The sequence below is a fragment of the Rhinolophus sinicus genome, chromosome 2 (assembly GCF_057876585.1).
Source record: "Rhinolophus sinicus isolate RSI-liver-muscle chromosome 2, RSI-T2T, whole genome shotgun sequence".
Lineage (NCBI taxonomy): Eukaryota > Metazoa > Chordata > Mammalia > Chiroptera > Rhinolophidae > Rhinolophus > Rhinolophus sinicus.
The window spans coordinates 128,015,015-128,085,433 of record NC_142502.1 but is presented as its reverse complement, the minus strand read 5'-3'; the positions used below and the strand labels follow the sequence as shown (position 1 = coordinate 128,085,433).

The 70,419-nt window shown below is 50.4% G+C and overlaps 1 protein-coding gene and 1 pseudogene across 3 annotated transcripts; both read left to right on the top strand.

The window, feature by feature from the left end:
- Positions 1–19,134: 19,134 nt before the first annotated feature.
- ATOH8 (atonal bHLH transcription factor 8) lies at positions 19,135–54,837 on the top strand. Of its 3 annotated transcripts, XM_074332278.2 has the most exons (4): positions 19,140–20,406; positions 27,689–27,880; positions 29,045–29,175; positions 49,752–54,837. In XM_074332278.2, the coding sequence occupies exons 1-4, from the start codon at positions 19,642–19,644 to the stop codon at positions 50,146–50,148; spliced, it is 1,485 nt and encodes a 494-aa protein (XP_074188379.2). In that variant the 5' UTR covers positions 19,140–19,641; the 3' UTR covers positions 50,149–54,837. The 3 variants fall into 3 exon arrangements, with proteins under 3 accessions (XP_088652185.1, XP_074188379.2, XP_019604776.2); XM_088796059.1 differs by lacking the exons at positions 29,045–29,175; positions 49,752–54,837 and adding an exon at positions 48,008–49,735 and having other exon boundaries at positions 19,135–20,406; XM_019749217.3 differs by lacking the exon at positions 29,045–29,175 and having other exon boundaries at positions 49,752–49,890.
- LOC109456751 (ragulator complex protein LAMTOR3 pseudogene) lies at positions 34,025–47,926 on the top strand (annotated as a pseudogene).
- Positions 54,838–70,419: the final 15,582 nt, after the last annotated feature.

Here is a 70,419-nt window from a genome sequence, read left to right as displayed (position 1 = left end):
AAGGCTTGGGACTACATAGCACTTAGATGGTATGGGTAGGAAAGTACGAGAAAGGGAGAGAGAGAGAGAGAGAGAGAGACTCCTATTTGTGTTCTATCTTTCCTCAGTCTCTGGCTTCCCCCTCAAGACCCTGAACTCTGGGCCTCTCCCTACTCCCCTCTGGGCTCAGAGCGTTTGTACTTCAGCCGCACAAGTGCTTCCCTGTTCCCCCAGCAGCTCCCTGCCCTGACTTGGTTCTTTCTAAGCCTGCCCTAAGCTTGGCTTCCAGAAGGACACTTGATCCCATCTCATGGCTGGCAGTGGGGCACGGCCCTTGGAGCAGCTGCAAGGATGGTGTTGACTCCAGATGGAAAGTGTTTCGAGAATTCTGATGTGACATCACCTCACCACGACATTGCAGTAACTGATCTGGGAGTGGCCAGGTGAAATCATTCCCAACTTTGCCTCTTGTCAAGGGCTGGCTCAGATGCAGGAGCTGGGCTTGGTGGGTGGGAATCTAGAACTGAGCGAGAGGTCTTCTGGGTGTCCAGACCATTGCTGAGAGCAGCCTGGAGGCAAACGGATGCCCTTCATTAATCCTCTGTGACTTGAGCCCAGCGGAGGCCCTGCACTCATATCACTGGCTGTGGGCAACGCTAAGTTTGGCTGCTTAGGGCTTTCCTACCACACCACCCTCCCCCCACCAAGGCCATCTTCTCACAGGCCAGGACCCCAATCCTAAAGGTCAGCTAAATCTCTGCATATGGCCTCTTGCAGCTCAGCCCTCCCAGCCCTGTTAAGCCCTACTCAGCCAGTGAAGAGCTGGGGCTGCCCTAGCAGCATACCAGAGGATGAAAGGGGAGCGCCCTGTCACAGCTGACATCCGCACCCTGGGCCCAGACCCAGGACTTGTCTTCAAGGCACCATCTGTTGCCTGCGAGGGCTGATTAGGGACAGAAGGCTGGCACTGAGGCTCAGAGGGCAGGGCTGGGAGGGGGAAGTCATAGGAGCCTGCACAGTGGTTTGGAGGTCCTCCTGGTGAGAGCTCACCCTTATTGCTCCCCCTTCCTTTGCCACTATCACATACTTGTGCAGAGTTTGGACCTGGGGCTAAAGAAGAAAAGAGAAGTGGTCAGCCCCAAGCTCAGGCTGGCCTGAGCTTCCCTGAGAGCACTGTCTTCTGGGGAAGCCAGAGGGCACAGCCAGATGGTTTCCAGCCTAGGTGAGCGTCCAGTTCCAGGCATCACAGGGTCACCATAGAATCATGAGATAGGAGTCGGGCACTGGGCATCAGGCCACAGGACAGGCTGCCTGGGGTTGGTGCCCTGGCTGGCTCTCTGCCCCTCCCTGGGAGCAGGCTATCTTCAGAGCACAGAGCTGGACATGGCCAGAGACTCCTCTGGGTGGGAAAAAACCCCCACTGGTCAGGGCTCTCTGGACAGTTACACATTCACAGGGACTCAGGAGCAGGAGGGCTGTGGGTACCTCCACTGTTTACTCCTGCCACCTGCTAGTTTGGTAGGGGCCAGTGAATTGGGGAGAAGAGAGAAGGGGAAGGTGAGTGGATTCAAAGATCAGCGGGGAAAGGGAGAAGGGAGAGAGAAACATGGGAGGGGAGAGGAGAAAGAAATGGAGGAGAGGCGAGAGGACATGTTGGGCTACAGGTAACAGAGACCCCATAATAAGAGTGTCTTGAAGAAGATGGCAGTTTCTCTTACATACAGCTCTAGGTGGGTGGTCCAGGGCTAGTGTGGGAACCCAGGCTCCTCTTCCCACCATTCCTAACAATCCCAAGCCGCAGCATGGGAAAAGGGGTGGGGGAAGGGCACACCCCTCACTTTAGGGATGAGAGTGGGAGTTGCGCTTGTCACTTCCCCTGCCATCTCACCACCCAGAATGCAGTCACAAGAACTGCATCTAGCTACAAGGGAGGCTGGGAAATGTAGTCTTTGTTCTGAGCATCTATGTGTCCTGAGTAAAAAGCTCAACAAGAAAGAAGGAGACAATGGATATTGGGGCAGAGGAAAATAAAGAGAAAGAGAAGCTCTCGGAAGGAGGAGGGAGGAAACAGGAAGGAAAGGAGGCAAAGATTCTTTGGAGCAGCTTGCACCCACAGTCAGACCTGATGTCCTAGCACACCTGGTTCCACCAGGGTGACCAGGTTTAGGGGTTTGTCAGATGCAAGTTCCTTGGGGGCCAGGAGTTCTTTCCCTCCCCAGAGATTGATTAACCTGCAACTGGGCCCAGACCTGAAGTGGGCTGTGGAGAAAGGCTTTCATCTAACAAAAGGAAAGACGACAAAGTGCAGGGTTTGACTTTCCAACTCAGCCAAGAAGAGACTTCAGAGTGTCTCTGGTGGTGTGAAAAAGGATGTAATAACTCATATGGAGTCATATTCTTTCAGATGTAAGGAAGGAACTCGTCCAGTTTTCTTCAAGATCTGTGAAGGTACCTAAAACATGGGACCATTTCACATAACAGTTAGGTCGTTTTGGGGCACGAGTAACAGAAAAACCAACCACAACGTTCAAGAAGAGTATTTATTATCTCTCTGAAGAAGAAGTCAGAGGAGGGCAGTTCCAGGATCAATTAATTCAATAGCTTCAAGATGCCTGGGCTCTGGTTCCATTTCCCAGAAATTCTCATAACTATTCTTTTTGGTTGTAAGATAGTAACTGGACCTCCAAGCATGATGTTCTAAAATTGCTTGAAGAAAGGAAGTCTTCTTCTCACCAATGTCATTTATCTGGGAGGAAAATCTTTCCCAGAATCTCTCCCAGAATTCCCCTTCTCTTGGTTGGACTGGGTTATATCTCTATCCCTCAATCAAGCACTGGCAAGGCGGAATGGGATCACCCTCTCTCATAGGATGGTTGGTTTAGGCCAATGATGACTCATCATCTGGGGACCACCTTCTCTGAGCTCATTGCAGCTGGATCCTGAACAAAGACAAATTCTGTTTTCAGAGAAATAGGGAGCCATCGCTGTTGGTTAGGCCTAAGGCAGACATTAATAATCAATTATAGCTCTCCTTCTCACAAGATCTTTACCAATCAAACAACATTGGCACAGGAGATAAAGCATATGTCATCTTGGCCTTAGATAATGGGAAGTAAGGAAGTCATAAATCAGTGCATCTTTAGTGACCCAGTCATCTTGTCATTGCTTCACATGGTGCCTTTAAATAAATCTACAAATTCTTTGACATTCCTTCAAAGCACGGCAGCTAATTCCTCTCCCTTTGAGTGTGGTCTGGACCTAGTAATTCATTTCTAGTGAATAGAAAATAGCAGAAGTGATGGTGTGTGAGTTTTGAGACTAGGTTATAAAAGGCAGTGTAGATTTTGCCTTGCTGTCTCTTGGATCACTTGCTTTGGGGGAGGCCAGCTACCATGCCATGAGGATACTCCAGCGGCCTTATGAAGAGGTCCATGTGGGGAGGAACTGAGACCTCCTGCCAATAGCCATGTGAGGGAGCCATTTTGGAAGCAGATCTTTCAGCCCCAGTCAAGTCTTCAGATGACTGCAGTCTTGGCCAACATCTTGACGGCCAACTCATGAGAGACCCCCAAGCCAGAACCCGCCAGCAAGCCACTTTCAAATTCCTGACTCACAGAAACCATGAGGTAATAAATGTTTATTGTTTGTAGCCACCAAGTTTTGGGGTAATTTGTTATGCACCCAGGGCTGGGACTAAGGTGAAGCAAGAGAGGAACCTAGGGCAAAAAATTTGAGGCCCGAAACTGAGAGTGAGCACATCCTTAAATTTTGTGCCCTAGGTTCCTCACTTGCCTCACCTCACTTGCTACTCGACCCTGCGGCTAGTAGCACATATGAGTAAACCTCCATCCCCTTCCCATTTCCCAACACACTCTAGCTTGTACATGGAGATCCTTGGAGATCTGAAGAAGCTGGTTCCATCTCTGGTTCCAAGGGTGGGACATGTGACTAAGCTTGTCAGCACATTCCAGTACCCGTAGGTCACAGTGATGGGGTCAGTTGTGGCATATGACCCAGTCCTATCTAATCAGAGTAGCTATCAAGCCATTTCCAAGGGATGCTGGGATAGATATGATTCCACTCTTATGACTGAACAAGGTAAGTGTCACCATGAGGATTTCTGGCAGCCTTTTTGGGACCTCTGTGGAGAGCCAGTTTGGAGATAAATTTGCTAGCAGGATACAAAGAAACTGGGTCCTTGGTGATATTGTTCAGCTGCTAGATTAATGCGTACCTGAAGACAGCCTCATCGCTGGACTTTTCAGCCTAGTGAGCTAAGAATTTCCCCTTTAAAAATTTAAACCAGTTTGAGTCTGGTTTTCTGTTATTGGCAAAGGAAAGCACAACTGTAATGTTAAACACACAGAGGAGACCCCACTTTGCTTATTCACACAGATGCTACCAAGGACCCAGCTGCTTCACACTGTGCAGAGTGAGTATCCAGATGTTTCCATTAAAGTGTTCTTGCTCCAGCCAGATGTTGAGTATCTTGTAGATGGAAGGTTAACATGATTTAATCCTTAAAAACAAACATCCTTCCCTCCCCCTCCCACGCCCCCTATCTAGTGCTTGCCCACTCATAGTCCCTTCCAGGTGGCCATGTCCCACCCGAATCCTCAGGCAGGTGCCACATTTCATATCATGTGATACCCGCCACCACCACTTGTCCCCTTCCTCTACTGTTTGGGCCAGGGATTGGCATCTATCCCAGAGAGCCAGTCTAGAGGTTGGGCAACAACCCATGTGTGGCCTGGCACGAAGAGATGAGCTGGGGCAAGCAGAGTCTTTCCTGGTCTCTCTGAACTAAGGCATCCTGAAGGACGCAGTTACAGGCAGAGCCACAAAGCAGAGACAGGGCCATGGGAGAATGTTAAGCAAGCAAAAGTTATGTGGGAGCAGAAATGAGGAGCAGGTGAGGCTACAGGGAAAGAACTATCCTAGAGTCCATGGAAAGAATAAGCCCTTTGGTAGTGAGACGGATGGAGTCAATTCACAGAGAGAACAGACTCCCGAGAGAGGGGGAAGTGTCCCTGAGGAGATGGAGAGCAATGAGTCAGGATGGGCTAGATTCTGCTGTAGAAATAAACAACCCCCAGCTCTCAGTTTCTTAACCCAACAAGAGTTTATTCTTGACCATACATGACCTGTCTATCACAGGTCAGCAAGAAACGTTCTGCAAGCCTGATAGCAGGAGAACTCAGGCCAACGGAGGCTCCACCTAGACCTGTGCGTCCACAATTGCAGAGGCAGGGAAAGGAAATTCAGCTAATCGCTCATCAGCTGTTAAGGCTTCTGCCCAGAGGTAACATGTGTCCCTTCTGCTTGCAATTCATTGGTGAAAGCAAGTATAACGGCTGTACCTCATTTTAAAGGTAGAAGAGTCATGCAATGCTACTGTGTGTGTGGAAAGAGGAGAAGCAGGAATATTTGTGACCAGCCTTGTTGGTGTCCACAGAGAGGGGTGCTATTAATAGTACCTCAGATTCCACAGGTCCAGATTTTACGAGGCCCTGACATCCTGTGGTCCTGGTTTGTACTCACACAAATTCTTCATCATTCTTACTGCCCCACATATGCCCTGCAATGCCCACCACACACATTGACTTATTTCTTGCAGCTTAAGACATCCCTCTGGGAACTTCTTATTTCCTTTGAATGCTCCTTTCTCAATCTGGGACTCCCTCCCTCAAAAGCCTAAAGCCACCACAAATCACCTTTGTGTCTGTTTTACAGCACGGTGGGGATCTACAGGCTTTCTTGTCTTGGGAATGTCAGAGAAGACTGCTGGAAGCTCTTTTTGCACAACCAAGACTTCATAGTTCCCCTGGCAGGTAATAATACAAATCTATAAAGATTTTTAGTGCTTACTGTTAGCCAAGCACTGTGCTAAGACCTTTGTCTGAATTCCCTTATTTAAAATACTTTCAGCCTCACTTTTCAATTGAAGAAATTATGGCATAGAGAGGTAAGCAACTCCCTTGAGGTCTGACTTTGTATCTGTGCTCTCACATTACAGTATCACCCAGAGAGATTGTGAGGGGGGTTTTAGGGCTGATGGGCCAGCCCTGGCAGACTGAGGTTAATCTTTGGGGAGGAGAGAGGAAAGATGGAGGCTGCCTCAGGTGGCTAGAGAGCTTACTTCCAAGGAGGAAATAGCCTGGGATCCAGGAGAAACACACTTAATGGGGCAGGCTATGGTAGCCTTCAGAGGCTCCTGGGTCCAGACTCAAGTCCTTCTTGGAGAAGACTGAGAAATTGAAAGAAAATAAGCTGCCTTTGATTGAGCACATATAGTGACCAAACTGTGGTCTCTAAACTTCTTTTCCCACCAAAAGGAACCAAGGCTTCTTGGAGAATTGGTTGTTTCCAGGTCCGGAGCATAAATATACAAGACGAACCCAGAACATCTTGTACCAGAAGGCAAGAAAGCTATCAAACTGGGGTCCTGTCAAGTGGACTCAAGTGCAAACTTGAAGGAGATCCTATTGGATAGAAGGGGATCATTTGTGCATCAAAAACAAAACTAAACAAACAAACCAAAACCCTGTAATGAATTGAAAACACATAGGTTCGAAATGATAGTAATAAAAAAAGATATTTGGAGGATGTTGAGAGAAAACTATTCTGAGAACTAATAAACAGAAAGAAGTTTTTTAAAAACTAACTTTGGGGTCTCCCAATGACACAGTGAATTTGAGGGCTAGTTGGAAGTCCTCCCATGTACTCCCCAAATTCCCCCTCTGGCTTTCTTCAGGCCTGAATTTCTATCAGAGACTATTTTTCTTTGGGTTAAGGAATGTCCTGAATCAAAGCGAAAGTGTCCTTGGAAAAGATTTGTTAACTACTTTCCTCACAGATTATGATAGAGGAAAAGTGGAAAGTCCTATGGTTCCTGGGGTCTGGACAGAAAGGGGTACAGCCAGAGGATGGGCTGGGAGGGACAAAGACAGAAGGCAGGAGAACTCTCTGGGATGACCACCCAAAGTTCAGGTCCTCGGGAGCCCAATCAGATGGAGTGTGATCCAGTATGTGGAAAGAATGGCAGAAATGTGCATTTTATTACACAGCCCAGGTGATTCAGACACATGTTATCCTGCCGCCATTTTCTGGGAGACACTGGACCTCCCCACTGGCCTGTGCGACTTCTGTTCCAGCAGTGCTGGATTATCACAGCCTCTGTAAATTTCACTAGGCCCCTACCGTGGGATCTCTTTACCACTGCGCTTTAAGATGCCAGGGCTTTCCCTGTGTGGGAAAGCTGGCACCATGGAAAAGGGACTCAGTCACGTGGGTCCCAGTGTGAGCTCTAAGCTGCCTGCTCTCCCCCTCTCTCATGGCTTCCCACACTGTCCTGACATGCCCAGCTTCTCGTGTGACAGCCCACTCACTCCTGGCGCCTGACACTTGACTACCCTTCTTGGGCTCTGCTGGGCCTAGGACCCTAAATCTCAGCCCAGGTCCTGAGGTGCCCTTGGTCCTGGGATCCCTCTTTCCTTGCTGGTGCCCTCATGGGACCCTTGTCCCTAGGCAGGAGGTTCTTTGCAGCCCTGCTGATCAGCTCTGTGGCTCAACCAGATTTGTGGCTGGTCTGCCCTCACTCTAGAGTCTGCTAGCCCCCATCTCTGTCCTTTATCCCACCCAACCACCTCCCCCAACTCCTTCTGTCCTTTGGGCCTCTCCTAGTCCCTCCCTCCCTGTTGCACAGCCCTCCCCTACTGAGAAGAACACCCTTATTTCAGGCCTGAGCCCATCCTTTCGTAGTAATGCTTCTTAACCTACCTCTTCCCCTGGGACTGAGCGCCCAATTTGGGGCTGACCTTCCAAGCCCCGTCCCCACACGCCCAGCCCATGACTAATGGGCCCTGGCCGAGCTCCCCTGTTCTGAAAGCTGGCCTTTGCCTGACCCCATGGGCAGGCCTGGGCGCCAGCCTCGGCCCTCCCTGGCTGGCCTGTCCCTCTTACCCTGCCGCCTGAGCCTGGGTTATGATATCTTTCCACTGAGCGACTCTCATTTTGAGAAGGCAAACACGGCGGCACCCACAGGCATGTATACACGCTAGCACACGTACACACGCACCCGTCCTTCCCTGATGCCTCACGCACTGGCGTGAAAATCTGGCTGGCTGTGTTTATTTTTCTTCCTCTCATTTCCCCTTTAGAACAAACACTAGTCCTGTAACATCGACCACCCTTCTCCCGTCCTCCCCTGGCAGCTGTGAATGAGAACACAGTCAGTCTTTTAGCAGGAGGCAGCAGCCTGAATGAATTGATCATAGCCTCAAAGCCAGTGTGAGCATTTGTGTTTGCTTCTTAGAAACTCTTTGCACTTCCCGAAGCTATTTTTCCATGTGCCTTGGAGCAAAAGCCTCCCCATCTCACCCCCTCCTTTCAAATTTTATTTTAGTTCATTTTTGGTCCCATGCATTTTGTTTTCTGTTTTCTACAAGGGAGCCTGAATCAGGGCCTCAGAAAAACAAGGCCGAGCTGCCAACTGGAAATGTTTGCTCTGGGGGTGAGTTCGGAGGCTGGCGTCAGGCGGGGCAAGATCCGTGCCAGTGGAATGTGATTTGGGGGGGAAGTTGCAGGTCACTCAATTGCTGGCAGCCTGCCCAGGAGCAACTGGATGCTTTCTGGGCTGTGTGTGTGTGTAGGCTTTTTTCCCTCATGCAAACAGAGCCCTGGAGACACGGAGACAGAAGCATTAGGAAGAAACTAGACAGGGGGTTGGAAAATCGGGGGAACTGGAGCGATTAGGTAGGCGGGGTGAGGCGAGGGTGCCAGGATCAGTGCAGCCACTTTATCCAGCATCCATTGTGTTCTCGGCCTGGAGCTGGGGGCTCTTGGGAGCAAGAGGAGATGCAAACCACCCCGGCCCCCAGTGACTCATGGGCTCTTTGGAGAAACAAGGCTCCCAGTACAGAACACAGGGAGGCCAACCTGAAAGTTCTCCAGAGCTGCATCAATAGCTGAGGGCATTGAAGCTTCCTGGAGGAGGTGTGGTAGGGTCTGAGCCCTGAAGCATGAAGTATTGCTTTGAAAGGAAAGGAGAGGTGCTCAAGATACTGTTAGTAGCTACCATGTGCCAAGCCCCGAGCTAAGCCCTTTACATTGATGATCCCCTTTAATCCTCCCAACAACCCTACGAGGGTCACTGAGGCCCAGAGAGATTAGGGAATTTGGCCAAGCTCCCAGCTTGCAAGTGGTAAGCTAGGGTTCAACTCAGGGCTGTCCCACTTGAAAGCCCGACTTCTTCCACCACACTGAGGGTCCTTTTCCACTGGGTAAGGACCTGTTTTTAGTTTTTGATTTTTCAGGGTTTTTTTTTTTTGTCCCTGGAAAGATAGAATTGTTAAACTCAAGGTGAGAATCTAAGAAGCGAAGGTAGATTTCCCAGAGGGCAATGTGGAAAGAGCTTGGAGATCAGAGAGGAACCTACCTTGTTTTATCATTCCCAGGAGGAGGTGGTTTCACACCAAGCCTCTCCTACAGCCTGGCTCACCAATGACCCATGTGCCCTCCTGCACTCCCCAGCATACCTCTTTCACATGCTAAGTTCTTCCCCACCCTAGATGTTCACTCTGGGATTGCCCTCTTCGGGGGTCCTCAGAAGTGGGCCATGCTACTCTGAGTAGTGCATGAAACCAAGGTGAACTAGACAGAATGGATTTATCCAGGGCCACCAGCATGGCCCTAGAGTTGGAGTCAGGAGACCTGGAGCTGCCACTACTTTCCAGTGATGTCAAGCGAGTTGTTTCCCTGCTCAGGTCTCAGTTTCCTCAGTTCTAAAACGAGGAGTGGCCAGGATGGCCTTTGAGCTATCACAGATGGAAGGAGAGAATCTCGGATGGCAGTTGACATACAGATGTTTGGTCAGGGTGAGAGGAGCTGGTCTAAGGCGTCCAGCCCACCCCAGGAGAATTCTCTGCTGTAGGAAGCAGGATCTACCACAGGCTCAGGAGAGGAGAAGGAAATAAGTCAGGAGAAGATGGGGTGTGTCATTTGGGGCGGCCTGCGGGGCCTCTGGTCCCGCTCCCCACATAAGAACGCAGGATACGGTGAGGCCAAAAAGGAACACCCACGGAGCCATAGATAGGGGAGTAATACCACTATATTGTCTGTGGCAGCCGGGGGAGACACACGCAGTAGTAGCCACATGATCTGCAGTCCGCCATTCACTTCTCTGCCTGCCAACCAACCAATCAACACAGCCCTGCAGTTATATCAGTACCCAATTGGCTAACCGGTTACAGCTGATGGCCAACCAATCACAGTTGATGGTCATTCACTCCCCAAGCCAGCACCTCCCCACGCGAGATGGAGAGCCTGGAAACTGCTCTCTGGGACTCTGTCCCCACAAGGTAAGTCACGGTCAGGACGATTAGACCCAAGCTTGTTGGACAGGGATCAGATGGACAGTAATCTATCTGATTAGAACAACTCCATTGACCACTTGGGAATTTTATTGTCTTGAGGTTAGAGGTTGGTTAGTCTCAGTAACCATTGGTTCTTTTTGACCCAACTGACCACTAGTGGTAGGTAAACACTGGCTTGGAGGTCACCTGGGCTTGCCAGATCATCTGTATTGGTTGAACTCACTTGTCAATTCCATCAGATAACTGATTTTACCAATTATTTCCAGGAAACAGGCAATTAACCGAATTAACCAAACTCAGTAACTGTTTTGGTTTTTCAGAGACAGTCTGGATCTGACATCTTTGGTCCTCAAGAGATAGGCCACTTACCACTTACCAGTAATAGCCACATCCTGGAGAAGGCTGGGAAAAACCCTACAAACAATGGGCTTTGGGACTCAGTCTCCTCTATCAATAAAATGGGAAGGTTGGACTAGACCAAGAGTAGCAAACATATGGGGGTGAATACTGCCACTTACTCTTCCATCCGTAGCAGACATTGCTAATCAATTATAGCACTCATTCCCATGGGATCCAGATGCAGTCTTAGAATCCTTTTCAATATAGGGCTTTATGCAGCCCTACCAATCAATTAGATTTGGCATGCGTGAAAAAAAGCATTTGTCCTCCAGGCACTAGACGATCTCCAAGCCTCCCTCCAGCTGTGCTGATCTAGAATTGCAACTGATTAGGTGTCTGAGGCCTCAGCCTGGAGACCACCAGATCTCCAGCTGTCCCTGGGGCTTCCCAGGTCTGTGGAGCTGCCCTTGAATGGGGCCATGGCTGAGCTGGTGCCTTATTAATTTTCCTCACTGCTAATAAATGTGCATTGCGTCAGCTCCGTCCTGCCCCCTCCGTTCTCCGGCTGCCGCCATCAGCAGGGACTTTTTCAGAGAGCTGTAAAAATAGTTTTTTTGAGGAGCCTGTACAGAAGAAGCAGCCAAGCCTTTTTGTTTCCTTTCTTTTTTGAGGGAATGGGGGAGATGGGTAGAGAATACTTCACAATGAAGGAATGTGCTCCTTGGGGAATTTAAAGTTGTTTTCCTTAAAACAATAAAAAAAAAAAAGAAGTTATCACACTCTGGTTTCACATCGAGCCACAGAGAGCGTCTGTGAGGATTGGTAACAGCTCCCAGGAGATCACCAGCTTAAGCCGAAAGAGTCTTGTTAGGCTGTTGTTGGCTGACAGCTGGGTCCTGATGAACAAAGCTCTAATGAGCTGCTCGCTACCCGCCCGCTCCCTGGCTGACTCAGCTTCGGTGGTCCAGTAGGCTTGTTGAATCTATGAAGAGCTAGCTTGTCTTACCTACGATGGAGGTTAGGCATGGAGGAAATCTTTCTAACAAGTGAATGTTTCACTTTCCCCCACTGGTGTTTTGGATTTTGAAGAGGCTTAAGACAGATGCAAAGATGCTATGGATGGGAGGCACCTGGGTATGTAGGCTCCAACGTCCCTTCACTCTTCCCATTCTACAGATGAAGAAACTGAGGCTTGCAGGTAAAGGGGGACAGGGGAAGCAGGTGCTGGACGGAAGGGTACATAGCTGGTCCTGGGAAGAGGATGCATCTCTTGACTCCCAGACCAGCAAGTCAAAGCTGCAGGAAAACTCCGATAGCATCTAACCCAGAGTTTCTCAAACCTGAGTAACGTATGCCCCTGTCTCAAAAGGCAACACATTGTCACAGAGCCCTAGGACATAATTATACTCTTATGCCTTATGCTTTTAATTCTTATGTAACTATAAACCAAAACAAATTAGTAAATTAACAAACACAACCACAAAGGTAATAAAATTCACATTAACATTAAGTTAACATGATGAATAATATTGTTTTGTGGAAACAGAACCTGTAGGGCATAGAAGAAGAGCGAAGGAGAACAACACAAAGCTCTGGGCCTTCCCGATCAGAGCCACTAGAATGAAGCAATCTGGGGGACAGTACGGTGTCAGGGGGAGAGGGCAGGGACAAGTCAGGTGTTGGTCAGAGGAAGCTGAGAGACGTGGCTGTTCCAGGGCAGCCCTCGTGTCCTCTTTGGGGTGTATTTACCCAGCACAGCCTGGCTTGCAGTTTCTTCTTTGGACAGGTCTCTTCAAGGCTCAGATCATCCTGTCACTTCTTAGCACATCCTTGACAGTGAGGGCGGTGCCATGTGACCATCCTCTCTCTCCTTTGCCACCTTACCTGCTAAGGGGAAGAACCCACACTGGGCTTGGCAAGGGGGTAGGCACTGCTCCTGCCTTTCATCTTTTCCGGTGAGAACACAGACCGTCAACAGGATGCATATAGTGTGTTACGGCAGAAAAGGGCTGGTGTTTTGTTGTAAACGGGTGGTGAGGGAAGGTCTCATTGAGGAGGTGACCTAACAGCAAAGGCTTGAAGGAGGTGAGGGGTAAGCCATGGCCTTTGTCAGGGAAGTGGTCTGCCAGGCCAATTTCTACTGTCCTGCCAGCCTGCTTCAAATGCCTCTTCTTCGAGGAAGTCTCCCAGAGATGCCACACTCAGAATTCCCATCGGTTTTCCTGCAGTGTGTAGCATGTTGTACCATGTCTTACAGCTCTTGCTCTTGACGACTTGTATAGTCTTTCTCCTGGACCAGAATGTCGCTCCCTGAGGGTAGGGGTTTTGCTCTGTTCACTGCTGTATCCTGTCTCACTAGGTGTTCTACAAAGGCATATTGAGTTGTCAGAGGTGGTTCAAGTTGAGAATGGGAATTGTCTGTCCTCAGTGCTTGAGCTCCTGACAGGACACTTCATCTTTCTGCCTCAGTCTCATCTTGGGCTTGGCCTAATATTTGTCAAATGAATGAACAGCTATTGATAGAACCCATTGTCTCCCACGCAACTGATCAGGCCAGGAGACCCAAAGTCAGAGAAAACAGAGTGAATTTGACATGACCACCAATTCTTGTGATGTGATCAGAGTGAATTTGACGTGACCACCAATTCTTGTGATGTGATCAATTCTTGTGTCAAAACAGCTGGTTGAATAACTGAGCGAGCTCTAGTCCAAACTGAGCAGTGGAACTTCTTTCATTGAGTATTTACTGAGTGCCTACTGTGTACCAGGGATTATTCTAGAGGCTGGGATACAGCTGTGAACAAGGCAGGCAAAATCCCTGCCCTCATGGAGCTGACATTCTAGTGGGGGAGACAAACAAATGAACAAACAAACAACAGAAAAAAATGTCAGATGATGGTAAGTGCTTGAAAAATTAAAACAGAAAGAGGGAGAAAATTCATCATGTTAACTTTATATGGGGTGCTCAGGGACAGCCTCACTGAAAAGGTGACAGAAACACCAGAAGAGGGTAAGGGAGTGAGCCATGAGGCTACCCAGGGGAGAGCATTCCAGGCAAACACAAGGGCATTGATGGGTAGGATCGAGGAGTAGGAAGGAGCCCACTGTGGTGGGAGCAGAGTGATGGGTAGGAGGTGGGAAAGAGTGGAGGGGATGAGGTCAGAGAGGAATGGGGGACCGGATATCAACTTTGGCTCCTATTCTAATGTTCCAGTTTGCCACTGCTGTATAACAAATGACCCCACAATGCAGTGGCTTAACACACAATTCAGTACTTGTTCTCATGGTTCAGTGGGTTGACTGGGCTCAGCCAGGTGGTTGTTGCGCCATTTCTCCCACATGGTTGCAGCCAGTAGAGGCTGGGGCTGGAGGCATCTGAAGGCTCCACAGGAGAGGGTGTTCAAGGTGCCTTCTTCACTCACACGTCTGGCACCACGGAGCTCTCCATGTGACCTCTTTCCAGCACAATAACCTGGATTCCTAATACAGTGGCTAAGGGCTCCAATTGGCAGAAATCGGAAAGAGCCAGTCCCCTTAAAGCACAGCGTCACTTCCACGTCCACAGGGCTCCATTAGCTAAAGTAGTCACAGGCTAGCCCAAATTCACTGGGGTGGAGGAACAGACTCCACCTGTCTGTGCACGCAAGGAGAGAAGGAATTGATGGCATCCCCTAACACACCTGAGAAAAACAGGAAGTCACCGGGAGGTTTTGAGCAGAGGAATGACATATGTCCTATGCTTTAACAGGACACCTGGCCAACTGTATGGAAACTTGGCACTTGCCTGCTCATCGTGCCAGGCTACTGTTGCCTGTTGAGCACCTTCTTTCCCTTCACCCCACCCGCCTCCCCCCAGCCCCCAGCCATGCCCTCTGCAGGGAGACCTGCTCCATTAACAGCAGAGCACATACTCATTGCTGGAGAAGGGACGCCCTATCAGGTCTCAGAGACGAGTGCTGAAGGCCTCCTCTCCTTCCTACAGTGCCCTCATCTGGCTCCTGTCCCAGCCCGAAACACTCGCTCAACTTTTCATAATTGGGATGGTCACATGGATAGAGGAAGTCAGATGAAGACTGGAGAGTAAGTCTGGAAGAGCTTCCTGCCTGGATACCTCATTGCTGTCTTCTGGGTCCAACATCCTGCTAGTTAATGGTGGCAGTGCAGGCACTGTCGCTTGGGGGCCACCAGGCTGATGGTATTCTATTTTCTCCTTACTCCCCCGGGTGGTCCTGTCCAGGGCTGCTACTGAGTACAACTCCAGGGGCACAATTGCATGCATTCTGTTTCCTTCTGGCAGTCTAATTTCCATTCTTCCTCACCTTCTCTAATGGGCGACGACACACCCACTTTGGAACAATCTGGACATCCAGAAATAGGGACTCCAGATTCAGGAATGTAGAGCTTCAATGGAACAACTATCCCAGGTTCCATCCCATCTGGTAAAAAAGATGACAATCACTGGATGCCACCCCACAGAGCTGTCCTGTCCTCACCCGTGGGGTGGATACCAAGATCTGGGATCCATAGGCCCGAGACTCTTGAATGTCCAGAGGTGTTGCCCCTGACATCTAACCCTGACCTGGAAGGAGCTGGAGGAAAACTGGGCTGACCCAAGGGAGGCCAGCAGCTTCAGCTGAGAAGCGGACAGCAAGAAGCTCACTCAGGCTGGCAGCACTGTATGGACAGCCAGGCTGCCAAACAGCCCAGCCCTATAGGTGGCCCAGTTTCTCATCCCCCCAGATGCTAGTCACTGAGCTCTCAGAAGGCAGTGAAACACATGGTTCAAAGTTTGGGTGTTGGGGGTCAGTTGGTCTGGGTTCAAAATCTCGCTTCTGTTATTTCTTTTATGCAGGCAAGGTTTGTACTCTAGGAGCCTCCATTTCCTATCTGCAGAATGGGTTTACCTCCCTGGGTTGTTACAAGGGGTTTAGTGAAATCACCTACTGCATGGCAGTAATTATTACTGCCTGGCGTTCTAGCATTTGTTCCTAGTGGCCTAAGCCCTAAGCTCTTGCCTTCCCTTCCCTTTTCAGTTTCTCTCCTGTTCCCTGGATCAGCCATCCAGGGGACCATTATGCTAGACCAGGCTAACCTCAGTTGACTCAGTAGGGGATGTTTTTAATGTAGGGCATAGGCTTTCTTGGGGTATGTGCACTGTCCCAGCCCAAGCAGCGGGTGAGATCACCTGGAGCCTTGATAGCGTTTTCATCCTGGCAATTCTATGAATTCACGAAATCCATATTATTGTCATTGAAGGGCCACCACCTTGGCTCCAGAATCAGGAAGAAGTTCCTTGTAGGAGACAGCACTCATTTGCAGGTCAGGCAGTCTCATACCACCAGGGGGCGCTGCCTAGCTGGGCTCTCTTCCCAATTCTCAAGGAGGCTGAGGGAAGGCAGCGTTGGAAGACGAAGGTTTGAGGCTTAGGCTAGGGGGCCATGGGCAGGTAGACTGGACTTTGAAGGTATGCTACCTGGCAAGCTTGGAATGGTAACAGGGACCCTTCACATCACTTGGGCTCTTTACAGGTTTTCTTCTCCTGTTCCTGTAAATGCCGTTTCATCTTATGATTAAGGGGATAATGCCCAGATAACGAGATGGGGCTCAGAGGGGTGAAGGGGCTGCTGAAGGCCACACAGCTGGTAAGTGGCAAAGCTGAGATCCCTCCTAGGCTTGCCTGATGCCAACCCTAGGACTCTAGCATTTGACCAGAAGGAGGAGCAGCATGGTGAGGGGGAAGGAGTGTTTTCTGGGAGACTGAAGCCCGTCTGTGTCCCACTCTGCCTCCACCCAGCACAGCTGACCATTCCTATCCACTTCCTTCCCCTCCTCCCACCCCATGGGATCTCAGGGAGCTTCTCCTCTACTTGGGGCAGTTGGTAAGGGGCTCAGGATAGACAGAGTGGAGGCCTTGATACTCAACCAAGACGTGATTTTCCTGGTACACAGCCTGGCCTCTTTAGGGACGAATTTCAGTCTTGCCAGAGACTTCCACAAGCCCCAACTAGCCATGGACAACCCAGCCTGAAATGCACCCCAAATCTGGGGCAGATGCTGGGCTGGATGGAGCCTGGGTGTCTGTGCTAACCCAGGGTGCTGAAGGTCACCATTTACTCCACTGTGGCGCCCCATGCTGAATGCTGTACAGGCAGCCTCATTTAACCCTCATGCCAGTCCGGCGAGGCACACTATTATGATCTCCATTTTACAGAGGGAGAAACTGAGGCTCAGAGAGTATCTTAGCAGCTCTGGAGAGGGGTTTTGGCTTTTCCTCCATCTTTGCCACTGACTGGCTAGATGCCCGAGGAGAGGGCAAGCTGGGGTCTTAGCCTCTGCTTGGGATCTGGAGAATGTAAAGGGCATGAGGGCTCGCTGTCCTTCAGCAAAGGTTTCCTGGGCACTGACTCTTGGAGACAGGGAGGAAGGAAACAGCGATCTTCCAGGAGCCCACAAGCCCAGGAGCTCAGTCTGCAGTGGAGGGTAAGTGGAAGCAATACTTGTGAGTGAGCATGTGTGGAGGCCAGCAAGGGTGATGGGGGCTTTGGTGATCAGCCAACACTTACAGGAGGAGGGACACTGGAGGGTGAGGAAGAGCAGAGGGGACATGTGGGAGACCTGCGAGCAAAGGCCAGCAGGTTCGGGTCGCAGACTCGGTAGGGAAACAGTAGGAGAATGAGGGCTGTCTCTGGAGCACAGCCGTGGCCTTCAGCACATAGATCAAGTGCAGAATGACACTGGGTGTCCAGGGAAGGGGGGCCTCAAGGAGCATGTGCACTACGATGCTGAAACCCATCTCGGTGGAAAAACTGAAGTTTTGCCTTTACTATAAGAAAACTGCATGCCTCCATGTGTGTCCCTGTGGGAATGCGGATATGTGAGCGTTCATTTGAAGCCTTGTGTCTGAAGTCCGTTTACATCCATGATCTCTTTCTACTTACTCAAGTACTCTGAGAGGCTGGCTGGACAGAGATATCCTCAAGGATAGATGAGAAAACAGAACCCCAGTGGGTTGAAAAGTCTTGGCTAGGGTCATGGGGCTCGATAGTTGAAAAGCCAAGACCCATCCTGGGCTCCTGGCCCCAGCTTTATGCTCCTGCTCTTGGACCTTCTGCCCAGACCCCATCCTACCTCCCAGGACCCACTTGCCACAGGCCACCCCACCCCCAGGGCATTCTCCCCTGGACTGTGTGTGAAGCCTGCATTTTCATAGAAAAACCCCACTGGGTCTGGTTGGTCTGGGGGTGGGAGTGAAGGACTGAAACCAGAAAGATTATGTGGCTGCAGAGGCCAGAGCCCAAGGCCAGGCCAAGGGTCCATCTTCTCCTCCCCAACTCCTTTTAGCATCCACCACTGTCTTAAGTAGGAGCTGTCATAGAAGGGACCTGAGAGGAGTGAAGCCCTGTGCTGGTCCTTCAGGGCAACCTTGAGATGTGGGTCTCGGATGAGGGCCCACTAGTTTGACCTCATTTTTCCAGAATCTCCAGTGGAATTGCACAGAGGACAGAGGGCTGGGGAGTCCACATCTGCCCCTTGCCAATAACAATGGGCATTTACAAAGGTCTCACTTTGTGCCAGGCACTGCTTTGAGTGGTTTGCACATCTATGTTCAATGAATCTTCACAAGCACCTTGGGAGGAAGGTACCCTTATTACTTCTGTTTACGGATGAAGAAACAGAAGCACAGAAAGTTCAGTGACTTGCCCAAGGTCACTCAGTATGTAAGTGGCAGAGCTGGGGTTTGAACCCAGAAAACCTCTAGGAGCTAGTCTACCTTTGTTATTAATAATAACCAAAGCTACCATTTGACTAGTATCTCCTATGTGCCTGGTACTTAATTCCTCACAGCAATGCAGTGGTTTAGGTATTGATTTTCCACACTTCATAGATAAATCCAGGCTTAATGGGCAGCCTGGGGTGAGGTGATTTCAGATTCTCACAGGTGCTAGGTCTGGCTGAAAAGGGGCTGTTTGATGCTGTGTGACAACAGGGAAGCACATTCCTTTTCAGAGCCTCAGTTTCCCTGTGGCTTAGGCCTTCTGCTCCTGGCCTCCTGGCTCCAGCAAGTGCCAGAGTGCATGGGGTTGTGGTGCTGTGGAATGCGGGTCTTGGGGATACTCCAGACCCCTTCCCTTCCCCCACAGACACCCCCAACCCCAGGAGAAGTTGCTGCTCCGTTGTTTTCTCAATTGGTTAGAGTGGAGGGGTGGAGCGGGAGGTGCTGGTGCTGAAGGTCGATACTGCGTTCCGAGAGGTCGGTAAGGCCGGTTAGAGAAGGTCCAGCAATGATCTGGGGAAGGTTTGAAGTGCCCAGAAGCCACGTGCTCGAGCAATTTTATAGGGAGCTGACCGTCCTTTGGAAAAGAGCAGCACCCCCGACTGGAGGAGGGGGCAGGGAAGGAGAGACAGAGGAGGCCGATTCTGGGCAGAAGGGGTGGGGGTGGGGGGAGGTAGAAAGGACGCGGACAAAGGAGGCGGCCGGTAGCCCAGCTGTTTTGAAAAATGCTTCCTGTTTCTTTAAAGGCTCTCGCCGCTCGGGCGGCCGGGCTGGGAGGCGGCGGCGGCGGGAGCTGCCTGCTCTCCGGCCGGCGGCGCTGACTGATCTCGCGAACTGGGCTTCTGTGTAAACTGAGGCTAAACAAACACAGATGGAGCGCAGCGGGCGTGCTCCAAAAATGCTGGCACGGCGGCAGTGACTTCAGATGACACTCTGAGCGCTCCGGGAACGGACTGCCCGGCGGCTTCACGGAGCCGGCGGCGCAGCTGCCCCGGGCGCGGGGGAGAGAGGAGAGAGGACGGGAGGGAGGGAGGGGGGAGAGCAAGGGAGAGCTCGAGCTTCGGAGGTGGTGAGCGCAGCGGCCGCCAGGCAGACCCCGGCGCCGCGTGCAAAGTGAGCGTGGCGGGCGCGCATCCTGGGCAGCCGCACGCCCCTGCCTCGCGCGCTGCCCGCGCCATGAAGCACATACCGGTTCTCGAGGATGGGCCGTGGAAGACCGTGTGCGTGAAGGAGCTAAACGGCCTCAAGAAGCTCAAGAGGAAAGGCAAGGAGCCGGCGCGGCGCGCGAACGGTTATAAAACTTTCCGATTGGACTTGGAAGCGCCCGAGCACGGCGCCACTGCCACCAACGGGCTGCGGGACAGGACCCAGCGGCTGCAGCCGGTCCCGGCCCCGGCGCCAGCCCCGGTGGCGCCGGCCGTTCCCTCAGGTGGGGGCGCGGACACAGCCGGGGAGCGCGGGGGCGCCCGGGCGCCAGAGGTCTTGGACGCGCGGAAACGCGGCTTCGCCCTGGGCGCAGTGGGGCCGGGACTCCCCACGCCGCCGCCGCCGCCGCCGCCGCCGCTGCCTCCAGCGCCCCAGAGCCATGTACCTGGTGGTCCCGAGGTACAGCCTTTTCGGGAACCCAGCCTGCGTCCCCGCATCTTGCTGTGCGCACCGCCTGCCCGCCCCACGCCGTCTGCGCCCCCTGCGCCCCCCGAGACCTCAGTGCGCGCTGCGCCCCCCACGCGCCCGGGGGAAAGTTCCTACTCGTCAATTTCACACGTAATTTACAATAACCACCCGGATTCCTCCGCGTCGCCTAGGAAACGGCCAGGCGAAGCGACCGCCGCCTCCTCTGAGATCAAAGCTCTGCAGCAGACCCGGAGGCTCCTGGCTAACGCCCGGGAGCGGACGCGGGTGCACACCATCAGCGCAGCCTTCGAGGCGCTCCGGAAGCAGGTACCGGCTTCCAGCCGCACAACCTCACTGCGCCGGGGGACGATTGCCGGAGTGGGTGGGTCAGTGGCCGAGGACGTTAGGGAGGATGAGGGTGCGTGTGAGGGGCAAGGGGCAAGTTGTTACCGCCTGGTCGGCCCCAGGACCCAGATTTGGAGCCTCCTAAGGTGTTGACCTTTGCCACAGAGTTGATAGGGATTTTTAGGTTGCAAACTGGGAATGACGGTCCCCCCAAGGCATGCCCTGGTCCTCCACGCCCCTCCCCTGGGGGTGACTGCGCGTCTGACTTCAGCTCTCATAGTTCACTTTTATGGCAGCGAGTATTTGTCTCCCAGAGTCCCTTGGGCGCGGTGGGGAGTGGAGAGGGGGAATGTGGGAATCTGTCGGGCGGGGCAGGGGGAGACCCTTCCCTTCGGGCATTTGGTCTGCGGGGGGCGGGGGGGGGGCGGGGGGGGCTGGTATTGCCGGAATATAAGGTTCCTGCATTCCTTCTTCAGCCCCTAGCTCCCAGTAGGGATGCCCCTACACTCAGATTGCTTTTGCGTTCTGCACCCCTTGCCCTAGCGTCATTAGGGACCTGCGCCCCCCAGGAGATCTCCTCCACCGCTGCCCTTCACCCCGTGGTGCAGCAAGCCTGTTAAAGGGACTGGTTAGTTGGGGGTACCTTCAGAACCTAATTCTGGGGTGGGTCAGAGGCTTCTCACTTTGGAGCTGGCGAGGGCTGCCCTCACTGGACAGTATCCTGGCAGAGAGATGGGGAAGAATATTTACCTAAAAATTATCCGTGGTAGAGAGGGTTAGTTTTATAATTCCACTTTAGACCGGATTGGGATTGCCCTGGGGTTCTAGGCTTCTCATTTTCTTAGAAAGCAGGGAGGTCTAGGAAGAGGATGGCAAGTGCCCCCTGTCCCCACCCCACACAGGACATGGGGAAGAGTAGGGGTTGGATATGACTGGTTTGAGTAATCAGGTTTTTTCTTGCTGGGCAGCTGACTTCCTGTGTGACTCTAGGAAAGTTACTCAACCTCTCTGGGCTTTAGCCAAACACAAAAAAGTTCAGAAAACATGACCTTCTTTTTGGATCACACTCTGCTCCTGCAGGTGGGGTGGGCAGTGGTGCCTGTGTCCATCATGAGAAGGGAATTCAACTGCTGGGGAAAACAGCCCCTATGACTTTTGAGCCAAAGTGTCTTCCTTGGGTTTTGGTGAGATGTTTACCCAATGAGGTGGGGTGGAGGGGTCAAGTAGATGTCACAGCACAGGCTGGGCCACTGACCATAGCCATGCCAGTTGGGACCCTGGGCAGTGGGCCCCGTGGAGCATTCAGTAACCCCTTGGGCAGCGGTCTGTGTCTGAATGCCAGGGGAGGGCAGCAGCCTGTAGTGTCCTGCAACCCACTCCCCAGGAAGGAAGGATGACAGAATGTCAGAGAGATTCCTGTCTACCTGCTCACCTTGCATCTAGGGACATCCTTCCCAGACTGGGGAGGCCACATGCCCAGAGCATCACAGCTGGTGAGTAGCAGGGCAGGACTGGCACCTACGTCCTTTGACTGCCATTTCAGGGCCTTTCTACCACCCCTCTGGCTGCCTCTTTCAGTGCCGAGAAAATATTTCACAAGATGGTGAGACTGAGGCCAGAGAGCTATGTCAGGTGATCGAGGCCTGGTGGGTTTTGCACTGTACACCTCTTTGACATGCCATTCACTAGACTCCACGGTGCCGGTGCCTCCTTGGCATGGTACAGTCACAGACTGCATATCTCTGTGCCACTGTCATTGCAGAGCCTGGCTTTGCATCAGTGTCAGTGAGTTGCTCCAGTGCCCAGGCTCTTGACAGCTCTGCTCCTCAGCCTGTTGAATGCCCCAGAGCTGTCCATTCTCAGCACAAGCAAGCCAGGCAGCCTTCTGTTTTGTCTGTCCCACTATCCTCTCAATCAGGAAGGGATCATGAGGAGTGGGGCTGCTTAGCCACAAAGGTGGCGGTGGGGACAGGTCTGGGAGGGTGTGTGGCAGTGGGGCCAGGGTGGTGGGTGTGTGGGGCAGATGGTCAGGCGAAGCACATGCCACCAGCCCAGCTGCACAGGGCCCTCCCCGCTGCCTCATGTGAAGGCCATGTGTGCACAGCTGGGCCTGGCCCATGTGCAGGGCTGCTCCAGGGCCAGGTGGGAGGGGATTGAAGTGGAAGCCTGTCCTTACTGGGTGGGTGAGAGGAGGGGCCAGAGCTGTGGGCCTGCGGCTCCTGGCACAACCTTCTGGCTCACAGACTGTGCTCATCCTTGGGGCATCTGGTGTGTATGTATGCAGATTTTCTCTCTCCCCTGAAAGCGAGAAGCCCCTCAGCCTTGATGGAGGAATAGCAGCCTTGCAGGCAGAAGCCTGAGGCAGCAGTGAGAAACACTCAGGACCTACTAAGGTGCCTCTTAATGAAGGAGGTGCTGAATGAGTGTTGCCTGGGCTCCCTCCTCTGCTGTCCCTAGAGTCTCCCAGGGGACCCTCACCAAGGGAACTCAGGATGGCCCAGGAGGGACTGTGGGGATGGTCCCCTCCCTCCCCGCACATCCTTCAGTCTCAGACTCTTCTATACCTGACCTCCTCATGTCCACAGTTACCAGGGCGACAGCTTAGGAGCCTGGTGCATTGAGCCTGTGGTTGCATACCTGTAGTGTTACAGGGGAGGACGCTTTTACAGAGGTTAAGTGACCGGGATTTATACCCAGGCCTGTTTGGCCCTTGGACCATGGCTCTTAATTACTAGCCTCGTTGCTGTGTAGAAAGTTAGGATTTTAAAGAACCTCTTTAAATAGAGCATGGCAAGGACCTTGAGCAGCTCTGTATAGAGTAGCTTTGTCTCAGGAAGTCTGCACTCACTGACATAGGAGGTTAGAGCATAGTAATTTCAAATGGAATAAAACACTGAGTTGTGTTCCATGGACAGGGTTGGAGCTCTTTGGGTCCAGGTGTCTCTGGGGGCTTTCAAGAGGGCATCTTGGGCTGAGTAGATAGGAGCTGGCACAAAGGCCAGAGGGCTGAGGGCTTCCAGGCCTGTCCCACACTGGCTGGTAAGTTCTTGGCTTTGTTTCTCTGTAGCACCTTCCTGCATTTGCCCACACTCTTCCATCCTGAGGTAGCAGGTGTTCTGATGCCCATTTTATTGGTGAGGAAACTGCAGTCCCCTCAGGTTATGGACCTGCCTAAGGTAATGGGGTTGGCAAGAGGTAGAACCAGGTCCTCAGGCTCCCAGGCCGGGGCCCTTTTCCTCTTTTCTTGCTTCCTGGAGCTTGGAGAGGGTCCAGCTTGGGGTGGGTGGGATGGAATGTTCTGGGAGCATATGGAACCTTGTGAAAATCCCCAAATTTGTTCCTCTGAAGCTTGACAATCTTTGTGGGGTGAGCATAAGACAAGTCCTTTTACTCTGCCGGAAGTTGGACAGTCTCTCAGCAGCTGGAGCCAAGTGACCCTGCTGCGTCCTGTGGCCTGTGTCCCCTGACCAGGGTGAGCAGACAGCTGCTGTGGGGTCCTCTGCATGCAGTGGGATGGCTGGGCACTAGAAGTTGCTGTGGACGCTCAGAGAGGTAATGCACAAAGGCCAGGATCCTCTGGGATCAGTGCAGAGCTCTCTATCTGTGGCTTAGAAGGGGGCACTACCCACCTCCCCACCTTAGGCTGTAGATGCCCATCCAAATCCCCGAGCAATTGCTTCTGGCTAATCGGAAAGAGTCCGGTTAAGGTGGGAGTTCAAAACCCAAAAAAATCTCCCACCAACTGAGAGTCCCGGGAAATTCTTACACCTACTCTGTAAAGCAGAAGTGATGCTTTCTACCTCTTGGGGCTGTTTAAAGATGAATGTAGGCATTGTATTCAAAATTCCGCAGATAGACCACAATAAACAGAAAGTGGTGGCCTGGTCCCAGTGGTCATGGAGGGGAGGCAGGGGTTGTTAGCCCCAATCTCCTGATGAGGAAACTAAGGCTTAGAGGTGAAAGGCACTTGCCCAAAGTCACACTGCTGGTCAGTGCCCAGGATTCAGACTCACTCTTTCCTCCCTACCTCGGCCTCCTAGAACTAGAACTTGCCGTGGATTCTCACTTTGAGGCAGCTGCCCAGGCCGGGTGCCTCTGTGCTGGGCTGTCCAGCTGAGGTGCTGCTTGCTGGGCACCAGGAGGATCTGGAATTAGCCAGGTGAGCTGAGAGCACACCCGTCTGCCCCACAGGGTTGGGGGAGGAGGAGGAGTGGTCTGACCAAAAGTGCCCTTGTTGTCCCATATGTGGCCACCTCTGATGGTGGGAGCCAGAGAGCCCTGTGGCCTTGTGCCTTCCTTGGGCACCAGACAGACAAGCCCTGGTTCCAACCAGGTCTTAGCTGAGGGACCTGAGGCCCAATATGTCACCTCTTTGTTTCCTTATGTGCAGATGGGATAATAATCTTTTTTTTTTGCAGGGGAGGGGGGAGTTTTAAATAGGGTAAAACTACTTGTAAATAGCTACCCCGGTGCCAGATAATACAACCAGAGCTCAATAGGTCATATTCTTGTTACACCTGGACTTTGACAGAAGCAAAGTGGGACAGAGTAACAAATCTGGGACAAAACTGGCCCAGAACCTGGCATGGGACCCCTAGGTTGGCCTTGACCTCACCTGTTGCTCTGTATTCCCCCAGTGACCCTGGGTCCCCACGTGCAGACCCCACCTGAGATCCCCGTTCCCAATGGCAGGGTGGCTAGCTGTTCAGGGACAGGGGCTCACAGAGCTGGTCACTCCCATCTTGGTCTCTGGGTGAAAGCAACAAGGGTCCGGTGTCACAGAGCTGTGTCCTGTGTCCAGGGCCTCCACCAGGCAGGCAGGCCCTCCCCAGGGTGCCCCTTCTCAGGATTCTCAGGAACCTTTCTGTACCACAGACCTTGTTTATTTGTTCAGGCTGATAAAGCAGAATTCTCTGGCCTCTAGCTGGGAACAGGCAAAGTGCATTGTTCTGCTGGCTTTTCTTGGATGGGTTTGGAGCTGCAGCCAGGGTGGGAGTGGGAGGTGGGAAGGGGAAATGCATGGGAGCTGGCATTCGCTCTGTCACCTCCCTGCCCCTCCCTGGGTTTCCTAGCCTGGTGAGGGGCAACTTCTTGGCTGCTGGAGCATTTTAAAAGGTGACAGCCAATCTTGCTTCTGGTGTGGGTACGTCTCAGGACCCCCAGGGGTTGGGGGATAAGCAGGTGCTGTGTCCTGTGTCCTGTCTCCGCATCTCCTGCCTCTGACCCTCTTTGGAGCCTCTCTTTGGAGACCTGCAACACCAACTGTATTAATTTCACTGACTTGTTTCAGGCCTTACTCTGGGCAATGCATATGCCATCTCATTGAATCCCACCATTATGTGAGGTCAGTCCTGTCAGCAATATGACGAGGACACCAAAGCTCAGAAAGGTTATGTCACTCGCCCAGGGTCTCATAGCTAGGAAGAGCTACAGCTAAGACCAGGAATTGAACCAGGTCACCAAAAGGTGTGTGTGTTTAAGCTTTAGGCCAAATAGCTAAATGTTTATCCTCAGAATGAGGACAGGTTTTTGAACCTAGTTCTAAACATTCTGTAGTCACCTGGTGAATATGGAGGGAAATCATTCATTTTTGTCATTCATTCCCTCATTCAACAAAACCTTTTGAGGGCCTGGCATGGACAGGACCTGTGCTGGGCTCTGCAGACAGGGTCCTTCCCCCACAGCTTGCAGGGAGACTGACCACTAAATCAGGAGTTAAGGACAGATGGGGGGGCTACTAGAGCACTATCAAGGGCAGGTGCCTCCACTTCCCCCCAGCCCCTGGTTTAGGGTTGGGGTGGGGCAGGCAGATAAAACTTCTGGACAAAGTGAAGTTTAAAGTGAGATCAAAATGGATGTTACACTTAGGGTCCCCCTCTGAAGTGACTGTCTTATTCATGCTTTATCCCTAGGACCTAGAATAGGGTTTCTCATCTTCAGCACTGTTGACGTTTTGGGTATTTCTTTGTTGTGGGGCATCATAGGATGTTTAGCAACATCCCTGGCCTCTACCTACTACAGGCCAGTAGCACCTCCCCACTTGTTCCCTGGTGGTGACAAATCAAGAATGTCTGCAGACATTGCTCACTGTCCCTGAGGGACAAAATTATCTCTGGTAGAGAACCACTGACCTAAAACTGTACCTGGCATATGGGGGTGCTCACTAAATCCTTGTTGAATGCATGTGCCATGGTGGTCCCACTCTGTGGCATGAGGGTTAATCAATGCCAGATACTGGTGGCAGGGATGGATGCTGGGTACCGATCCTGGAGGGCCAGAGAGAGACGGAAACCTGGAGCCTTGGGTGCCGGGCGAGGTCATTTTGGCCGTTTAGATGAAGGATGCCTCATGGCAGCAGTGGCTCTGCTGGTTAGCCCCTGTCAGATGGACTTTGTGGTGACCTTTCCACGTTACAACTCATAACTCTGCTGCAGCCTTCATAGCTTTTTGCTCATACAGCACAAACTTTGGTGGACAATGTTAAAAAATTAGAGGCTCTGTCTCTTTACCCAGTATAAATCCCTGTGCAATTAGTGAGCGTCTGGTTGGTCATGAATCGCTGACAAACATGACAAGTCTGGTTTGGGCCCTAAGTATTTATTATGCACCTGTCATATGCATGCCTAGCTGCATCCCAGGTTCAGAGGGCACAGAGAAAAAGAAAACCAACCCTGTGTGTGCCCTCCCACCTGAGTACTGGTACTTTAGCTTTTAGTATGTTCCCAGAGTCCCTAACTCTGTTATGACATTATAACATCACTCTTGAGTGAGTTCTGTGAAGGCAGGTATCACGTTATTATTCGTTGTCAGAACCTCAAGTGCCTGGCAAAACGAGCGTCCCTGAATGAGTAAATGAATGGGATATCAGAGCTGAAAAAAATGTCTGTTCTCTCAGACAGACTCCTTCTTAGGGATGGGGATGGAGCTCTGTCACGGTGGGAACTCACGGTGCTTCATTCAGACTGACTCTCAGGTACGAGTTGAGCCTCCGTTTCTTCCCCTACAAAATAGGAATGTGGATACCTCCCAGAGTTTTTGAGTGGATGAGCTGAGATATGTGTGAGGAAACAGAGGATGCTTAGAACAGAGAATAAAATCCGGGTTGAAGGCTTCTACAGGCCCCCTCCGGTGCTAGGCCGTCCCCTCTCAGGTGGCGCAGACGACAGACACAGAGGCCCTAGTCCTGCCTGGCCAGGGCACCCCGCAGGGTCGTGTTCAGCCCTGAGACCCCGGCAGCAACTGCTGATGCCTTCTCACCCCACAGGTGCCGTGTTACTCATACGGACAGAAGCTGTCCAAACTGGCTATCCTGAGGATCGCCTGTAACTACATCCTGTCCCTGGCGCGGCTGGCTGACCTGGACTACAGCGCCGACCGCAGCAACCTCAGCTTCTCCGAGTGTGTGCAGCGCTGCACGCGCACCCTGCAGGCTGAGGGACGTGCCAAGAAGCGCAAGGTATGCAGCAGCCAGGCAGGCAGCAGCCTGTGGGGGGAGGACAGGGAAGGTGGGGACAGGAACATAGGGTGCCACACACTCACCCAGGCTTCCAAAGGCCCAGCAAGGTTGGCCTCTTGGAGCTTTGCTGGGGTTGCCCCAGCTTCAGAGCGCCTCAGACCCTTGGGATTATGGACACGACCCTGTCCTGGTAAAGGGGTTGCTGGGGAACTTGGACAGTCACCCAGGACCTCTGGGCCTCGGTTTGCTTGTCAATGAAACGAGGACAGTTTATCTCTGAAGCTCTTTCTGGCCTTCTGTGCTTTGGTGCTGAGTTCCCTACGCAGTCTCTAATAGCTGTTGTGTCAGGATGAGATCCCCTGAGCAGGTGACAGCCCAGGAGAGCTCTAGGGAGGTGACTTGGCCTGTGGATTACCTGAGGCTGTGCATTAAGGCAGGTGATATTCATTCATTCATTCATTCATTCATTCATTCATTCATTCATTCATTCTGGAGGGATTTGCTGAACCCCACCCCGAGCGTGCTGGGCAAGACCATAAAGATGATGGGCATGTGGTCCCAGTCCCCACACACTTCACAGCATGGTCACAGAGACCCTTGCCAGTAGATAAGGACAGGACAGTGTGGTGAGGAGGTCCTAGAGGCCTGTGCTAGGGGCTGTGGAAAGCCAGGCAGAGGGGGATAGGTTACCTCTCCTGCCCAAGGGAATTTGAAAGGGCACCTTAGTGTAAGTGGTGTTTCAGCTGGAACCAGCAGGACAACCAAGAGGTCACCAGGCAGATGAAGCAGGGAACAGCATCCAAGGCAGAGGGAACAGCCTGTACAAAGCTGATGTATTTGGAGAAATGTGCAGGAAGAAAAGTGTTGCGTACAACTACGGTTCCCAGATGGCCTGTGCTTCTAGCATTTCCAGTTGGGGGCCAGTGCCAGGCAGTGCTTATGGCAACCCTCCACATCTCTGTTCCCACAAAGCTAGAGGGAGAGCAACGGAAGGTGGGATCCAGTCTATGTCTGTGAGGAGGGTGGTCAGCTCCCCCTGGCATCCAGGGATGGGGAGGGTGGGGAGCCGGGTAACTGGCACCTTCCACTGGTTCCTTTCTTCCTGGCCCACCCCTCCCTCTATCCCTGACATTCACCACCCCCATCTGCTCCTCTTCCCCGCAGGCCCTCTCCGGGTTCTCCAGGTTTCTGAGGGGCCCCTCGGCCCTGAATCAGGGAGGCCCTCCATGGGCTCTCCTGCCTACACCAGGGAGGGCCACAGCAGGTCCTCATAGCCAGCTGCTGCCGCTGCTACGGTAATTGCACATTACATTCCTGGGAGTGATTAACGTGGACCAATTAGATGAAATCTTCATCAAGTGGGTGAGAGAGGAAGTGCCACTGGCTGCTTGCAGGGAGGCTTTCCACTGGAAAGTGACACGGGTAAATTAAGGGCGTGATTGATGGCTCCATGCAGTGCTTTGTGACAAAGGGGGTTTGTAAACTCTCTGTGAACTTCCCCTGGCATTTGGGCGGTCTGGAGGTATGGATGGGCAGAGTGGGCAGGCGCCATTTTCTCCATCTGTGCCCCTCGTTAACCCCTCTCCCTAAGTTCCCCCCTCATCTGCCAAAGACAGGAGCACTGAGGCCCCCTCCTTCCTTGTTTCTTAATTGTAGTAGATAGTGTTCTGGGTTGGAGAGGAGGCTGACGCGTGGGAGGTGAGAAAAGAAGGGAGAGTGGGGTGAAGATGCCCAGTGGAGATGAGCTCTTGGCTTCCCCTGAAGTCATCTCCAGACACCTTGGAGACCATTTGGTGCAACCTCCCCACTGTCCAGATTAGGAGACTGAGGTGGAAGATTGTGGTTAAGAGCATCAAACAACTCTGACTTCAAAGAACTCTGACACAATCTACGGTACCAGCTGTGTCATCGTGGACCCATTTCCTAACCTCTTTGAGTCTCAGTTTTTTCGTTGATAAATGGGATGGTGGAAACATCATCAGTGATTTCTAAGGTCCTTTCCAGTTTGGCTTTCCAAGAGGAGGTCTTGCCTCACCTCAGAAGGGCACTGGGTGGCTTGCCTCCTACAGTGTCCTGTCTCACCAGTCAACACTGTCCCAGGGCTGCCATCTCCCCAGTGCTGGGCCTGGGCAGTCACCACTGCCGCTGACTTAGATGGAGAGACAGGACAGGGTCCTGGAGCTGCTGGGACCTCTGAGGGCTTCTCTGGGCCCCACATTCTTCCCTGACAGGTTAGGGGTTCACGGGACCAACTTACTCCTGCTGCTGTGCCTTTCTGCATCTCTGTCATCATGCAGCTGTGAGTTCTAGGGTGTCCTCAGGGATGGTCTCCAGTGACCTGCCCAGTGGGTTTGAATGGGTGGCTTGGGCAGGCCTCTGTTTTATGAACCAGAGCCAAGGAGGATGGTGTTTCTAGAGATTCATTCATTCATTCATTCATTCATTCATTCATTCATTCATTCATTCATTCAATGTTTATTGAGCATTTATAGTGAGTTACACACTGAAGAAATTCTGTGCTGAGTACATACTTGGGCACGGTGATGGGATGTCGGTGGTAGGGCTCTCCATAGTCCTTGTAGACTGAGGGTGTGGATTTGGGTCTCAGATCAAGCCCTTATTCCCCTTCCGCTGCAGCCACTGAGGACAGCCTGAGGGTTTTGGGGATAGGAGAGAGCCAGGCTTACATCTTAATGAGGGAGACAGAAAGCAAAGAAAGTAAGAAACTAGAAAATTGGCCAATGTAAGTGACTGGCTCAAAGGAAGTCCTTGCTAAATGGCAGCTGGAATGGTGATGGTCACCGATGCGGATGATGACGATTTGAGCTGTCCTGCTTGAGGATGGCTCCCTCACAGTTAATGTGCCCTGAAAGGCTGGGCGATCTTTTTTCAGATTGCCTCCTTGACAGATCGTGCTCAAGTCCTCTGAGGTCCTTGGCAGTTCTGATGAGTTGCCCTGTCCCTCCAGACCTGGGTTAAGAATGGAATTTCAAGTGAACCTGGCTCACCCCCTGAGATTCCAGGCGCATCCTTTTGCCCACCTCAGCCCTTTCCTGCCGGAGTGGGGGACCGGCATCCCTTGACTGGTGAGTCCTCCATCTCTGGGCCTCACAGGATGTGACTTTGAGGGTTCAGAGCCCCGTTTGGGAGCTCCAGTTGTGCAGAGGGCAGTGTTGGTGGCTGAGCAGCGGAGAGATGGGCGGGAGGAGTGGAGGGGCTCTGGAGAGCTCAGTTCTAACTCCGGCTGCAGCCGGAGATAATGCACGTTAAGCAGCTGGCTCTGGGCCATGTTTCCACAGCTCCTGTTTTTGAAGCAGCAACTCCTTGGAGCTGGGGAGGAGGGGAAGGGAGGAGAAGGGGGAGAAGGAAGAGGAGCAGGGAGGAAGAAGAGGAGCAGGACTGTTCCACACCTGGGCAGGGCGGGCCTTGCCAGACCTTCGTAACAGGAAAGGACCAATTTCCCACAATCTACGGTATCCCCTGCCAGAGATTTAAAGCCACTGAATATTAACACAACAACAAAAACAACAACAACAACAGCAACAACTACTGACATTAATGGCATAATTTAAATCCTTGTGACAAATGGCCAGTAAGTCCCCACCTCAAGTTGTTCTCAGGCCCAGGGTTGGGGATGGGGAGAGAGAAGAGGAACCATGATGCATTGAGTTAAGGGCTTGGGTAGAGGCCTCGGCAGCGACTGGGGACCCCAGGGCCATGTGACTGTCACCTGCTGGCACAGTCCAGGAAGGCTGGCTCTGCAAGGCCAGGAGTTTGCTCCTCACCCTGTGGGTGACCTGGAGTCAGAGGAGGCATGACGCTGGTGCAACTCCCTCTGACCTGTATCTTTTCCCTTTTCCTGCTGATTGCTGGGGAGGGGAGACTTTTCTTGGTGATGGCAAATCCAAGGGTGGCCTGACTTCTCTTTGGAAGAATGTCATGGGTATCACCTATAGCTTCGGTGCTGGGGACAAGCTGAGGTGGCACGTTGGTTTGGGGTTGGGGGGTCAGTGGGAGTGGAGAGTGTTCCGAAGGGGCCCCTTACTCTCTGAGCAGCTGAGCCCAGGCCTTGGGTAGCGCCTGGTACCTGCTCTTTCTGTGGACTGTTCCAGAGCCCCTGAGTGTGCGAGGCAGAGTCTCGAGAGCTCCTGCTCTGGCTGGATGCAACCTCCTGTGTGCAGGGCCTCCTGCACCTCCAGAGTGCCCACTGGCCTGGCTCTGCCCCACCTGCCATGTACATAGTCACCCTCCTTGGGACCTCCCCAGTCTCTAGTTCTGTAAGGTGAGTTGTTGCCGGAAGTAATTTCTAAGGCCCTTTATAGTTAACACTTTCTGTGCTTAGGTCTCCTTCGCTCCTTTTTCTGTCTAAAAAAGGCGTTACTCTCAAAAGTCACTCACAGAGATTGTGGAGACCCTGGTGTAGTGCCCTGAAAACACTGATAATACCTGATGTTCTCAGAGCTGGGATTCCGTGCCAGGCATGATGCTTAGTGCTTCTGGCATATCACCTCATTGACTCATCCCAACCAGCCCTGCAAGGTAGGTGCTGGTGTTGTCCCAACACACGGATAGTGAAAGTGAGACTGAGGGCCTGAGGAACTGCCCAGGGTCACCCAGCCAGTCAGAGAGGTGGGCTGGAGGCAGGCTCCACTTCCTCACCCCCTTCTCCCACCCTCCCTCATTGGAAGTGCCGCTGGGTGAGAGGAGGTTCTGTTTCCAAATCCTCTGGCCAAGTTATTGAGTTAAATACCATTTGCTTTCAAAGCCCACAGAGTCCATCTATGCTGGGAAAAAAGGGGAGGTGGGTGGGAAACCACCATCAAATTTCCTTTTAGTCATAAAAATGGATGCAATTTATTTTTTTCTGGCATTCCAATTACATAGACGTTTGTCGCCAGCTGTTTGTTCTAACATGGAGTGTTCTCTCAGCTGCCGTTTCTCCTCTCACATTTGACACCATTAGGTTACAAGTCTGGCAGGGACTGGGCTGGAGGGATCAATAGCTGGGGAACCTCACAGGTGAGCTCTGAGCAGCTCGCCCTGCCCCACGCTAAATTCAGCCCTCTGATATTCCCCGGTGGTCCCGAGGTGGGTAAAAGCTGGGGATGCTGCTTTTCTTTTTCCTTTCACATTCTTTTTACCCCACCCTTTCTCTCTCCTTTTCCCGATTACCACCCTCCGGATATGCACTCACAGATCTCACCTTTTTCCTCCAACATGCTGTGTATGAATGAAAACTTGGGGTCTCCTGCATAGTGAACAAATACTAACCAACAACTTAAGTTCAGAAAGTCACAGAGACGTGGGAAGCCCCCTCTACTGCTCTGATAACCCTTGGGAATGCAGAGACTCTTTAGAGAACCCCCTTGGAGCACCTCTTCCAGCTGGTGTGCCCCTCTAGAAACCCCTACAGAGGCTCTGTGACCCTTGGCCCTGGACCCTGGAGAAAGAGTCTCTGTGTAGGTGGGGGTTAAGTCGAGAGAACATTACAGTTCCCTGTGGTGTGATCATTTAACTTTAAGGCACACAAAAATATAACAGGGAGACCCTGGGCAAGACCATGAAGTAAGTGAAGTATAGAGCATTGGGGCTGGAGACCTGTGTTTGAGTCCTGGCACTGGCACCTCCTAGCTGTGTGACTTTGAGTGTGTTACCTAACCTCTCTGATCCCCACTTCTCTAACCTCTCTGATCCTCAGTTCTTTCATCCCTAAAATGAGAGCCTACATACCTTCATTGCTGTCTTGCTGGAAGATTTAAACAAGATTCAGTATGAGAAAGGGCTGGCATTTTCTCAGTGAGTGCCAGAAAGGAAATTTCATGAATTTACGGCTACAAGGTAACAACTTCATATGGAACACCAGGAAGGAACATCTCAGAAAAGGGCAGTCCCCAGGGGTGGATGAATGACTGACCAGCCAAAATGTAAATGAGGGTGAGTAGTTCTAAGTGGGGGACTCCTCCGTCCCCAGCACTTCAGTGCAAAGCTCTATTCCTGCATCCTTAAAGGGGGGCAAGTGTGCAGCCAACCCAGAAATCCCCGGGCTTCTAAAGTTCATGGACTCGTACCAAAATACATGCATGGCATTGGTTGCATACAGTAATAATGCCAATAAACAGACTACCACCAATAATCACATTGACGATGTGGTGAGTGCTCATTGTGTGCCAGGCACCTCACATACATTATCTCTGCCCCCTATTACACAAACCCCTTCCCCCATAGCACAGAGGGGAAACTGAGGCCCTCCTGCCCAAGTCCGCGTGACTAGAAGTGGTGGAGCTATTTCGAGCCTGTGTCTCTTTGGTTCCAAACTCCCAGCTCTTCATTCCTGAGGCTTGCCTGTCCCTGAAGTTCACACACTGCCCAGCAGGGTGGCCTGCTCCCAAGAGGCCTCCAGCAAATGCTGGGTGCAGGGCCTTGCCCAGAGCAACCGCTCTTATGTAAGCAGCCAGGCTGCAGCACGTGGAGGCTTCATTAAGCTGTGGGAAGCCAATAGCCTGGTGGTGGCGCTGGGGGTGGTTCAGGGTGGGGTGGGCTAGGGGGTGTCATCAGCCCTGAGCACCCCCAGTGCTCTGCCGCCAGCGAGGCCTGACACCGGGTTAAGTCGCCTGGCGGCCTCTGGCTGCAGCTGGGAGCACGCCTGGTTCCCATTCGGGCGCTGTGGTTTTGATTAGCTGTTCTCCGAGGCGGGCCTGGTGGTGAGTCCATGGGAGCTCCGCTGGAACAGAGGGTCCCCCGCCCGCCGCCGCCACGGCCCCCCCTCCTGGCAGCCCCAGACTCCAGATGTTCCGAGCTCTCGCTGGGAAGGCCTGCTGGCGCCACGGAGGGCAGAGGGCAGGGAAAGCACGCGAGCTGGAAGCCCAAGCACTCAGTCACCGCAGGCCTTGGCAGCCCGCCCAGCCCTCTGCTGGCACATTCCCCAGCTCTCCCCTAGCCATCTGTTCCCAAAAAACCCTTTCAGAGCCTCATCATCACTCAGGATACAACAGCGTGAGCAGCTGGTTTGGAGGCAGCAGGGAAAACCGTGCAAAAGGTCCTTTGTGAGAGAGGAAACTCGCTTATGAATAACAGGGCTGGACACCGTAAAAGTTGGCGGCTGGAATTCTTGTTTCTCAGGCGCCGCTGTTTTCTCTTGACTTTTTATCTCTGGTTTTTATTTTGTTCCTCCTTGTTTTCTTTTAATGTTGTTTTTTCCTCTTCTTACACCAGTTGTGACTTTTCTTCCTCCTCTAAGGTGCCTGAAGGCCACCTAATTAGTTTCCCTGGATACTGCTAAACTTTTTTTTTCCCTCAAAGCTGTTAAAATTGAGAATGGTTGGAAGTGATTGTTTTCATAAAACCTCAGCTGGAGTAGACAGGCGAGAAAGAGGTGCCCGGGAGGGCACGGCGTGGGCAGGGCCAAGACCCATCGATGTGTTCAGCAGAGAGTCGTATGCTGAGCATAAAGATGTGAACAGTGTGCACACAGAGAGAGGGTGGGGGGCCAGAGATAGCATGGAGACCCTCATCAGCTCATCAGAGAGCAACACGGAACATTTGGGAGAATGTGTCATTAATTCACATCCCAGGGCCTGGATCCCTCAGCTGATTGCAGTATGACATGAAGCCTTTTAAAAGAACTGGCTGCCGCCACTGCCAGAAACTCCTGGAAGACGTGTATCTGGGCACCTCCTGGGAGCAGGCACCAGGTGGCCTTTTGGGGGCCTGTGGGATGCTGGGGCAGAGCTGGCAGCTGGGAGGCCAGCACTGGGGATGAAAGGAGAGGGCAAGGCCTGGCCACCTTCCTCACACCCCTCTGGACCCCCGAGTAGGAGCTGAGAGTCAGGCCTGGGGCTGCCAGGTGGAAGTGAGGCGAGAGATGCCTTCCTAGTGTCAGAGGGTGCTGATGTGATGATGGGGCAGGCACAGGTCAGGGGCAGGAGACGGGGGGTTTCCCCTTTACTTCCTCAATTCCCTGCACCTTTTTCCAGTGCTGCCTCCCCCACAAATGTCCCCCGGCAGCCCCTCACCCCAGCAGTAGAAAAAGCCTGTCATCCATTGTGCTGTGGGTGGTCAGCTTTTTTCAGTGAGGATCTGAGCTTTGCAGGATACTTGTGCTTTCACCTGCACTCCACTCTGGCCTCCATGCTTCGTTCCTGTCTCCCTCATCTCCCCTCTCCTCCCAGTTTCTTTCTTTCTTTCTTTTTCTCCTCCCAGTTTCAGTTGGAGAGATGGCAGCTCCAGCAGGCCCACATATTTATGTTTATCACAACTTCAGGACCATTAATCTTACCGTCTAAAGGGCTCCGTGCAGGCCGACGAGATCCAGCCTCTCGACCCGGGCCTCCCTGGACAGGTGTCTGGGTCTGGACTGTGAGGCAAGTCTTAGCTCTGCCCCAGGGGCTGTGTGACTGGATGGTCTTGCTCGAGTCTGTTATCTGGGGGATGCCCAGCCTGCCTTCCAGATCTAGTAGGGATCAGTGGCACAAAAGGATGTGAAATTGTTTTGTGAACTTCACCCTCCCTCCCATATCTCCTGCCTGAGAGGTTGGTCTTCATGGGGTTGTGAGGAAGACCTGGGGAAGGAGGCGTGGCCACTGGCCCAGGCCCCTGGGGATAATGTGGAGTTGGCCCAGTGACTAGAAATTACTTCCAGAGGAAAAGGGGGGAGGCAGAAGGACAGAGGTGAGCGGGCCTACTCTGCCCACTGCCCAGCACCCAGCACAGTGGGAGGCCTGGGACAGAGGGTGCACCAGCAGGCCCTCGTTCCCCACGTGTCCTCGAGCAGACCGTCCCCTTACTACCTGCCCCAGCAGACCAGAAAACGTGTTCTAGGGGAAATACAAATCCTTGCTTTCCTTGAGCTCCTAGAACAAGTATTTCTAGAAGGCGAAGTAGGAGCCATTCCTTCCTTTGAGGCCTTCCGCTCTCTGCCCAGAATTCATGGCCATCTGGGGCCTGGCCCAGTGCCCAGCTGCTCCCCTATTCAGTCTGTCCCCTCCTGAGCTCCGCCCAGCAACTCTGCCAGAAACCAGGTCGGACCACCTCACTTCCCTGCTCGGGACCTTCAGGGGCTCCCCACAGGCCAAGGATAGAAGCCAGACTCCCTTGTAGGACACCTAACCCTCCCCCTCAAGTGACCTAGCTCCAGCCGGTCACTCCCTGTGTCCCAATTTACACTCCAGCAACACGGAACTCCTCACCCAAAGGGGCTATTTATGGCCTCTGTGCTCATGCTGTCCCTTCTGTCTGGCTAACTCCTGCTCATTCTGGAAGGCTCAGCTCCTCTTGGAAGCGCTCCTTGACCCCTACCCCAGCCTCCTCCTCAGGGACCCATGGCATGGCCCCCTCTTCCCTCACTTCTCTTACCATAGGGGTGTGTGCTGTCTAATTCAGGCGAGTATCATATGATATACTCTGAAGTAATGATATAAAATGTGCTGTTATGTGATAGTCTATTCTGTGATAGAGCGCGGTTTATGTCATTACATTATATTTGTAGGTGATATGTTACATGATACATTATGTGATATAGCCAGTACACTGCATTATTTACACAATGTTTATTTGGTGCCTGCCTCTTGAGCTAGACTGTGAGCCTTTTTATCTTTATGTCCGAGCTCCTGTCACATAGTAGGCCCCCAAATAATTACACACTGTTCCTTCCACTAAAATTCACACTGCGGGGGCCGAATATTCCTGTGCTGAAGGCAAAGACTTTAGGGAATGATGAACTAGGGGCTTCAGGACACAGCCAGGGAAAGGCCGGGGCTCCCCCATACCTCCACGTGGGCTCTTGTGCCCTTGTGCCCTTGAATCAGTGAGAACAGCTTTGCATTTCAGACCACAGAGAACCCTCAAGCAGCAGCTTAAATTAACAGAGGCCCCCGTTTCTCACAGTCCAGGAGGGAAGCGGCTGCTTCCTGGCTGCTTCCTGGTCTCCAAGACTCTGGTGATGTCGGGGCTCCCAGCTCCTTTTGGTCTTCACCTCCTGGCTGCACAGTGGCTGCCATAGAACCGAGCATTTCATCCTCACGCTGCATCTGAAGGCAGGCAGGGCAGAGGCCTCACCTCAAAGAACGTTTCTCTTTACCAGTTCAGTCAGTCCTACCCAGACATTCCCTACCTGCCCGGAGAGAAGGGGTGCTCCTGCAACGGAGGAAGACCTGAGGTCTCTCCGCTGGGAGGGCAGCACGGTGAACAGTCCGTCACATGGCTCATTCCCGGAGGGTTGCTTTGTGATGAGGTGGTTTTCTTCCCAGTGGGCGAACCAGTGTCACAACCTTAACCACAATGACAGAACCCCTTTCATGAGCTGGTCCACTCCTCACTGCAGCCTGCAAGGTGAGAGCCATTAGCCCCATTTTCTGTTGATTGAAGTTCAGAGAGCCTCGGTGGCCAGGCCAGGCCACTGGCGGTCTGGTACCTCTGCACAGCGCTTTACAGTTTGCAGAGCCCTCTCGTGCCCGTTATTGTCTTGACTCTTGCAGCTGCCTCCTGAGGCTACATTACTAACCATGGAGGTGAAATGAGGAGGCTGGGACCCAGAGAGATGAGCTCCCCCAGGCTCACACAGCTGGGCGGGGCCGGGCAGAACCAAGGCAGGCTCTTCCAGCCCCGTGAAACAAGCGCTCCTGAGTGCACACTATCACTCTCCTCTGCTCCCTGCAAGAAGCTGTGAACTGCACAGGTGTTGGCAGCACCGGGCCCGGGGCTGGGAGACGTGGGTCTCCAGCCCAGCCACTCATGAGCTTTGTAACCTCAGACACTTGTCTTCTCCAAGCTCCACTTTCCTCATAAAAAAATGGATAAAAATGTCTGTGGGTGAGGTGAGTTCAGGAAACAATGGCCATGAAAGGGCTTGTCAGTTCAGTTGGAAATGTAGTGCAGTCAGAGGGGGTTCCTGCAGGACACTGGTGATCCATCAGGAAGGTGGGTAGAGGGACCTCAAGTGTCCCTTCCCCACCCACTTACTTAGAGAATGGATACCAGACTGGGCTGCCCACCAAGGACTTGATTTTGCTGCCAGGCCCAGGACACCAGGTCTGTCCCTCTGCTGTCTGCCGTGTGTGTGTGTGTACACACCTGCTCAGGTGTGCTGGCACGTCTACAGGCGCCGTCTGTCAGGATCAGATGGAGGGCCTCCCACATGGTGGGCCGAGTTCCTGTCCAGGTAGAAATGGGGTGCACACTGGCAGATGACTGAAGGTCTCTGCTTCTGCCTCAGGGGTCCGGAGCCCCTAGAGATGGTCCTTTGATAGCAGGGCCAGGCAGCTGGGTTCATGCAGGGGCAGCCCCATGAGCCCCCTCAGAACGTGTAGGACAGCTATACAGTGTTGCTGAGAATCACCCCACCTGCTCCATAACAGTGATGTGCTCCTGCCTCCGTGTCCCCACCACTGCGTGCACCTACAGGACATGGGTAGGCAGCCTGCATGGTTATTCGCAAACACACCCCCTCCACACATACAGTGTGATTCTTCACTTGTTCGTTCTCTTTAGTTACATGAGCAGAAAAAGATGAAGAAAGCGTGACGGCCCTGCACATTTATTTACTAATAAATAGTTTTGAGTGTTTACTATGTGCCAGGCATTGTTCTAGGTGCTGGGTCCTTTAGAAAACAACACAGACAAAGGCCCCGCCCTTTGGAACACAGAGCTAAATGACACAGAGGCCATGCACAAAAGCTCACAGGAGAGCCAGTCCAGACCTTCTTTGGAGCCCACGCCTTCACTCCCTGGTGTCTCAGATCAGAGCAGCTGAACAGAAACAACCAATCGAAGTGGGAGGCCAGCTCCTGGAGCAGGTGCAGTGACAGCACCCAGAATCACAGCCAGTGGCCTAATTGTGTGGGAAGAAACAAAAACAAAAGGCGCAACGCCAGAGGCTGAGAAGAGCCAAGAGGCTTGGGGCCATTTAGCGTCGGGGCAAAGGGCCCCAGAAGCCTCAAGGACCTGGGGAGTCTTATGTAGACTGACATTTCTGGGCTTGACCTTGAGTTGTTAAGAAGAAGCTAAAGTACATCCAGTAACATCTGGCTGAGAATGCAGGGAAGTGCATCAGTTACTGGGACAGGACCTGCCCAAGCTGTTTGGCTCAGAAAGCAAGAGGCTTCCTTTCTCTAGGGAAAGTTGCTTCTGCATCGGGGCTGCTCCTCCTAGGATGTCAGTGTAGGGAGGGCAGGGCCCCTTGTCTTTCGTGCACGGCAGTAACCCCAGGGCTTCAAGTGGTGCCAGGCTTGGTCTAAACACTCAGAAATATTTACCAAATGAATGGAAAAATGGAAGCACAAGGAAATACGGTGTTTCCAATTGTCTTCCACAGCTAATGGGCAGCTCCTCTGTGCCTAGTACTGAGTGGGCCCTGGCAATCTAAAGTGGAGACCCAGTTCTTGCCTCGAGGAGCTGACGGGAAGACACACATGTGCACACACAGACAGACACGTGTGTGTGCTCTGACATATGGTGCCTAATGCCGACAGCTTGGCTTTGCAGCCATTGTGTTCTTTAATCCTGCCTGCAGTACTACCTCATGTAGTAGATGAGTGTTCCTACCATTTTATAGGTGAGGAGGCGGAGGTGCAAAGAGGTGAAGCTCAAAGTCACACAGCTGGTCGAATGGGGAAGTCAGGATTCACACAGAGGCTGTCTGATGCCAGAGCGGGCACGCTTAACACAGTGCCACTCAGTGGGTGTGTGTGGGGGAGTGTATGTGTGTGTGTGTGTGTGTGTGTGTACACATGAGTGTGGGTGAAAGAATTGTTTCTCTTCCCAGTCTTGGCCTCTCCTTTGTGCATCCAGAGGTGTCCCTAATGGTCAGGGTGGTAGTAAGTAAAGAGCCCTGATCAGACCTCTCCACACCCCTGCCTGAATTCCACGGTGGATCTAGAATCTAGCTATGAAGGGCTGAGGGATGATGGGAAGGGCTAGGGGAGGTGTTTTTCTCATCTTAAAACTGCATTTTCACACTGTTTTTGCAGAAATCATTTGATTATTTGGTCTGTCCAGGGACCTCATGGCCTCTCTCAGCTACCCCATTGTTACCTGCACTGGTCCTGAAATATCCAGAGCTAGACTCCTTCCTGGGGGTTTCCTGGAGACACACTGTGGTCTGTACAAAGGCTGGCTGGCCAGTACTTTGGCATGAATTGGCTTGTCTGGTTAGTGCCCCATCACTCCTGCTGTCACTTTGTGGTAAGGACTGGGGAGGGAAGGACTGAGAGATGCAAAAGAGTGATGGGAGTAGTTCCCAGCCCTGAGGAGGCAGGTCCCTCCACACTGTGATTGGGTGTGTGTGTATGTGTGTAGTGTGGGGCAGTTGGGAGTCAGGGAGCAGCGGGAAGCTGCAAGAGGGAGGGCCTTCCTTACCTGGCTGGGGCACCTATCTGCTCAGCTGTCAGCTCCTCTCCAGCCTGGGTACCTCCTCTGGCTTTGGGGCAAGGTCATGGGCTCCTTGAGCTTCTGGGTCTGGCAGAGCAGCATGTAGCCAAGTGGAATTGGCTGGACAACATCACAGGATGGGAAACAGATGGGAAGCTGCAGCAGCTGGGCCTCAGGCCTCACCCAGGCCAACTCGACCCTCACAGTGCCCTGTACTGTGGGTGGGGTGGAGGCCAAGAAAGACAGATAGGCTGACGGACATGGAGAGATAAACACAGGAGAGGCCAAGAGAGAGTTGGCACAGAGACGTGCAGGCAGAGCGCAGAGAGAGACACAGAGAGATTGGCAGCCAGAGAGAGTGGCCTGCAGCCCAGGAAGGCGTCAGCACGGCGGTGGCCTTGCGTCTCCCTGGCCGTCCCTTGCGGGCCTACTGGGCTCCTTATGAGGTCTGGCCCTGGCTCCGGAAGTGCCAAGACTCCCATGGCCAGCCACCTTCCCTCAGGTTTCAAGGGACGAAGGCTGAGGTTTTCTTAGAGCCGAGGCACGAAAGCCGGGTGGGTAGTTTGAGGACTTGCCAGTCCCATTTGCCAGGGAAGAAGCTGAACTCTCTAGGAGTCAAGGGTCTGCCTTGCTCTGCTTCATCCTAGCGGTGTGATGGACAAGTGAAGAAACTGTTCAGGCCCCCATTTCCTGCAAAATGGAAGCAGCAGTGGCCCCATCTGAGGGACTATGTGAGAAAACACATCCACAGGAGAGCTGCGTGGTGCCTGGCCTGAGGCTGCTTGCAATAATGCTCACTCTGAGCACTGAGTCACTTGCTCCTTTTCCCAGGCCTGGGAGGACGGACGTGGGGATCCTTCTCTCAGGAGCTCTGGTGGACGTATATGGGGTGAGCTAGGAGATGATGGCAGTCGCACCAACAATAATTTGGGGCACAGAGCGATGTAGGAGGAGTTAGTATGAAATGCTTCGGGAGTTCAGAGCAAAAACACGTTTTCCCAGCCTGCAGTGGAGGCGGGACTGAGGGTTACAAGAGGCTGGACTAGAGCTGGTCCTCCATTGTCCTGGATCAGGGACACAGCCAGCAAAACCCCATCCCCTAGCACAGTGTGGGGTGTGTGCACAGTGCGTGGACAGGATACCTGAGACCCAGCTCTGCCCTAGCATCTTAGCACAGGAGGGGTCTGCTGGGTTACTTGCTCTCATCCACATTGTCTGATGTGGCTGTTTCTTACTGGTAGGAAAGTTCTTTTGTATGTCATTGACTGACTCTGAGGTTTGAGCATACCCACTGGCCTTAGTAAATGAGGGGTTTGGCCTGCTGCACCCAACCTGGGGTGTCGGGGGCCTGTGGGGCGGGGTGGCCTCTGAGCAGCACAGGCAGCTGTCCACACACCGCAGCCGGGATCCCCAGCCAGCTCAGTCACTGCTGGTCAGCAGCCCGAAGAACACCCGGGGGGGATGGGCAGAACCGACGGCACTTAGCAGCAGCAGTGGTTTTCAGCTTTACCCTGGAGTTGGACTGTAAGCTGCCCCAGGACAGGGACTGTAACCCCGGTGCCTGTCACAGAGCTGGCACCCAGTAGGAATTCAATATATCTTTGTTGAGTGAATGAATTTTTCTCCCAATTCATGGTTCCCAGGCAGATTCTCCTGGCTCACAAGGGGCTCTGGCCATAACTTTGCAACGCTCAGACGCCTGGGACTTCTGAGGGCCCTCCCAGCCTGGACACAGTGTGATCCTTGATTCACGCCATGTTCCTGCCCTCGGCAAATAGCAGCCAACTCCAGCTGCTCATAAATTTCCTGCCTGTCACCCATGGCGCCCAGGCCAGGCGGGGCGGGAGGCTCTGGGGGTGGGTTGGTCATACCTGCTTCCAGTTCCCTGGGAAGTTTGGAGGCTGGAAGCCCAAGCTTGTGCCTGTGCCCAGAATAACCTCAGCAAAGCCTGGCCCTTGGAGGAGATGTGAACGCAGATCTGCCAAATGCAAAGATGTATGGGTTGGAGTCTTAGAGACAATACAAACACCAGCTACGGTGCAGTTTGCACCACATAATTCCACTTTCATAAAATACTATATAGGTGTGTCTAAGCATAGGGAAGCAGTCCCCCAATACTGTCAGTGTTTTTCTCTCGGTGGGGAGATTGACATGATTAAAGAAATTGTTTTTCTGTTCACTCTTCTGTATTTTCTAATTTTTCTATAATTAACGTGCTACCTACGCAAATTTTTTAAAAATTTAGGAGAAGAGGCCACAAATCCTGTGACGGCAGCTTTCAGAGGAACCTGTCTTTGAAGTTGTCCCTGAAGTGATAGCAGGCAGCCCAGAACCCTGCTGCCCGGAGATGCAGGCAGGCCAGAAAACTGGATAGCTGGTGCCGCTTTGCCCTGTGTTCAGGCCTGGGCCCACAGGTGGCACGGGCAGTGAGCTGGAATAGGAGGGATGTCCTTTCCGCTTTCCTTTGGGCTTAGATCTTGGGGGGTGGGGAGGAGGAGTGGGCTAAAGCGTGGATTTTGAACCTATGGGAGAAAGGGGTTCATCGTGGCAAATGACCTAAAGTGATTCCTGTATAAAAAAATTACCAAGTGTTGAAGGGTTCCACGCTAGTGTTGTATCAGATAGAGATGGAAGGCCTGTTATGAAAGTGGCCAATGATAATGCTCCAGAGCATGCATTGAGACCTTGTTTCTTATCTACCTTTGCCCTTGCAGCAGACCAAGGGAGAAAACTTGGACTTTCAAAAAATTAAAGTATCATCTGTTACTGTAATGCCTACCAGGTGGTTCAATTCAATTGTTTACTTTTGGTGGTGAGTTTCATAGCCAGCAGCAATGCCAATACAGGACTCATTGTCAGCCTAGAAATGGAACTTGCTCCATTATTTGAAGAATTGAGACAAGTTGTGGAAGTTTCTTAATCTGACCACGGTTTTGATGCCTACCTTATCTTCATTGTAACAGACATATCAATTCAGCAGTCTTTAGACCACAGCAGTACTTGTATCCATGTACTCAAGAAAGGACCCCTTTTCCCAACTTACACTAAAGAAAGAGCCTACAGATGTAATTTATGGACAGATTGTTATTTTTTCTTGTATAGGATCTTTTCTGATTTACTGAGATCTGGGGATTCCACAAACATAGGTTCAGTCTATTACAGATCCAATGGAGCTAGTCCAGTTACCAAACCTGCATGAGATTCTATTTGGTGGGTCAGAATCAAAATGGTACTTTGATCTACTTGAGCCATGACGTGCTCCCTGTGGTACAATGCCCCCAGGTCCGCAGAATGAAGCAGACTCTTTATTGTGAATAATAATGAGGACTTACCCTTTTTCGTATTGTTTTATTTCTTTGCATTGAGTGTGAGGAAGATAAAATGGCTTAGTAAAAGTAAGAAAATCAGTACAATCAGTAACTTTCCTGTGTATATATTATTTTGCAGAATAGATGAATGTTATTAATTGATTTGATTCTTCTCAGAGGGTGCTGCTTTTTGATGAAAATGAAAATCATAGCTAATGGTTTTCCCCCCTACTCTGTTTTCTATAAGCAGTGTCCTGATGTTTGTGTGTTCTTTATAAAATTTAGATGTGATTCATTATCGAACTCTGTTTCCGATATTGGTTATGTATGTAAATATGGTAGTACAGCCATTTCTTTCATACATGAATAGGAATAAAATAGCATTTTTAAAAGTAAAAAAATAAAAAACGTAACAGCTTTATTGAGATTATAGTTCACCCATTTAAAGTATGCAATGCAGTGATTTTTAGTATTTTCACAGATCTGTACAACCATCTCTACAGTCAATTTTAGAACATTTTCATCAGCCTGAAAAGAAACCCTGTATGCTTTAGTTACCACTTCTTACTCCTCAGTCTCCCCCACCCCCAGCCCCCAGCCCTAGGCAACCACTAATCTATAGATTTCCCTGTTCTCGACATTTCATGTGAATGAAATCATACAATATGTGGTCTCTTGTGTCAGGCTCATTTCATTTAGCATTCCGTTTTCAAGGCTCAGCCATATTCTAGCATGTATATTGGTACTTCATTCCTTTTTATGGCTAAATAATATTCCATTGTATGGATATACCACACTTTGGTTATCCATTCATCAGATGATAGACACGACTTATGTCATTTTAAAAATTGTGCTTATTTCTTTCAAAAAAGGTTATGTTGAAAGCAAATTGGTCAAGATGACAGTTGGTTCAAAGTGACTATTTCTGGTTACTTGTTTTGAGGCTTTTTAACCTGTTTATTCTGTTTTCAAATACCATTTAGTCAAACTTGGGACTCAGCTTTTTGTGGGAACGTGAGCCAGCATGTTCCAGTGATTCTGCTAGGTGCAAGGTCGTGACAAGGGCACGGCCCCATTGTCTCATTGATTCTTTGTAACTTACCTACTGTGCTCATTTTAAAGATGAGGAAACTGAGGCTTGGATACATGAACCAGCCTACCCAGGGCCCCACAGCTCGCTGACTTTGGTGCCATGATGAACCCCAGAATTCAGCATTCAGAATGGAACATGAAACCCCCTTTCTAGCCCCCACACATTGTACTTAAAAGTGAAAGATAAAATAATGCTCAATGGTGTAGGTCTTGGGAAATACATCCTCCCTGCTTGTCTTTCGTATTTTAATTTTAAAATAATATTTTAAATTTGACTTCTCGTTTTGGAACAAACCAATTTTAAAAAACTGTCAGGATTTCAATCCTACTGGACAACTTTTTCTGTAGGTAGAAGGCTATATACAAATTGCTTAAATATAGGAAAATGTATAATTTGAAAATAGTGAAAAATGGTCAAGTAGGTAAAGTGGACATCAGAGACTGAAAATGAATTTAAAAGGTAAAATAACTTAGAAGGCAGATGTAATTGTTTTTTGTTTTAATGCCCCCAATGTGGTAAAAATTACCCTGCATCACATAGGAGTGGTCAAGAGAGGAAACCAATCTGCTTAAAGCCAGAGGCAAACTTAGTAAGCAGAGGAGGTATAATTAGGAATTTAAAAAAAAACTGGAAGTGGACAAAAGCAAAAAACATGCAAAATTGTTCCAGGGTTCACAATGACCAACAGTTCACCCAAAGCACAAGCACATTTACAAAAATTCTCAATGTAACATTTGACATAGGAGACATATCCTGTGGTGTATAAAAGCTCCAGTCAATAAAATACCTGCAAATAGAAATATTTATTCACTCACTCAACAAATTTTTATTGAGATGCTGCTCTGCGTCCAGCACTGTTCTAGGCACTAGGGCCATAGCAGGGAATAAAGCAGACCACGTCCCTGTCTTCGCGGAGCTGACATTCTGGCTACAAACGAGTGAACAGATAAAAGGATGGTTTCTAAATGTGATAAACTCAACCACTTTGCCACGCTGACCAAATCACCTCCATCAGACTCAGCATGTCAGACCAGCCGAAAGGGACTGGAGAGGATATCTTGTCTAGTGGTTTTCAGAGTTTGTATTAGCAACAGAACCTGTGTTGAAAGGGCATCTTCTGTGATGAGCGGCTGTGATGCAGGGGCTCCTTAGGACAGTGAGCCAAGAGCCTTACCCAGATATACCTAGAGCCTTGGCCCACAGTGGAAACAGCACCCACAAGAAGCCAGAGCACGAGGGATGCAAGAGGTCCTCTCAAGCTGTGCTTCTCACACTAAGTGATGTCGCCTGGCAGGGGTCCCTGGTGTGGTTGTCACAGTAGGGAGTACTTGTCAGCCTCCTCCTCTGTCTGTGCAATTACTCACGCATACTCACACCCCTGATGCCCCCACACAGCCCCTTCTGAAAGGATAGCATTGGTAGATTTATCTCCCATTCCTCAGCCACAACTGATTGGTCCAGGGTAAAAATCTGACTGAGGCTGGACCAGTCGGGGTCTCTGCTGGGCATTTGGGGTTGGGGTGCTGAGCGACTGCGCCAGTTAGTAGTCTGGCAGGAAAGAAGCCAATTACTGCAAGTGGCCTTGTGCTGTTTTTCACAGGTGCCTACCGGGAAAGGGTCACAGATTGCCCCTATTGAGGTTTGCAAGCCCCTTGCTGTCTTTCCTGAGTCTTCCCCCTGGCCTCTCTGAAATGTCCTTTTGCAGCCTTCAATAAGCTTCACTTTACCAGAAGGTTGGCGTGAGTTTCTACTTATGATGCAGTTGTAATCACACCATCAATTGAGTGAGTTCACAAAACACTGGGTAAAGTCACATGAATTTCTTTACTGCAGGACTTTACAGAGCCTTTAATATGCTAATAGTCATAGTGATTTTCCAGGATGGAGCCAAGGTCTGTGGTGTTTCCAAACTCGTGGGATATACCTCAGCTAGGTAGTGTTCTGCAGAGCACCTCTTATTGGGGAGTGCTAACCCCCTTGCTGTACAAGTGAAGGAATTAAAACAGAGTGAGGTGCGCTCCCCTAGGTCACACAGCTGGTTAACTGTAGAGAAATTTCTGGCACCTAAGGCCTCCCAGTGTTCTTCCCCCCACGCCCTATTTGATAAGAGGCTTCCTTGGGTGGAAGATACATGTGCTGGGACTTCTGGGCCCAGGTAGGTGGTGGGAACGTAGGTCCATGTAGACACAAGGGAAAAGGTGGGGTCAAGAATTGAATGTCAGGCTTTGGCCAGAGAAACTGTCTCCGTTGCTCATGGGTGGTAGCTGTGGCTTCAGCAGAGTATGAGAGCTGACAGAGGTCTTCGGGCTGGGGTCCGGCTGCCCGGACACTCCAGCTGATCCAGCCTTCCACGCCTTCCCCCAGGCCGCAGGCAGGCTGAACAAGAAAGGAACTTGGCTGTCCTTGGCAGGGCCCGCCCAGGCAGTCAGCGCCGGGATGACGAGGGCTGTAAATCACCCCGTGGACCACAGACCCAGTGCCATCCCCACGGGTTTCCTTTCCGCTTCTTAATCCTTCTCCTCAGACTCGGTAACAAAAAGCAGATTCCTGCTGGGGCCAGCCATGCACCGTGGGCTCTGAGAATGAGAGCCTGGACTCACCACATCAAGATGCTTCCTCCTCTCACTTTCCCTTTTCCCCTTCTTCGCCTCTGTTAGCTAGATGACACACCCTCCCCCTGGCCCAGCTCCCTTGCCCTCCTTGGACCCCCCTTCCAGCCTTGCCCCAGCTTGCACCTTGGCTGCCTGCCGAGCCGGCCACCCCAGGACTGTGGTTCGCAGCCCTCCAGTCTCGTGGTTTGGCTCCATCCTGGCTCCCCGAGCCTCCGTTTCAGCAGGAGCAGCCCCTGTGTGGCAGAATAAACACTGCTGATCTGGATTCAAATCCTGATGCTGCCAACTTCTAGCACTTCTTTCTCTGAGCTGGGGATTGCTCACCTCTGAGGTGCAGATGCGAGGAAGCTCCCTGGCATGTCGGAGGTGTCTGACAAATGTTTTGCTTCAAAAGTGCTTGGCTGTTTGTTCAGGGCTGTTGCAAGAATCAGGAGAGAAGTATTTGGAACTGCTTTATTAAGGCTGTGCTGGGCCGGGTTAAGGGACTGCTGGTACTTGTTTGTGTGTTCTGGGTGGACTTGGAGCCCTCGCAGAGCCTTTCCACCAGCTCTCACTTCCCCTAGAGGCTAAAACCCCAGCAGCTCGAGCTCCATGACCTTCCCCATCTCCTGTGCCTTCCTGGTCGCAGGTCACACCCTCCAGTCAGTTTTCTCATGATCAAACACCAAGTTCAGCTGCCAGTGTAAAGTTTCCACAGGTCAGGACTGCGAGGAACTTTTGGTCGAACCTACAGATTTTCAAATTATGCTCCTTAGTGCCCTGAGTTCTCGAGATGTCCCGGGGAATACAATACTGGAGGAAATGCAGTAGGACTCTGGGTCCCCTCTCGCTGTGTCTCCTCCACTTTGCTGCTCCAAATAGACCAGAACCAGGTTTATCTGTGTTCTGTGTTAGGATCAACAGCTCAGACTTCATTTCTACGGCTCAAAAGAAAGCTTGAACATTACTGACCTGCTTCAGTTGAGTCATTTTAAAGACGAGGACACCGAGGCACAGAAAGTTAAGTGACTTGTCTCTTGTCTCTTATCCAGTTGGCAGGTTGCAACCAGTCTGCCTCTTGACACCTGGCGTAGTGCTCTTGTCTGCAGCGTAGGGAAGAGCGCGGTGGATGGCCATCTCTGTGGGGCAGGCCTCACTCTGCATCCCTCTGAGGTGTGACTGCCGTCTAAGGACTAGGTGGCCCTGAGCGCCCTCTAGCCCCTGCATCCCTGCCCATTCCCCCGAACCAACACAAGCAGCAGTGGCTCTGAAATGCCAAGAGGGGAGTAAGGGGGACAGGTGGGCTGTGGAGGCAGCCAGCCCTAGGTCCAAATGCTGGCTCCACCACTTTCTGAAGCCCTCAAGATGCAGTCCCCTGCCTGAGCTGTACCACTACCTCCCACGGCAGCTGCAATGATTAAGTGAGAGGAGGTCTGGCACCTGGTACAGGTCAACCTTCTGGAAACAAGAGTCAGGACAAGTAGGGGCGGCTTCTGATGGTTGGTTGTTTCTTTCAGGAGTGACCGGCCGTGGGCTAGACCAAGGACGCTGCTGTGGGCCCTCTTTCCAGTCGAGCCTGAGGAGAAGGTGAGCTCGCCAAGTCCAGCCTCGTCTTCTCCAAGAAGCTGCCAGATGCTCAGACCACTGCCTCTCAGGGTCACACAGGAGCACACCTGCCTCCCTCACCTTTCTGTCCTCCCCCAGCCACTCCACAGTGACTTCGCACTTTGCCCTCTGCCTGGTGGGGAGGGGAGAGCTCAGCCTTCCCCTTGCCTGGGGCCCGAGGCCCACCATCCGGCTGCAGAAATTCATTGCCAAAGAGTCCACAGAGACATTGAACAAAATGTGGTGAGAAAACCCCACAGAGCAAAGCCACACCGTTGCCCTATGACTTTTGCTCCTCCTGTTGCCTGACTTCCATCTCAAGCCAAAGACGAGTCAGCAATTCCACTAGGAAGTCACGGAAGGGATGGACATTTGGTGACTATTGGAAGCACCTGACCCTCCACCCTCGACCTATGTTTCTACACTGGGCCCTGAGCTAGCTGGGCGCAAGATAAGCCTCCTGAGGCTGTGAGAGGCAGGCCAGGGATGCCAGTAGGAAGTGGGATCTGAGATCCCGGTCCCCTTTTCTCCTTTCCACTGGCTTCTCAGGTCTCTGACCCTGATTCTTAATGTTCCCTTCTTGGGCCCTGAGCATCACGGGAAGGGGGTCATTGGGGGAAAGAAGGGATATTGACCACCCCACACACCATCCCAGGGACCTGCCCCAAGGCGACCTGCCTAAGGGTCTTTTCTCCTGAGTCAGCCCAGCCAGCCACTCCGTGCCTGTGGCCCATCTACCTGGCTGGGCAAACAAGATGGCGCCCTGCTTGGAGGCCAGTGGTGTGTTACTGGTTATGCAGGGGGCAGAAGGGAGGAAGGGACCAGGGGAATAGGTCAGTATGTCGGGGAGTGGGGCATGTTCAAAGCCAAGGCCTGCTCCTTTCTTCGCTCAGGAGGCCAAAGCTGTTCACATCTGTGCTCAACCATCTGCTTCAAATTGAAGTAAAAGCCCCAACATGTAAAGAAAACACTTGCGTGTGTTTAGTGGACTCTGTGGGTGGGGTGACCAAGATTTTGGCTGGTCAGTTGAGGGGGGGTGCATTGGGGGAGGAGATAGGTTGGTCTCCCCCTAGAGGTTGAGAGCCCTCCAGGAAGTGGGCAGTGTGTGAGTGAGTGTGTGTGTGTGTGTCTGTGCGTGTGTGTGTAAGGGGGTAGAGGGGGCCCTCACCATGACCTCAACCTAGACTAGTGACCAGGAGGGCCGGTCAGGGACATGTGGGGAGCTCTTTCCACTTTGTACCTCACTTAATCCAAACCATGAGTTTATGAGGTGTGGGCTCTATTTTTAATCCCGTTTTATAGATGAGGAAACCAAGGCCCCAAGGAAAAAGGGCCAGTTAGTGACAGCTGGTTCTCAAATCAGGGTGGCCTCCCTCCAAGTTCTGTGCTCTTAACCCCTTTCCAGCCCCATAGTCCAGTCCCAGCCCAAAGTCTTTGAGTAGCCTCGTCATGGCATCTCACCTCAGTGGGCCTGTTTAAAATAGGGACAATAAAGGCCCATGGGGATGGCAGAGGGGGTAATAAGATTAGAACTAGGAAAGGGCTGTCAGGGTGGAAATGCTGTGCCGGTGGGGCAGGGCTGCCCAACAGGAGAGCGGGTGCTGAGGAAAGAAGGCTGTGCTCCTGCGGATACTGGTCTGTCCCTTGGTTCTACCCAGGGTCACCCTCCCTTACCTGTTCCTAAGGCTCCTGGGCTGTGGCTGCAGTGTCTGCAGGTGGAGCTGGCTGTAGGGAGCCTCCTCTTCTTGCGCTGCAGGTGGAGCTGGCTGTAGGGAGCCCCTGCATGGCTCTTTGCCAAGGACCAAAATCTGGGCCAGAAGCAGGGGACCCAGCTCGCCCAGAACACTCCTCCTAGCTCAGGTGCCACAGAAGCAGGCCAGACAAAGTGAGCTTGGAATGGGGGCTGATAGGGACAGTTAGGAAGGGTCAGTCTCCCTGGTACTCCAGGCACAGGTCACAGCCCCTCAGTGGTACTTCTGAACTTCTGAGTGATGCTGGTGGCAGGAAATGTGGACCAATCAGCATCAAACTTCTTGACACCAGTGGACCCTTTCTGTTACCAAAGGGCGGGGTGGGGATTACCCCATCCCACTGCCAGGGGACCTGACCTCCCCTCCCCACCCCTCTTCTACTCATGGCCTTCGTTACTCACTTCCTTTTCACTGCCTGGCATCTATTGATGGTCAGCTCCATATCGACACTAAGCTGGGTATTGGCAGTAGAGAAATGGATCCCATGTAATGCCTGTCTTCACAGAACTCATGGTTTTGTACAGACAGACAAGCAAATAATTATGATATAGTCAGATGACTAAGATGATGTTGTGGCTTCAGGAAAGAAAAAAACTAACTCTCCCTGGGGAAGTATCAGGAAGGCCTTTCCTAGAAAGGGGCCATGGGAGTTGGGTCTTGAGGGATGAATAGAAGTTTTCTGTGCAAAGGAATATTTAACCCTGACAGGACATTGGAATCACCTAAGGAGACTATTAAGCATTTATATAAAGTATTAATGCCGCCAAAATCTCATCACCATAAATTCTGATGTATTGGTCTGGGGTGTAACTGGGGCATGGAGAGTTAGCAAAGCTCCCCAAGTGATTCTAATAAGCAGGCAAGGTTGAGCCACTGGTTTAAGTGTGCTTAGGTCTCTGACAAAAAAGTGATTTAGAATCACTGATTGTGGGATACAGGCTGTGCCAAAAATGTGGAGGTGTATGTGTGCGCACACACATACACGTGCTCGTATGTATATGACTAAGAAGTCCATGCTGTTCTTTTCTTTTCCAGCTTCGTCCCCTGTACAGCAGCTTGTGTTCTTGTGCATCACACACACACACACACACACACACACACACACACTCATCCTTCTTGTGTGCACATGCACCTCCAGACACATGCTTGTGTACATTCCCAGGTAGGGGAAATCCATTTCAGACAGATTCAAATTCCATCAGCAGTCTCTAAACAGTTTTCTGTAAGCAACCATGCAAGAAGACACTCACCAAAATAAAAATTTTGAAGAGCCACCCTCTTGGGGCCTTGTGAGGGCATTCCCAGGCCAGCCGACGCTTCATGGTCACAATCATTGGCCAATTGGTTTTTGGCACACTCTCCTTGCTATGTCGCTTGCTCTGGGTCCTGGCTCTGCGTGCCAGTAATGACTCATCAGCCACCAGCCACAGATGCACAAGGGGACCCTCTTCAGGGACCATGGGGACTTATGTGAGAGGCCCACGTGTGCACCTCTGTGTGCATTCCTGGTTCCTGCAGTACCATGCTTCCTCCTCTTGGCAGGACGAAACCACAACGGATGGCTCCAGAGTTGGAGATCTCCCCAGCTCACAGGCTGAGCCTTACAGGGCTCTTCAAAAACTCCACGCATATATAAAGTTCAGACAGTTAAGTTTGCAAACTCATCCTAGAAAAAGCGCTACATACCTCATTGCTGAGTATCACTATGGTCACCTTTGAAGTACTCCCCTTGGGAAGCTATGTACTGATGCCAGTGCCTAGTCCACCTTTCAAAGCAATTTTGGCACTCTATTTCTGGAATGGCCATCAGAGCTGTTGTCGTATTACCCTTGATGTCCTGAATGTCATCCAAATGTCTTCCTTTCAATATTTCCTTTATCTTCGGGTAAAGAAAGAAGTCACTGGCAGCCAGATCTGGTGAGTAGGGAGGGTGTTCCAATACAGTGATTTGTTTACTGGCTAAAAACTCCCTCTCAGACAGTGTGACGTGAGCTGGTGCATTGTCGTGATGCAAGAGCCATGAATTGCTGGCGAAAAGTTCAGGTCATGTAACTTTTCACGCAAACTTTAGCACTTCCAAAGAATGAACTTGGTTTGTCCATTTGGTACAAATTCATGATGAATAATCCCTCTGATATCAAAAAAGGTTAGCAACATCGTTGCAACAAGTTCGCAAACTTAATTGTCCGACCTCATAGGCTGCATTGCTTCCTGGTTGTGGCGTCAGACTATCCCAGGAAAGAGGCTTAAGTTCTGGGGAAGGGGGTTCTGTGAGTCCCTTTCTGGGCTCACAGATTGGCCAAGGTCTGAAGTGGGTTCCATCTCCCCACACTGTACTCCTTTCTGTCCCCATAGCCCACCACTCTGTCCTGGGACCTCCTCCTTCCAACTCACCATGTCCTCCAAGGCCCTGTGCTGTCCTATTTCTTTTCCTGATCAACCCCCACCCATCTCCCCTTTCTCACCAGCCCGTGGGACATGAGTGGGCAGGTTCCAGGGGCCGAGAACTGGAGAGCATAGTCGTGTGCAGGGACTGTGCTGAGAGCTGGAGGAGCAGAGCTCCCTGTGCCTGTAATACAGGGCAGAGATGTGGGGACAGCTGATTAGACTGAGACAGACGCTGTGCTGTGGTCAGCCATGGTAAGCCTCCTAGGCAGCTGGAGCAGGGACTGCTTTTACCTTCCTCCTTCCATGCTGTTTCCTGAGCTACAAAGGGGTCGTTGCCAGCAGCCAGAGTGACAAATAAGCTGGCCTTTGCAGAGCAAGTCTTGGACATCTCCGAGTGTTTCCTTCAAGGGGATCTATATTGCCATTCTCACTCTGACCTCTTGCTGCCACCCCACCTGCATAGCTGCATTCTGTTTCCAGGCTCCAGGGGGATAGGGAGGCATGGAAGGGGCCCTGTCTGGGCTGAGTGGGGCAGGGAATGGGGCAAAGGGCAGCTGGCCTCTCCCTTTTCTCCATGGGTTTTCACCTTCCCATGCATCTCCCCTCTTCTCCCCTGCACCCCAGACAAACTATATCTGCCTTCCTGAAGCCAGGCTCCCCAAGGAACTTAGATTTATAACTGATGACTTTGTTTTACAGATATTTGGGCACATGTCTAATCTCTGGATAGTGCTAAGAATTCCTAGAGGGCAAAGGTTGGGTCTGATTCATCTCCAAATCTTTCAAAAGGTCTTGCAAAATGTATATATTGGTTTCTTTGTTAAATGAATGAATAAAAATTGGAAAATATGACTGATAATTCACGCATTTATTTTCTTCCTTCCACAAATAACTACCAAACAACTAATTTGCCCAAGACTCTGAGAAAATGGGACACAGGTCTTTCCCAAGGCCTGAAAGAGGCTCAACGGGAGAAGGTCCAGACAGAGTGGAGTCTGGGTTTGGGGCTTTTTGCTCTTTCTTGGCTGAGCCCTTGAGAACTGAGCTCCTGCAAAGAGGCTACCTTCATAGCACCCTCATAGCCTGGCATGTAGTAGGTGCTAAATAAACATTTAATGAATGTATGTGGATGAATTAATGAACCCTGCCACACTCCCTTACCGCCCCACCTCAGACGTCACTAATCAGTAGTGGTTTTTTTCTCAGGGACACTGTAGCTGCCTGAGTTCATGACAGTGTTCCAGGCAATCACTTTGAATCAACTGAAGAGATGTGCTTTCTTTGCCATTCTGCTCTCAGGGCTGCCCTGGAGTCAGTTACAATGGGAACACCCTCAGGCAGCCCTCTGGGGCACCACCAGGGTGGTGTGCCTGAAGCCATGTTAGGACGTCCTCTGGTCATTGCTCATGGGGCTGTGTGGCCACCCCCTGGTTGGCCTCCCTCCCTATCTGGGATTTGTTTGTGGCTGACCCTTCCTCTGCTATGGCTGATAGAGGTTTATTTCTGAAGCCCCTCCCCTGTGCCCATCGCCTCATATCAAAGTCCAGGCTCCTTAGCTGCCCATCGGACCTTTCACGGATGGTCCCATCCTCTCCTCTAGTGTCCCCAACAGCTCTCCAGTAGTGACTCCCAGTTTGGCCGTCCAGGGGCACTGTCCGAATCCCAACCTGAGACCCTAATAGCCTCTCTTTCTCAGTCATGTCCCAGTTTCCTTTTCTCTGGCTGCCCATGAAACAAGATTCTTTCTGAACTCTACTGTTTGCTGCAATGGAAACAGTTCTTTTTAATCTAACTTTCCTCTGCTTGTATCTACCCAGGCCCCCTGGTACCCCCAGAACTTGAGTCCTCTCCATCGCAGAACCTGGCCAGGCAGATAGACCCTGCTTTCCCCAACGGTAGTGGCCTATGTGCCTGCCCTCCCATCTTAAGTGCCCTTGTTCATATATAAATAAAAGCATCTCCCCCGCCACCCATTTCCCTGGGAAACCCAGCATTGCCCCAGATCTCTGAGGATTCTTGGGGGCTTATATCCCCGTGGTTATCCTTAGCTTTGATCTCTTGGGTCCTCTGAATTCATAATCTCTTTCAAAACTGCCTCCTATGGCTAATGGCTTCTCTCTATCCTGGGAGCATAGCCACCTTTCCTTGATTTCCCCAAAACATCACTCACAGATGGCAGTTGTGGGTACAGAAATTATTTTTCTCTTTCTTAATGATTTTAAAAAATGTTTACACTCACACAAAAATAAACAAGACCTTGCTGTTTTCTTTCCAATTTATTTAGCTGATTTCATGTATTTTTGACAGGTTCATCATGTTTCCAGCAGTTAAAACTATTTTCCCCTCTGGCTTCACTCCCTGACACTACATTTCTGGGCTGTAACTCACACAAAGTTGTCCCGTAGCTGGGGCTTGAATCCAATCTTTTTTCTTCAATCTGACATCCTGCTATCCAACCCCAGGTCACCATCAAACCTGGTGCTCGCCCACCCTCAGCTGAGCAGTTACCCAGGGTGTCCCCTCTGGGAGGAGAGATGCACACCCTGGACCAGCCACATCCCACCCCACGGCGCCCTGAACTTAGCCCTGTGCCAAGCACATACCCCAAACCACCATCAAAGCCATCTGGCCCACAGACACCATGCATTCATCCTCTGGGTTTTCATTTCCAACTCCACAACCAGAAGTTGCTAGAGAATTTCCCTTTGCACGCACACACATGCATGGAACACACACATTTTTTTTTTCTTAAAGAACCCAAAATGCTCCCAACTCCCAGGAAAGAAATCTCCATTTTTGAAGAAGAAAATAGAACAAGAAAACCCCAAGTTTTGGGGTACACATACTTTGGGATAGCTATGCTGACCTTTATTTTCTAAATGAAAACCAGGGCAAGGGGTTTAACAAAGATTTTTATGCCTCCTCCATATACGAGAGGCAGCCTAGGAAGCCAGATGTTGCAATTTAATGAAGAGCTCTTAGATGAATGGGACTAGGCCTTCTAAGGACAAAGTGTCCAATGATCCTCTCCACTGGGATCACAGCATAATATATCCCTTTCGTAAAGGCTCTGAAAACTCCTGCACTAAGAAAACCCATTTAAATTTGAGAACTGATTGTCTCCCAAACTTATATGACTCACTTTCTCTTTAAATTATTTTTATTGTGGTAAAATATACCTGGTATAGCATTTGTAATTTTAATCATTTTAAAGTATAGAATTCAGTGGCATTAAACACAATGTTGTGTAACCATCACCACTATATCCCAAACTTTTTCATCGCCCCCAACAAAAACTCTGTACCCATTAAACAATAACTCCTCCCTTCCCACCTCCATCCAACCCCTTGTAGCCTCTATTCCACTTTCTGTCTCTGTGACTATGCCTAGTCTATGTACCTCATGTAAATGGAATCATGCCATATCCGTCCTTCTCTGTTGGGTTTATCTCACTGAGCACAATGTTTTTAAGGTCTATCCACATTGTAGCACGTATCAGAACGTTGTTCCTTTTTATGGCTGACTAATGTTCCATTACATGGCTATGCTACATTTGGTTTAGCCACTCATCCGTTGGAAGGCACTTATTCTTTATTTCCTGCTCGGACCTCTCGTGGGACACCAAGGAGGGTCCTTGAAACACAGTGAAACACAGTTTGAGAACTGTTGGTGTATGGAGCCACTGGATGTTTGGATTACGGATAGGCCAGGGTTGTCTTAGCCACACAGTTGCCCCAGGCACCACAAGGGCTCTGGGCTGCTTGGTGTCCATACTCAAGGCCGAGGCTGAAGCCCCCAAGATGAAGCCGTGTGGAAAGTAGCCGAGAGGGGTGATCAGTGGTCTGCCCCGGGGGAAGGCAAGGGAGAGCCTTTTCCTGTAACCCTCACGGGACATGTGGCCCTGCTGTGCTGTGGGGACCCGCTGAGATGACTGACAGCTCAGTGTTGGTGACATCTGTCAGGGCTGCTTTGCCTGTCTTTGATGACAGGACTGGACAGCAGCCAAGCTTGAGGGGAGCAGTTGCCTGAGAGGCCCTGGCCCCCTTTTGGCAGCCTCACAGGTGCTCCCTGTCTTGTTCCTCCAGGGAGCTGGACAGGCTGTTCCGAGCCACTGCCTGCTCCCTGCCCTTCCTTGTCAGCCCTTCCCATAGAGACCCCTTTGTGGCAGGCAGACCTGCTGGGGACAATTGGGGTACGTGCTCTCTTGTTTCAACCCCCTTTTCAAAGGACCTGCTGCAGCCCTCTTCTCCCACAGGAAGGGATTTGGGACGGGCCAGTGAGGAAATGCCCAGGGTCCAGGCTCCTGTGACTGGGGGAGAACGTGGGCCCCCTGGGAAACTGCGAGGCCTGGAGTCTAGTTTGGCCTGAACTTCAACTCTGTGTGTGCCCCTCTTGAGTACAAGTAGACAGTGGCTCTGTGACTCAAGACCCCTCCCAGCGATTTCCCACCTGGGCCCCAAACTTCCTTGTCCCGACTGCTTGCCGGTTTCAGGGCTCAGATTACAACTCCCCACAGGAGCCGGAGACTTGCTCTTGCTAGAATGGCTGTATTTCTCCTCCTGAGGGATTATCTTTTGAGCCAGATAATTATTTAAAGGTGCAAAGACCTTTTGGAGCTGTCAAACAAAGCAAAAACAACAGAGTATCCTTAGAAAAATTACAAATAAATGAGTGTTCGTCCTTCTAATCTGGGTATGGGTCATCTCACCGGACCCCAGACCTGCCTTTCAACTAAAGGTCCTTTAACCTTTGCCCAAATAGTGCACACCTTGGGCCTCCCAGGACACCCCCTTTTCTTCACATGCACTATTACCTGCCTCTCCATCCACCTTCCTTGCTCGGTTGTACACTCCCCAAAGGTGCTGTGCACATCTGGCTGTCACCCCAGTGCAGGGACAGCCCTCAGGCCCGGAGGCATCAATGCACAGTGCTGCTGGCCTGGGCCAGAATAGCACCTGGCTTCACTGCCCTGGGAGGGGTTGCAGGGTGAGGGTCCCGCCCATCCCACTCTGGCCTGCAGGTGATCTTGCAGAGCACAGCAGAGATTCAGGTGAGGGAGAAAAGTATTAAGTAGATGAGCATTTGCAGTGGCAACTGAATAAGGAGCAGGAGCCAGGTGGAACACAGAGAGGGACCCAGCGAGTACTGAGCTTCTCCAGTCCACAGCTGTGCACAGGACTGAAGTGGCATTGCCTCCCCCGCACGACAGGGTGGAGGGTGTTGGTGCCTACCAGCCTGTCTGTGCCTCCTTTCCAGGGGTTGAGATCTGCCTTCTCCCAGAGCTCCCTCTTCTTCTTCCACTTGGGCCAGGACTGTTCTCAGGATGTCTTTTGCCCGCTCCTAGAGCCCAACCCTGCTTGCAGCCAGGCTTCTCCTTGTCCTCCCTCCTCCGCCAGAGCCCATATTGCCTCTCTTGGATTCTGCTTCCTCTCAACAGTGTGGTGTCCTCAGTGTATGGATTCAAGTAACAGCAACAGTTCCCAGGCAGCCCCTGGCATGCAGATTATCAAAGGTGTCAGGGGCCCAGACGCTGGTTCTCAACCCTGCCACACACTGGCTGTGTGACCCAGGACAAATCACTGCCCTCTCTGAGTCTCAGTTTCTCCATTTATAAAATATGTGGTTGGAGGACATGCTGACTGAAGCCTCTTCCAGATACATAATTCCATCTCTCTAGAAAATATCACTCAAAGACAGGCTGAGTTAAAAATCTGCTTAATTTCTACTCTAAATTTACCATTGTAAGACTGCCCTGCCCCACCAGGCATTACCCAGAATGGGCAGGAAGAGGCATTTCATTCCATCTGCTTTTCTCACTCAGAGCTGGCCTCAGCTAGCCTGTCTCTCCCCAGACCCTCTGGCCCCTCCCAGGGCTGTGACCTTCCGCTTGGTCAGGGGCTCATTTCCTCCTCCAGGCCTGTGTACTTTCCCAAGGAGGCAGCGCTTGTCCCTGCTGCCTGGACGCTTCCTCAGAGGCAGGGTCTGGGTCAGCTTGGCAAGCAGCTACTTGCTGTTGATGGGACTTAATTAACGTAGGGATCTGCTTTCCTCCTGGCCCTGGTGAGAGGCGCCTCCTCCGGAGCTCAAGGACACAGGGTACTCCATTGTTCTCTGGAGAAACCCAGCTGCCCGCTGTCACTGCTCGTCAGGGTCTGTCAGCTGCTGCCCTCTTGCTCCTTGTTCTCCGCAGCTCTTTCCACTTGTCCAAGTGCCCACCCTCAATGTTCAAAGTCCTTTCCAGGGCTGGCATCTTCCAGTCATTCTTCTTCAGGATGTCCATGCTGGGTTCACGGTCGTCCTTAGTCCTCATCAGACTCGACCTGTCAGCCCATTTGGCGTAGCCCATCCCCCTCCCCGAACTAGAGCTCAGTCTCTGGGTTGTCTCTTACCTCAGGCTGCTCCTCCTCAACCTCCTTTGCTTGTTGGCATGCCCTGGGGCTCGGTCCTTGGGTCTCTGTTCTTCTCTTTTCTTCCTTACTCAGGGTGCCATGCCCTTTGTAAGCTGTGGATTTCCAAACACCTATCTGCATCCCAGAGATGGCTAGATCCCACTCAGAGTAAAGCCCAATCCTTACAGCGACCTCCAAGGCTTGCTCCCCCTGCTGTCACCTCTCTGACCTCACTGCCTACTACAGTCCTCTGTGTGGTTCTCTAGGCCTCTAGGCCTTTGCATTGGCTGTTCCCCTCACCTAGAATACTCTACCCTCAAATATGACTTGTTCCCTCATCTTCTTCAGTTCTTTGATCAAATGCCACCTTCTCAGTGAGGCCTTCCCTGATTACTCTTTTTATTTATTTGTTTGTTTGTTTGTTTGTTTTTGTGAGCCATTTTATTTATTTTCATTTTTAAAATATTTTTATTAAAGATATAGCTAACATACTATATTATATTAGTTTCAGGGTCCATCAGAGTTACTCAACTTTCATATACCCAAAGAAGTGATCACCATGAGAAGTCCAGCAACCATCTGACACCGTACCACTTGTCACAATAATACTGACTACGAGAAAGGCTCCATGTCACACATCACTTCTGGTACGGCAATTTTTGTCACATAAAAACATTACGGTGTGTCTCCATCCACCTTATTCACTGGTTCTGGCACCGTGAAACTTCTGGCTCTTCCCCAAAGTCAAAATGACCATGAAAGTTTAACGTTTTGAATCAATTCAGGATATCGAGGCAGCCATGACAGCACAACTAAAGACACTCATGAAAGAGGACTTCCTGAACTTCTTCAGAAAGTGGCAAGAATGATGGGATAAGTGTGTTCAAAACGAAGGGGAGTATTTTGAGGGGGATTAATGGCAATGTGTCTTTTATTGTAATACATTTTTTTATTTAAACATTCACCATATTTTCTGTTCACACCTTGGATATTCCCTATGCTAGGGGTTACATCCCCATGACTTACTTGTTCTATACCTGGAAATTTGAACCTCTTATTCCCCTTCACCTTTCCGTCCCTTTAAAATTTTTCTTTTATTTTTTAATTTTTTTCTTTATTGGGGAACAGTGTATATTTCTGGGACTTTTTCCAAGTCAAGTTGTTGTCCTTTCAATCTTAGTTGTGGAAGGCGCAGCTGACCTCCAGGTCCAGTTGCCATTGTTAGTTGCAGGGGGCACAGCCCACCATCCCTTGTGGGAGTCGAACCGGGAACCTTGTGGTTGAGAACCCGCACTCCAACCAACTGAGCCATCTGGCCACTCGGGAGCTGAGTGGCAGCTCATTGACTTCATTCTAGTTGTGGAGGGCACAGCTCGCTGGCCCATGTGGGAATTGAACCAGTACCCTGTTGCTCAGAGCTCACGCTCTAATCGACTGAGCCATGCATCCACCCCTAATTTTTCAATTACAGTTGACATTCAATATTATTTTATATTAATTTCAAGTGTACAGCATAGTTGTTAGACAGTAATATAATTTAAGAAATGATCCCCCTGACTAGTCTAGTACTCACCTGGCACGGTACATAGTTATTACCATATTATTGACTATATTCTCTGTGCTTTACTCTACATCCCCATGTCTATTTTGTAACTACCATTTCTTAATGCTTTCACCTTTTCCACCCTGCCCCGCAAACTCCTTCCATCTATCACCTCAACAAATCTAGTACCCATATGACACCATACATGGTGATTACAATATTATTGACTATATTCTTTATGCTATAACCTACATGACTACTGTGTAACAACCAATTTGTACTTCTTAATCCCTTCCCCTTTTTCACTCAGTCCCAAACCCCCTCTCATCTGGCAGTCATTAAATTGTTCGCTGCATCTATTAGTTTGTTTATTTATTTTGTTCTTTAGATTCACATATAAGCGATATCACATTGCATCTGTCTTTCTCTGTCTGACATACTTCACTCAGCAAAATACCCTCCAAGTCCATCCATACCGCCGCAGATGGCAAGAACCCATTTCCTTCAATGCCTGAGCAATATTCCATTGTATACATGTACCACGTCCTTTTTATCCATTCATCCATCAATAGACACCCAGGAGTCCACGTCTTGGCCATTGTAAACAATGCTGCAATGAACATATGGGTGCACACATCCCACAAAGTACTAGCGTTCTGGGTTTCTTCAGATAAATACCCTGAAGTGGGATTACTGGGTCCTTCTTTGTCTCTTGTTGTAGCTTTTGTTTTAAAGCCTATTTTGTCTGGTATAAGTATTGTTTCCCCAGCTTTTTGTTGTTGTTTTTTTCATTTCCATTTTCATGAAATATCTTTTTCCATCCTTTATACTTTCCATCTGTGTGTGTCTTTCAATCTGAAGTGAGTTTCTTGTAGGCAGCATATGTAAGGGTTTTGTTTTCTTATCCATTCAACTCTCTTTTGAGTAGAGCATTTAATCCATTTACGTGGAAAGTAATTGTTGATAGACATATAGCTATTTCCATTTTATTATTCATAATTTTTATTTTTATTTTTTTCTATCTTAAAGAAGTCCCTCTAACTTTCCTTGCAATACTGGTTTGGTGATGATGAACTCCTTTAGCTTTTTCTTGTCTGGGAAGAGCTCTTTATTTGTCCTTTGATTCTAAATGATAGCTTGGGTAGAGTAATCTTGGTTGTAGGTCCTTGCTTTTCATCATGTCAAATATTTTCTGCCAATCCTTTCTGGCCTGCAAAGTTTCTGTTGAAAAATCAGCTGACAATCTTATGGGAGCTCCCTTATAAATTACTAGTTCCCTTTCTCTTGCTGCTTTTAGGATTCTCTCTTTGTCTTTAACCTTTGCCATTCTAATTATAATGTGTATTGGTGTGGGCCTGTTTGGGTTCATCTTGTTTGGGACTGTGCTTCCTGGACTTGTATGTCTAGTTCCTTTGTTAGGTTAGGAAAGTTTTCAGTCATTATTTCTTCAAATAGATTCTCAATACATTGCTTTCTCTCTTCTCCTTCTGGTACTCCTATCATGTGAATGTTGTCATGCTTGATGTTGTCCCAGAAGTCTCTTAAACTATCCTCATTTTTCTGGATTCTTTTTTTTCTTTTTTGCTGTTCTGATTGGGTGTTTTCTGCTACCTTGTCTTCCAAATCATTGGTTTGATCCTCTGCTTCATCTAGTCTGCTGGTGATTCCTTCTAGTGCATTCTTCATTTCAGTTATTCTTCACTTATGACTGTTTTTTTTAAATGGTTTCTATGTCCTTTTTTATGCTTGCTATCTCTTTGTTGAAGTTCTCATTAAGTTCCTTGAACATCCTTATAACCATTGTTTTGAACTCTGTCTCTGGTAGGTTGCTTTCCTCCACTTTGTTTAGTCCTTTTCATGGAGTTTTCTCCTGTTCTTTCATTTGGAAGTATTTCTTCATTTCCTAATTTTGGCTGCATTTCTGTTTGTTTCTATGTATTAGGTAGATCTGTTACATCCCCCATTCTTGGCCGGGTGGCCTTATGTAGTAGGTGTCCTATAAGGTCCAGTGGCACAGTCTTCCTCGTCATTGTGTGGGTTGTGTGCACCCTCCTGTTATAGTTGATCCTTGGTTGCTATTGGCACATCAGTGAGTGTTATTGACCCTCAGACTGAGTGGCTGTGGGGTTTGGCCACATCCACAGCTTATAGGCTGCTGTGGAGGAGGGGGCTACCCCACTGAATAGGATTTGCCCAGTGGGCTCTGGTCCCTGTTGGGACCACTCTTTGAGTGTGCCGCTTGTGAAGCTAATTGGGTGGTGCTCTGCTGTGGTCTGAAGCCAGCCTCCAAGTTTGTTTGTTCTGGGGTCTCTTGAGATGGGATCTGGTGCAGCCCCATGTCACCCACTGCTTGTGACCAGGGACTACCGGGTAAGAGCTACAGAATCATCCATGGTTTGCTGTCTGTGCTAACCCTGGAGGCCTGTGGGAGAGGCCACACTGAGAACCGAGGTCGGCTGCTGCCAGTACTGGACCTAGGGTAGCTTCACAAAATGCCAGGACACCCCGAGGCCTGCTGCCACCTGCCAGCTCCCTTAAGGTTCAGCCACTGGTAAAGCGTCATGTGATGTGCAATTTGGGTGAGGCATGGTCTCAGGGAGTTACTAGAATGGGAAGAGCTATGGTCAACAGGTTAATGTAGACTACGGTTTGGTGCCAGTGCTGAGCCTGAAGCTACTCAGCAAAAGTCTCAGAGCACACTGAGGCCAGTTACTGCCACCGTAAGGCCCACGGATGGCAAAAGAGTGCAATGTGGGTGGGCTGACTGCTTGGGAGAACGTACCTCGGGTGTTGGGGGAGTTGGTTGGGGTGGGATCCCAGTGAGTCAGCAGCACGGAGCGGAGCTCATCAGACCAATTAGATTCAGATTTGACTGGAAGCGTAGGGCGAGGACTCAACACAGGAAAGATGGTGCTTGCCCAGGAAAAGGACCCCTCACAGGGAAAATGCTGACTGTCCTCCAGCTTTTGTCCTCAAGCCACACAACTCAATCGGCCTCCCATATGTCTCTGATGCCCCCTGAGTCACTGTCCCTCTGCCGGAGCCCAAGGTAAGTGCCTGAGTGTGACAAAGTCTGTATGCAGGCCCGTTAAGAAGATGTCTGGGTTTCCCACAGCCTTCTGTCCCACCTGGATGGTCAGAATCCCCACTGTTTTTCAAAGCCAGATGTTGTGGGGGCTTCTCTTTCTGGGGAGTCTGATGTGCGGCTGGGGTCCCTCACTCCTTCAGGAGAAACCTCTGCAGCCGAGATATCCCTCCTGATTCTGAACCGCCACATGGAGGTTTGGGACCTGTTTCATGTCTCTGCCCCTCCTACCAGTCTCGTCATGGCTTCTTCTTTATATCCTTAGTTATAAAATTTTTGTTCTGCCAGAATTCAGATGGTTCTCCTTGTTGATTGACCTATAATTTAGTTGTAATTTTAATGTGGTCATGGAAGGAAGCAGGCCCAGTGTTTATCTACTCTGCCATCTTGGGTGAATTCTCCTGATTATTCTATTTTAAATTGCAACGCGACAGCCCTATTCCATTTCCCTTGGCATTCTCTCTCTCTCTGCCTTGCTTTATTTTTCTCCATAGTACTCATTACCAATTGAGTTGCTGAATATATCTATTTTTTTATTGATTATCTCCTTCCTCTGGAAGGTAAGCCCCATGGCATCAGGGGCTTTTGTTTGTTTTGTTCACTGTCTCCCTAGTGTCTAGAACAGTGCCTGGCACATAGTAGTTGATCAACAAATATTTATTGAACAAATAATTGTGTGCTTCAATACATGTCCTTGTACATATATTTTCATTTTCTGGTGTTTTTACTTTTGTAAAGTAAATCATGGAAGTGAGGTTGTTCTGTCAAATATATATATATATATATATATATATATATATAGTATTTTTAATGTTAATAAACAACTCTCGATTATTTTCCAAGAGTATTTTTCCAAGAGGTTGTAGCAATTAATGCCCATTTCCCCACTTGTGCTGGATGTCATCACATTTGAATTCTTGCCAGTGTGCTAGGGGAGGCATCTCATTGTTTCAATTCTCCTTTTCCTGACTAATCAGAGAAGAACAGGTTAATTGTTTATTGACCATTTGAATTTTTATTCTGTGAAATTGTTTTTTTGTTTTTTGGGTTTTTTGTTTGTTTGTTTGTTTGTTTTGTGGGGGAGACTGACCTTTTCTGATGAGTTTGTAGAGGGAATCTTCATTTCTTAAAAAAATTCCCATTGTCTTGTGCACCTGAAACTAATAAAATTTAAAAATAAATAAATAAATAAATAAATAAATAAATAAATTAATTAATTAAAAAAATTTCCCAGATAATTCTGATATTTAGGGAAGTTCTGGAACTATTGCTCTTGAGTGAGCATCTTCTTGGTTTGTCACTGCCTGACACGCCCTAGGGTTCACCATGTGTTTTGGAACTAAAAATGTTTTAATGTTTTTTTCCCCTGTTGGTTCTCTGTATTTTCTACAATAAATTGGTGTTACTTTTAAAAAAAGATAATAAAAAACAATCACGGGAAAATCTTTGTGCTGTAAATGCCAAGTGGAAAAACCATTTGCAATTAGGATGTACTTTTTGATGACAGCTACATGAAAAGGCTCTCTGTATATAGAACCTCTAGCAGTGAATCAACCAAAAATGAAAAGGGGGAACTGTGGTTAATTTTTTCTTATTATGGGAGGCAGGTAAAGAAGGTGAAGGTGAAGCCCTAGTGGAAAAGAATGAGCTGTTGAACTGATGATACTCAGGCTACAACCCTCACTCTGTGCCCTGGCAGACATCACTAATCGATCACTTCAGTCGTTCCTCCTTGGCCCAGACTTGGCCTTAGAATCTTTCTAAATCCAGTAGTCCAGGGAGCTACTAGTTACAGATCAGAGCTGGCAGGCAAGATCAAACCTCTTCACCCATCCTTCCTGGGCAGAAAGCAGTGCAGTCATACCAGCTCCACAGAGGCCTCTCTTGCTGGGGCAGTGACATGCTGTCCAGCAGCCTCACAGTTGCATTGGAGCTGTAGTCCAGTTGGCTGCTCTTGCTCAGCAATGCCCTGGCTGGGACACCTGGGGTCTTTTCAACTTGCACTGGCTCCCATCACTGATACTGAGCATCACTTTCTGGAGTCTCTTTTCCTCCTGGACCTTGGGGCTTGTTGGAAGCAGGAATGTTGTCCTCAGTCCAGATGTGACTTTGCCCAAACCCTGGCACATCCACGCAGGTACCACACCTTGGCCACTCTGGCTTTTGGCCTGGCTCTCTAGCCTCTGACGTCTGTTCTTATGCTTCCTGGCATGCCCCCGCCCCATGGTCCCAGCTGTGATTTTGTGCCATGATATTGTGTCTACTCTCACCTCCTGGCTGTCTAACTAGGTCCCTGGCCCTGTCCCTCCTGCCTGTGCAGTGTTTGGCTTGACTCAGAGGACAGCTTCACTAGCAAGATTACTGGAGGATGCTCAGGAATTCCTCACCAACCCTCCTTCCTCTAGACCAGCTTGGAAAGATAGGTTGATTAGAACAGATAGGAAGAAAAAAATTTTATAGCTTTTTCTGGTTTTGGAAAAACAGTAGGTAATATAGAAAAATGACATAGAAATGTATGAAAAAATGGTCAGTAATTCAACCACCTGGAGATAAGCACAGTTATTGTGTTGGTGAACTTCCTTCCAGTCACCTCTGCCTCCACACCCATTGAGATATGTGTATGTAATTGTCTTAAATGGGATCACGCTGTTATTCAGCATGTGATTTTCACTCACCCAAATGTCATGAGCATCTTAAAGGACGCCAGTGGTGAAAAGCATGTTTTCCCTCCCCTAGAATGTAAATTATATTCCACAGGATATTTTTCCCTCCAAGCATTTCTTCAATTTTTGCTTCTTCTCAGGCAGAAATTTTGTTCATTCCCCCTTTCTTTCCCATAGTAATACATCACCAATTCTTAGGTGGGTGATTAGCCACTATAATAATTACAATATATCCCAGCTCCCCTGGACTATGTGTGGTCAATGGACTGAGTTCTAGCCAAGGGGGTGTGAGCAGAAGAAGTATGTGAACAGCTTCCTGAGTGTACCCTGGGGTGGTTTTATATAGGTCCACAAATTCTTTGACACTCCTTCTTTTATTAAAGGTGAAGCCTAATTCCCCTCTCCTTAAGTGTATGCTGTACTTAGTGACTTGTTTCTCATGAATAGATGTGGCTGAAGTCATTGTGTGTGGTATCTGAGGTTAGGACAGAAGAAGCAGTTGGTCTCTCTCTCTCTCTCTCTCTCTCTCTCTCTCTCTCTCTCCCCCCCCCCCTCTCCCCCATCACCCATTCTTGGGAAGCCAGCTGCCATACCATGAAGACAATCAAGAAGTCCTATGGAGAGACCCATGTAGCAAGGAACGGAGGCATCTTGCCAATAGCCAGGTGGGTGTGCCATCATTTTGGAAGAAAATCCTTAAGCCCGAGTCTAGTCTTCAGTCAACTGTAGTCCTGACTAATGTCTTCACTGCAACGTCTGAATTCCTGACTCATAGAAATTTGTAAGCTCACAGAGATAATAACTGTTTATTGTTTTAAGCAACTGTTTAGGGGTGGTTTGTTATGCAGCAGTAGACAACTAATACATGCCCTTAACAGGATGGGGGTGTTCCCCTTCCCCTTCTCCCTCTCTCTGGATGAAAGTGAATGTGTGGTGTGCTATCTTGGATCTTGCAGATAAGGGCAAAGTGCTAGAGGTGGAAGAGCAACAACATAGATGGGGTCTGGGCCCTTGAAGTCTTCATGGAGCAGTCACCTAACAACTGACTCTTCTATATGAGAGGGAAATAAATGTCTGTATTAATTAAGCTGGAACTTCCCAGCCAATGTTGGCCTCCCTAGTGTGTGTAAATGGGTTATGGGTGTGTGAAGCTACTGATTGCCTCCAACCCTGGGCCAGTGGTCTCTGCACACAAACAACCTCGTGCTTTCACCCCACTGACCTTTATAATTGTTATCATGTTCTCTGTGTGCCTTAGTGGGAATAAGATTTGGGAAGCTTTGGATCTCTGTCACAACAGCCAAATTTTATCCTAACAAATACACCCTGCAAAATGAGATGTTGCTTAGTACATTTAACATATGCTACTCTCTTTAATAATGGCCCTGAGTAATTATGCTCCAAAGAGGTTTGACGCTCTGGGCAGAGGACGTTGGCGGGTGTTGCCGGTGGTCAGGCTTTCCTCACGTCCAATAGGCCCCACCTTGCTGGTCGGCACTCACCCTGCCTGCACAGAGGGCAGACTCTGCAAACAACAGGAATGACCTCTTTTCCCCAGCCTCAGAGAACCAGAACTCCTTTTGGTCTGCTTTGACTCCTGCTCTTGTTCCCCTGAGCTGCATCCATACCCCAATCTCCCTTCCTTCTTGGGTTCTGTCCACCTCAGGAATAGAGGTGGCAACAGAGTTGAGGTGGATGCACCCCATCTTCTCATATGCTGCTGAATAATGTCACTTCTCCCTAATGACTGTCATGGGTCACATATCCAAACAGACAAGCCTCACTTGGACACAAGTCTATTAAGAGGGATGGGACTAAGGCTTTCCTGATTTTATACTCTCAGAACAGCAGAATCTCAATTTTAGTAGCTTGGTAAGGTTCATCTGACCCAGGTAATCAGCTGAAGGGGTCCCCTCTTTGTTTAAACTCAGGACTCAACAAAAGGATTTGTTTGAGTGTGATGACCTCACATGGTGACATGACAACAGTATATATTTTATACTATTGTAAAAACAGACTCAAATCTAGTATATGACCATAAACATTTTCAGTGGCATTCTGGTATCACTGTCCACTGGCTCCTCACTAATACCTGGGGGGAACCCCGAGTGATGGGGCCAGGAGAGTGCCAGCTGGGACCTGCGGCTCCCTCTGCCCTCCACATTGCCCTGTGCCTACACTGCTGGTATTGGAGTTGGTCTTCTTGTTTCAGGGCTCTTATTTCAGATTGGTTTCAGTGTCTGCTAAGGTGATTGCACAAAGTTCGCTTGGCGCATTAAGGGTTTTTCTCCTTTTGGGGGAAGATTTTTTATTGTGATAAAATATACAAAACATAAAAATTTCCCATTTAACCATTTGTAAGTGTACAATTTGGTGGCACTAGGTACAGTCACAGTATTTTGCAACCATCACCATTGTCCATCTCCAGAACTTTTTTATCACCTCAAAATGAAACTCAGACCCATTAAACAATAACTCCCATTTCTCCCTTCCTCAGCCTGTTACCTCTATTTTACTTCCTGTCTCTATGACTTTGTCTATTCTAGGTACCACTTATAAGTGGAATCATATAATTTTTGTCCTTTTCTGTCTGGCTTATTACACTTAGCATAATGTCTTCAACATTTGTCCAAGTTGTAGCATGTATCAGAGTTTTATTCCTTCTCATGGCTGAGGATTAAGTTTTTAATCAGTGGATTTTCACCAAGGTTGATGTTTCCAGTACATTCTACAAAATTCCTGCAGACATGTATAAAACCTG

What these genes read in the sequence shown, in the direction of transcription:
- ATOH8 (XM_074332278.2), top strand. Translation starts at nt 19,642, where the DNA reads ATGAAGCACATACCGGTTCTCGAGGATGGGCCGTGGAAGACCGTGTGC. An exon ending in GACGTGCCAAGAAGCGCAAG is followed by an intron (nt 27,881 to 29,044) that starts GTATGCAGCAGC and finishes TCTTCCCCGCAG; the next exon opens with GCCCTCTCCGGGTTCTCCAG. An exon ending in CAGCTGCTGCCGCTGCTACG is followed by an intron (nt 29,176 to 49,751) that starts GTAATTGCACAT and finishes TGTTTCTTTCAG; the next exon opens with GAGTGACCGGCCGTGGGCTA.